Source organism: Palaemon carinicauda, chromosome 1 (genome assembly GCF_036898095.1).
Source record: "Palaemon carinicauda isolate YSFRI2023 chromosome 1, ASM3689809v2, whole genome shotgun sequence".
NCBI classification, from domain to species: domain Eukaryota; kingdom Metazoa; phylum Arthropoda; class Malacostraca; order Decapoda; family Palaemonidae; genus Palaemon; species Palaemon carinicauda.
Window position 1 is genome coordinate 265,033,849 of NC_090725.1, and position 72,089 is coordinate 265,105,937.

At 45.0% G+C, this 72,089-nt stretch overlaps 1 protein-coding gene across 1 annotated transcript; it reads right to left on the reverse strand.

The window, feature by feature from the left end:
* Positions 1-30,646: 30,646 nt before the first annotated feature.
* On the reverse strand, positions 30,647-44,001 carry Nufip (nuclear FMR1 interacting protein 1). The gene is made up of 2 exons (XM_068390185.1): positions 43,872-44,001; positions 30,647-33,616 (listed from the first exon to the last, which is right to left on the reverse strand). Exon 2 carries the CDS (start codon positions 33,553-33,555, stop codon positions 31,567-31,569), a length of 1,989 nt encoding a protein of 662 aa, XP_068246286.1. The 5' UTR covers positions 33,556-33,616; positions 43,872-44,001; the 3' UTR covers positions 30,647-31,566.
* Between the last annotated feature and the right edge of the window lie 28,088 nt (positions 44,002-72,089).

Sequence of the window (72,089 nt, forward strand, 5' to 3'; positions counted from 1 at the left end):
GATTCCATGGCCCTATGGAGGAGAGAATTGTTCGACGATTTCCTCTATTGCTCAGCAGCCCTCTCTATCTCTTCTGGAACGAAGAGAGAAGAACCCTCAAGGGTGGAGTTCCTGAACCGGGAGACTAACACCTTCAGCATGTGCTTATGGAATTTTCTGATGACGGTATCCCTTCTCTTGAGTATGGCATTCGCCCAGAAGTTGACGATGTGGTGTGACAAAAACTCAAGAGTTCGCGAACCTGACAACAGGAAAGACTCCAAAATCTTTCTGGCCGACTCCTTTGAAAGATCCTGGGAGCGGACCATGAAGCCCAAGGATCCTAGCCAGAGATCAAGCCATGAAGCAGCTTGCATGGCATAGTTCGCACCTCTCTATTTTCAGGAGCTCAACTGCTGAGAAGAAGGCCCTCAGAGTAGAGAGGGTTTGAGTCGGGAGATCCTTCGTTAGACTCTACTGAAGGGTTGGGGGACATGATGGAATGAGGTTCCCCTTCAATCTCATAATACTTGCTTTGTAAAACAGTTTGAAGTTCCAGCTATCTGGGCGATAGCTTTCCTTTTGGCGGCTGTCAAACCCTTAGACCAGGACAAAGCGGCACTGGACCTGGAAGGCTTCTGGGTCTCTAATATTTCATTGAGAACCATATCCTTCCTCTCCTGGATGGTGGAACCAAGAGTAGACAGCCTATTGATGGCCCTCATGCAAGTGTGGACCAACCAAAAAGTGTGTTCCGACTCACGTCTCTTGTTCAGTGATAGTTCGGACTGGCTGCCTTTGGAAGATTCTCGTCATCAGAATCTAAGGGGTCGTCCACCTCCAGGCTCACATCCAGAGTCTGGAGTAGGTCAGGGTCATCAACTGTATCACTAGATGGCTCCCCACAGGGGACAGTCTCTGTGCCTCAGCCATTCGAGCTTCCCTTGCTGTAGCATTCTTGGGTTTCATCTAAGTGTCCTTTGATTCCCTACACACAGGACGTTCCTCCGTGGGCTTAGGAGGGGGAACCTGCGAGGTTTTCAAGGCACCTGACGAAGCTTTGGCAGTAGGAGCTAGAGGCTCCACCTCTGGAGGAGGTAAGGAAACTGGACACTGGTCCGGAGGCACTACCTCAATCTCTTGAGGGTTGAAGGGATGCATAGCTATCTCCCTGGGCAAGCCTAAGTCCCTACTCATCCTAGTTATGACCTACTTTACCTTCACTGGAGTAATGGGTAAGTTGGCCTTGTAAAAGTCAGCATGCAATGGGGGTGGAGGTGATCTGCGTACCTTGTCTGTCGTTGACCTCCTTATAGGGTCTTGCTCCCAACGGACAAACTCGACGAGGGTTCCAAGGGAATTCTTGGGGTTGCCTTGACTGGGACATTCGGAGGTTGTGGCAGTGGAGGAGCTACACTCAGAGACTTCAGCAGGGTGGTGATAAAAGTACTTGCCCATGGGGAAAGTTCTGATCCTCTAGGGAAGCCCTGGACTTCCCTAGGAAGTCTCGGAGGAGAGTGTCTCTTTGGGGGGAACTCTAGAAGGAGCTCATGTTGAGGGGAGTGAAAACCTCTGAGGCAGAGGAACACGTTCCTTTGGACGAGAAGGATGGTCCGAACAAATAGACATGTTAGCGAGCCTATTTAGAGACTCCTTGAAACCCTCTGGAAAAAGGGTACCGGTCTTCCGCTGGAGGTGGAAGAAGCTGAGGGTCAGTTCCGACACATCTGCTTGTGAATTGCTCGCCGAAATCGTTGATTTGCTCACGAAATCACGAGATTCGCGCAAAATCGCGAGTTCACGCGTTAACGGACGGGATTCATGAACAGAAGTGCGTGCAACAGGAGCACTAGGAGCCACAGAGGAAGAGGAAGGTCTAATGCCTTCCTGCTGCCTCAGAGAAGCACTTATGTCCGACGAAGTCGGCAGAGAAGGCCTCTCACTCTTATTGTTGGAGAACGTATCACAGTAGGACGAGTTTCCAAGCGTCGCGTAGGTGAGCGCTTTGTTAATACTCCCCAGGCAGTGAAGGGCACTGGGGGTTTAACTGGACACCAGCCTGAGGAGTGGTCATTCTCACGATCAAGGCCGGTCCGAGGTCATTTGGAAGAAAGTCTGGTTAAGGGGTTACGCGCTGATGGACTGCGCGAGCACCTACCTCTACCTCTAGAAGAGGAACGTCTAGACCTAGATCGCGAACATGCGATACGTGATCGTGAACTGAGCGTCTAGCTCTCGTTCGAAAACGGCGTAAAAATCATGAATGCCTATCTCGCGAACGTGGGCGTCGGCCTCATGAACGAGAACATTGTTCTCGAGCATGAACGCCGCCTTCTTGAATGAAAGCGCCGTTCTCATGATCTAGATTGTAGAGTTCTTGAATGCAAGCGTCTGGACCTAGGTCTAGACTGTGCTCGTGATCGTGCGGAACGCAATCGCAAGATTCCTCCTCGTGAAGAGGAACGCCTGTGAGGAGAGCGTTGAGACATGCAGTCTCGTGAGCATGAATGCCTCTCAGAAGTAGAACGTTTGGATCCTGATGACCTACGATCCATTAGATCTTCCAACCGTCGCAAACGGCGATCAGGGGAAGTGTCCAGAAGGGTGAGGCGATGGCGATGCTCGTCCTTTAGCGCTGCTAGTGGTATGTCCCCGGAAGATCTACACCTGCAACATAAGGGTTCCTGTGGGGAGAAACAAAGGGTTGAGGGTTACAGGATGACAAGGTTCCAGGATGGCGAGCGGGTGGAGAGGGGAATACGAACGATCACCTCGTCCGCGTGTGGAAGGGCCAGGAGAGGGCAAAAGATGGACCTCAGAAAGTTCCAGAGCGTGAGATGTCAACGGCTCACAAGGGTATTTCCTAGCACCACACAAAAAAAGGCACAGCAGCTCTGCCTTCCAAGGGGTTCCCGAAATCCCTAAGGTCGACCACACCTGCAAAAGATCTGAAAGGGAGAATGGCTCCCTGGTGGCTGGAGGTGTAGTTGCTCCTCTAAGGGAAGCAAACCCACCCCCCCCCCCACCCCCGGTACCCCAGGGTTGGCAAGGAGTTAGTCAGTCTGCGCTCCTACTCGATTGTCCCTCAGAAGAGTGTGAGCAAGAAGGAGCTTTAGAAAGAGATTTGGGGGTGCGAGAAGAAGAAAGCGCTTTCCCTGCCCGTCAAGGAGAAAGATTGCGCTTCGCCTTCTTCTTCCTGCGCCGTCCAAATTTCTCCCATTGGGAGGTAGGCCACTCCCTACACTCTGCACAGGGCGAACCCTGCTCGCAGCGATGCCCTCTGAACGAAGGACACAGAGAGTGCGGGTCGATCTCCAACGAAGACATGAAAGTACCGCACGCGGCACCCCCGCGCCCTGGACAGATCCGCATAAAGACGATCATAGAGAGAACACCTGAAAAAGAGAAGGCAAAATCAAAAAGTCCAATGACAGTTAGGGAGAGATGACACTGCAGTGAGAGTATATATAGAGGCAGCTGGGTATCCCCTAGCCTACCCGCTCAAGCGGTTAGGCAGGGTTGACACCTCGCAATTAAAGTCTAATGGTTACCACCTTCCAGCTCCGCCGAAAGATAATCCAAATAAATAACAGAAGGTTTGTTAGTATGGGAACAATTATTAGTTGAAGGTGGGGAGACTTTCAGTAATTTGAACACTGTGACATAGAAAAACAATAAAATAGACCTTACAAAATCATGAATAAGGACTAGGATTACAAACATTTTTGTTGGTGATGAGGGTAGATATGAATACTCTAAAATAGACCCTACATAATCATGAATAAAGACTAGAATCGCAAGTATTTTAGTTGGTGGTAGGAAGGCACGTCTCCCAATTGGGATATTGGTGGGGGAGGGTTGAGTATTGCCTAAGGTAGGGAATGTCGCCATTGGCTAGAGAGAGTGGTGTGATTATTTCATGGTAACATAAAAAGACCAAAATAGCTATTACATATTCAGAAATAAAGGCTAGAATCCCAAAAACTTTGTTGGTTGGCTGAAGGCAGGAAGAGGAGGGGCTAATATTAGGGAGAGGAGATTTTTTAGTGAAATTTCCCCGAGTTTGAACTTGTGTGATCTACAGCCATGTGTTATACTCTTTTGTAGCTTACAAAAATACTAATAGAAATAATAACAATAATAATTATGATGATGACATTATTCCACGTCACAGTTTATGTTACCACGCATGTTTTGACGTATACCACCAACATCGAGGAGAAAGGGTTAACGTTATTGTTCTTAAAATATTTTATTTTAATTGTTCATTTTTTCTCTTTTATTTGATATATTTTTCTTTCCTTCTATGGGCTATATTTCCCTGTTGGAGCACTTGGGATTTTAGCATCCTGGTTTCCTAACTAGCGATGTAGCTTGGCTAGTAGTAATAATAAACTAGACAGATCTGACCAGAGTAGCTCCAGAGACGGCTTTGACCTTTGAGAGGCACCAAAGTGCTGATCAATAACCGAAGTTCTCTACCTAAAGGCAGAGAGTCAATGTTGCCTCCAATCGTTCATTGCACTCCTGAATAAGTGCACGAACTTCAACAAAGGAACACTGACTGGATTGTCGGTTTCTGTTGGTACCAGGCCAAGGTCTGATACCTTTGAAGCAGACAACCATTCTCCGTCCGAGCCAAAAGCAAAGTGAGTTACAGTCACAGATGTGCGAGTGAGAGGGGTAACTACTATCCCCCACTAACTAGCGGGAAGGTGGTTAACCCTCGCTAAAATACTAATGGCTCGTCTCAGTTTCGCCGAAAGTAATACTCCTATAAAGAGCATTGGTTTGTATTCCAGTTACAGAATATATTATAATTTAATAAAAAATAGAAAATGAATATGTAAATATAATATAAATAGGTTGTGGGTAGGTAGGTAATGAGACATTAATCTGATAATTAAGAATCTTGAGTTGAAAATTAATAAATGTGCCACATAAATAATATAAATAATACAGTAAAGATAGATAGCATGGGTTACATAGGTAGGGAGATGTTACGCTAATAACTGGCAGTTTAGCAATCGATGAAATTCCAGAATCAGATATATTGTACCTTGAACCGACTTCATACTAGACTCACTAGTATGTAGAATGAGCAAGAGTAGAAGCAGGATATTTAAGTTTTACTTAAATTCAGTTTCCTACTCCAAGGATTTCCCCAATTTCCTGCAGTCGATCTCCATGCATAGCAAGCAAAATTAATAATTCATTCAACAATTTTGTGCACCCACTCTGTATCCAAAACAAGCAAAAATAATTCAAAGTTGAAATAAATTCTTGGCACTAAATTTTAAGTTCACTTAAGTGGTTAAAAAACTGAAATTTTAACATACCCATATGATGCAAGGTGAGAGTGGAGAACAGAGGTTGGTTGAATATTTTTTCATTTTGTAGCTTTTCTACTTTTTTCAAATTTTCTAACAATTCATCTAAAATGGAGACACAAGCTTGCTGGAAAGAAAGAAAAAATAGACATGCAATAAATTATTACTATGTTATAAAGCAGCAAAACATGACAAGATATTTCCTTATTTATGGGGTTACCAAAATTTAAATAAAGTACATGGGATAAAGTTACAAGATCTACCTGTATTAAATATAGGATTTACCTAAACAATACAAGGAGTTTTACCATTTTTGTGATGCAAGTATGCAACTGGAGAGATGATTCATGAATAAGTGGATCAATTTGCTGATGTTCTTGAAGGTTGATTAGAAATTCAACAACTGATTTGAGATGGTTTTTTCCTGCTTTCCATGCCACTGTCCAATCTTGTGCTTTTGCCCATGCATCTCGAATAATTGAAGATACTATATCGCGTACACAGACAGTCGACTTATCATTTCTTGGAAGGGTGACAGTGTCTGAAAGTTTATTACCAAATTATGCATGATGGAACCTTCAAAATATGATAAACTAGATATGGATTTTTTTCTAAGGTTGTGGAATGACACTGCGAAACTGTATTGAACCATACAGTATTTATTTCTAATATACTCTAAATTAAAAGCAAAGGTTATTGGAAACAATCAAAAATGAATTTCCATTAATAAATATACTGTATATGTCTCAAGGTCCAGTTAAGAGCCAACATGAGTGCTAATTAGATTTTACATTGCCAATACAATTGTTGGAAATGGCTGAGACTTTCCGCTACTGTTGGGAATCCCATCCAGCATGTCATGAGCTCTCACTCCTTAGCACTGTCTGTGGACCAGAAATGTATGCTATCTAGAAGGGATGAAAAGATGACACATAGTAAATTCATTCAATTTGAATCTATCAATTAAAATGGTATTGGCTTATGTGACTAACAAACTATAAAATCTTTTACACTTCTTGCTGATGAACAGGCGACTGATTCTTACCTCATAAGGAAAAACTCCAGGGAATGTTGGATGTCTGTCATGAAGCTTCCACTGACAAACCTGATTGAAAAGGTCCTTTTTTTCAGTGTACTGCTGTAGGGGTCCCAACCAAGCTTAGTACTACACAGGATTGTTGTACTGCTTGGATTTGTTTCAGGTAGTTTTTAATGAACCTTTCTATGCCAAGACCAACTCATAAAGCTCTAGATATTTTCTTATCATGAACCACAAAGTTGGAACTACGAAATGTAATTGAAATTATATTTACAATGTATTTAGTTCTTGTATTTCTTCCCATTTGTTAGATCTATGGTATTTTGTAACCTAGTGCCACTATCTCAAAATATTCTGTAACATTTTCTAGTGTACTGTATTCATTCTTAGAACACCACATACTGTGTTCCACCATGGAACTGCAGTTTTGTGATATTACCATCCTGATTTTCATACTGCATCATGAGCAATTTTTAAAGATGCTTCTTAACAAAATCCTGTCTTCCATTTAGGAAAAAAATCATTTGGATTGTTTACATCATAATTCAAAAGAATTAGGAAGTGGTCACTTCCCTTCAAATGTCAAATGACCATACAGGATCTAAATGTATGCTGGAAGAGCAAAAGCTAGTCCATAGCAGATAACTTATTACCTTGGATATTATAAAATTTCATAGACCTATAATTATAGTCTCTGAATTATTGTTAATATTTTGTTAATCTAATACATGACCCACATAGAGAATTATCAGTTTTAGTGCTGAACTCAATGGTCTCCCTCATACACATTGAGTAAATGCTTTGCATGTTTATACACAGGCCCTAGAGCAGGGAAGACCATATTTCTTTGGTATTTATAATGTATTAGATTCCCTGTCCTAGCCTTTCAGAGTTAAGTTCTCGGAGACAACATAGCACATTATTTCAATACTCCCTTGAGGTTCATCTGGCTGCCTCCTCAAAGCTCGCTCACATCAATGTCTACCATCAAGAAATTAAAGTGTCCGTTTTTCATCACCATCCCTATATACTATTCCTGAATACAGTGGTGCCTCTCGATACGAAAGCTTTCGCATACAAATTTTTCATGCTGCGAAACGAGATGCAAGGATATTTACGACTCGCATTGCGAAAAAGGTTTCACGTTATGAAACGAGGTACAATACGAGAGCCCAGCCACCTCCAAGACTAAATCTAAAATTCGTGCGCCGCCAGCCGTAAACTCGCCACCATCCTCCCGCGCTCCCATTGATTATCTCCCTACTTGGATAATAGTTACCACCATAAGATCCTGCCCTCCTATTGGTCAGCATCTACTATACTTTATCCCATCATGCATTTACGCATTGCGGTTTCTCGGCCATTTCATTTCGGCGCTATCGTACGCATGAACTTTGTGTTTGTGATTTCGCTTTCGTGACTATTGTACTGCTGATGTGCATGGAAAGAAGAGGATACAGTACTTTCTATGGAGCCGAAGCTTGAGATAATAAAGAAGTACGAGGCTGGCATGCGGTTAAGTGTGATTGCTAAGGAATATGGTTAAAATCCATCTATGATAGGAACCATCCTAAAACAGAAGGAAGCCATCAAAGCATCAACATCTTCTAAAGGCGGGGCGGTTTTCTCCAGCAAGAGGAGCCACGTCCATGATGATATGGAGAGACTGCTGCTTATATGGATAAGTGACAACGAAATAGCTGGAGACATGATCACCGAGACAATAATCTGCCAGAAGGCCAGCGCCATTTTCACTGATCTTGTGTATGCTTAGGCCAAAGATGACACAGTGGAAGGGACATTGAAGCAGGCACTCTCCGAGTTCAAGGCTTCTTGGGGGTGGTTTGAAAAATGTAAGAAACAATCTGGCGTTCATTCGGTCGTGCGTCATGGGGAGGCTGTAAGCTTGGACACAAAAGCGGCCAAAGCCTTGTTACGGCATTTGATAAGTTGACTTTCCTGCAAGTCTTCAACTGCGACAAGGCTGGGCTTTTCTGGAAGAAAATGCCTTGTCAGACGTTCATCATGGCGGAAGAAAAGACGCTACCCAGGCATAAGCCTATGGAGGACAGACTTACCCTCCCACTCTGTGCAAATGCCAGCAGGGATTGTAAGGTGAAGCCCCTGCTGGTGTGTAACTCTGAGACTCCTCGAACCTAAAAGACCCACAGAGTGATTAAGGAGAAGCTTCCGGTGATGTGGAAATCTAAAGCAAAATCCATGGTAAGAAGAACCTTGTTCACCGAGTGGGTAAACATTTGTTTCGGCCTGCCTGTGAAAACATTTTTGGAAGAGAAGAGTTCCCCCTGAAATGCCTGCTGGTGTTTGACAATGCCCCTGCTTCACCCTCTTGGCCTTGAGGAAGATATCCCAGTGGAGTATTCATTCGTCAAGGTTCTCTTATCTTATGCTTAACACCACCTCTCTCCTACAGCCCATGGACCAGCAAATGACTTCAAACTTTAAGAGCTACAGGAAATATCTCTTCAAGAGATGTTTAGAAATCACTGACAGCACAAACCTCACCCTTCGTGAATTTTTGGAAGGAGCATTTCCATGTTGTGATATGCCTGACACTCATCGATACAGCTTGGCAGTAGGTTTAAAGGCGCACCTTGAACTCAGCGTGGAAGAAGTTATGGCCTGATGCCGTTTCCACACGAGGTTTTGAGGGCTTCCATGTAGGCCGAGCTGAAGCAAAAGCCAATGCTGAAAAAGTTGACAATCCTGACCCTGTTGTTCAATCTGAGGTTACCGAGATGGTTAGTAAGTCAAGAAACATTAACAAGCATATCGAGGAGCACCAAGAGGAACTTCTACGGACAATCTGAAGGAGTTGGAGGCCATGCAATTGAACGAAGTTCAGGAACAATTCTCTAGCAGCGAGGAGGAGGATGATGACCCACTGACAAAGGCAGAAATTAAGGAGGGTTTTGCAGGCTACCATAAAATGGTGGCTCTTGCAGACAAGAGACACCCAGAAAAAGTTTACAAAGGTCGTCTTCTTGACCAGGTTAATGATGTTTGCCTGAATCATTTCAAGAACATTTCAAGAAGCAGACAGAAACAAGCTTCCTGGGATAGTTTTTTTAAAAGAGACCTTTGGTACTAGTAGGTCACGAGGAAGTTGAAAGTGATACAAAAAGAAATTAAAGTGGCAGTAATGAAGAAAATAATCACAATCAGAAAAAAAAAAAAAAAATATTTCAAGCATGTAAAGTTTAGTGCTAATATTTTTTGCCATTTGTCATCCTCCTCCACCACCCATCACTTCGCTCTCGGACATTGCCTCACTCTAAAGGTAAGGTTCCACATTTTTGTTACTATATCTTCCATTTATTATTGCATTGTTGAACTGTCTGTTCTAATTATACATTAATTTACAGGTTATTATCAGTTAGGTTATTGAATGATCCAAATGGTTGTACAGTACTGTATTTCATTGAGTTTAGTGGAGTTTAGCCTTATTATATACATTAAATGTGGTGGTTTTGTAGGGCTTGGCTATTTACATGTAAAAGGCGACTCACAATGTGAAAAAATCCTGGTACGAAAGCCACTGCGGAACCAATTAATTTCATATTTTGAGGTATTCCTGTGTATGATCTTGTATGGCAAGTAGCACAGGGTGGAAAAACCATCAATATAAAGTAATAATCAAATGCGCTGTCCAGATCATCTTTCATTCACTCTCTACCTTTCCTATATTGAGCACTTTATTTGCATACAGTTTTCTAGTGCTAGTTAGCTTTAACTTAATTAGGGACGTTTTCTACTGTTTCTGAAATGTATGCTAAATTTTTAGATAGGTTATTACTAGAGGATAAAGTTCATTCCATCTGTGTCACATCAGGTACAGGAATGGGACTTGAAACGTAGATGTTCAGAATATAAGAACTTGTTGAATATTCTTATGGAAGTGTATGTCAGGCTTTTGTCTAATCGTGTTTGAGGGAAGGAATCTAAATGTAAGAGAAAAGTCCATTTCAAATCAATGGATTTTGCCGGCTCCTTTGCAAATGCTCCATTTGCAAGGGAGCGGCCTAACCTTTGTTGAGGCTTGAGGAGCTATGCTTAGTAAAAGCACTAGAGTGGACTAGATCTTCCCCTTTTAATAGACATCTTAAGTAGTGTATTAAACTAGGATGAATAATGACAAGTGAAAAACTATGGGAAATCACAAATTTCAAAAGTAATTTGTATTTTTCCTAATTGGACAAATTTGAGAACTCAACTATTGAGATTTGTAACGAGGAGTCGGTAGTTATTGGCGTGAGGTGGGGAAGCCTCGGGGGCCCGGCAGCAAACTATGTTACCACTTTGACCTTCACCTAGGGCATGCGTAGTGGATGAGGCTGGAAGTATAATTTAAAGGATTCAGTTTTGTATAGTTGGTAAAAATACAAATTGCTTTTAAAATTTGTGAATTGTTCCTACATGAATACAAACCATTTGATCTTTAATGGGAGACTTATCCTTAGGTGAGAATAAGTCCCTATCACCAAACTGGCTGGCTAAAATTCCAGGATATTTGAGCACTCAAACCTCTTAGGAGCAGAATGCTGACCTGAATCAACTTCTTATGGCACTATCTGTGTTATAGGCTAGGTATTGTCTAATAGCAGGCAGTCATGGAAGAGCTCATATTATTGTATGATAACATGTTTGTAATATAAGGCAATTGTAAATTCCTGAGTTCACATTACTATCCATCCTTACCTCAACAGAGGATGAGGAAAATAAACACTTCCACTTTAATAACCATAAAAAAAGTTTCCCAGTAGTAGCTGCAACAACATCCATTCCAGTGGCATAAATAGCTGATCTTTTGTGACTAAAATTTGCGGGGCTTAACTCGAGATGTTAACCTGGATCCCTTTATCTCTCCTCTCAATAAACTACTTCCAATACTCTACTTGCTTTATATGACGATATGTTAGCTAGATAATTTACTACTCTTATGAAATAAGAATGCTTTGCATATAATGTCAACAGAGTGGCAAGGTTCAGCAAGTCATAAATATGTTCAGGATTTTTGCAAACAAGTTAGATGTTAAGCTCTTTTCTGACACCATAAGGAATAGTTCACAGACCTGTGGCACCTGATGTTGGAGTGTCCTAGAAGGTTGCCATACATAGCTAATATTGTATGCACAATCAATGTCTTAAAGGTGATTTATCCAAATCCATCCATGATACATCTGGTTAAATGAAGACTATACACTGTATCCTCGGAAACAAAGGGTTTCTGAAATCCTCCGACTGTCTATTATAGGTTCTAATGATAATGGAGTGTTTATTTTGGTTGGTGCAAAGCTAAGTTCTGTCAATAACTAGGCATAGCTTGGATTTTGTTAAATTGTTTTATGATAACGTTAAATTTCAGTCATTAAGGGATTTAGACCCGAGTAAATCTGTGCTCAAACATCAGGAATTAGTTGTCCTTTTCAAGTGTTATAGTGGTTGCATTATATTGTTGATTATTATAATGCCTGCAGTCGGAAGGACATTTCTCTAAACTTTGAAAGTGGTTTTACAGTATTTAAAAGGTATTATGATTATGATAGAGAGCTTTTGGTAAACAAAGAGATTATGAAATGTAAAATGCCATTTTTTTCTTAAAAGCGAAATATTTAATCAGATGGTCCTACTAGTATTAACTTATGCATCAGAAACTTGGAGCCTTACTAAAGCCTTAGAACATATGCTAAGTATAACTCAAAGAGGTATGGAAAGAATAATGATAGGAATAACACCAAGATACAGAAAAATAGCAATGTGGATACAGGAACAAACTAAGAAAAAAAATGGACATAGACAAGATATATAATAATGAGAATGACAGATAACAGATGGACTAGAAGGGTAACAAAATGGGACCCTAGAGATTACAAACGAAACAGGGGAAGGAAGAAAAGATGATGGACTGATGAGCCAAGAAAATTTGTGGGTATAGACTGGCATAGAAAGACCACATATAGATGCATGTGGAAGTGCATGTCCGAAGCCTTTCTTCTGCAATGGGCTAGCAATGGCTGATGATGATGATATTTATATCTATTCTTATATTTTATATAATTAATTTCAATGTCTATGTATATTCCCAAATTTTGAACACTTGAAATATTACTCATAGGCTTGCTTCACACAAGCGGTTTAAAACCGTGAGGCAGATTCCTGCATGTCTTCACAGGAGTAGTTGTTTCCCCATGCAGTTTGTGTGTATCAGGGAATAGAATACTAGCCTGTCAGTGTTTGTTCGAGATGGAGGACGTGAAGAAGAAAGTGGTCTTTGTGTATTTAATAAACAGGATGCTAAAAAGTAGCAACTATGTAAATGGTGGACCCACCCAATAATAATAATCAATATTATTTCAGCAACAATCATCCTAAATCACTTGTTTAATCATGATCTTATTACGTTTAGTGTACCTTTAGTACAGAGTACTATAATAATAATGAAAATAATAAAGGGATTTTTGACTTAGGAAAAATCTATTTTTGGGTGAGATAGCCATGTCGTCCTGATGGAAGTTCCTTCTGGCAATTTCTACAGTACAATATTTCTGCGATTGATATTACAAGAGAAGAGCCATCAGGTATCAGGGGGTTCCAACCCCCGGAAACGACTATCCGAAGATATCGTGTATAATCAGGGACGTATCCTAAGATAGCCATAGATATCTGCACCCCAAACAGACCTTACCCAGTCTAATCCACTAGGGGGAAGGATAAGTAAGGAGCCGTTACACAACTTATCACCTTCGAGTGCCCCTATGTTTCTGCTTCTCATTCACCATCGCAGCTGAGCTACTGTGAAATAGAAGCCTCCAACGAGCAAAGGGGCGGGGAAAAGTAGGACGTAACGGGTGGGCCATCAGGACGACATGGCTATCTCACCCAAATATAGAATTTTTCATACGTCAAAATCTCTTTTTTGGGCTTGAGCCATGTCGTCCTGATGGAAGTGTACCAGAGCATTATTTATACTCGGTGTGAGGCTTCTTCATGGAAAAAATCTGCCATAAATGGGGGCTCACCACTTATATGATGAAGTATAATCATAAATTTCTACCTTAAAAAGAATCCAAAATGAACTTGGTAAATATGGTAGTGTTTTAAGAGGAAGGATCTATGACCCTCTATCCACCATCCCTGTGGTGAAAAACACTCCCTGTATCAGTTGTGAAGAACACATATTACCAAAATCATTGAAGAACTAATACTCATCGTTAAATAGATTCTTAATGTGCAGCGTTGGTAGAAATTGACTTAGTATGCTAAGTTTAATTCTACTAGGAATTAAGTCTAGCAATAAAATCATCCAACATTATATCATTTTCATTAGACCATCTATTTGAGCAAATTTTAATACAGTATATATAAACAGAATTGTGATCTACCAATGTATCCCAAAATATATTCCCGATAAAATTCTTTACGAAAGTAATCATGAGGGGAGACAAGATGATATATCCCCAAACTCCTGAAGGAGGAGATTTTAAGATAAAAAATATTGCCGTACTGTATATGGCTAAATGCAAAATACAGTGTCAAACCCAACCAAAGAAACTGAATTATATCAAACTCAGTTCTAAAATAGGAATAGTATGCTCGCGTATGTACACTTATAAAATTCAGAGAAACCAAATTGAATCCTGAATTTTGAAATATTTGAAATTGTTTAATGTAGATCATGAAGCAAAAACTGACAGTTTACTTATTAAAGAAAATAAGCTGGAAGAATGCCCAAGGACGCACTTGAGGGCTACATCGTTGCAGCAGGTTTTATAGCATTACCTGCTGCCACCAGAAAATGATGAACTTCATCCAATTTCTTCATATAATGCTTGAAAAACACCCTGGTAAACTTCCAACCAGGACAAGCTTGTAAAGCTTCGAATGACATATACTAAAAGGAGTTCAGAGATGATTCCACTTTCCTAGGGTCATGCTCTTCAAAGGAAATAAGCCAATATTGCTTTCAGTTGTTTCAAAGACAACTCTGAACCGATCGTCTCATCCCTACAGAACTGGCCAGTTTTAAACTTCTTTGTCCTGTCCAGATATGTCTTTCGGACAGCCCTTACTCTGTTGAGTACTTGCCTGATCAACGTGAAGGGGGGAAAAGCGTACACGTCTAGGTTGTCCCACTTGTGCTGAAAGGCATCCTCCAAGGTTGCCCTTGGGTCTGGGACAGGAGAACAATACACGGGAAGTTGCACGTTCAGCTTGGTTGCAAAGAGGTCCATCACCGGGGAACCCCAACGTTGAATGATGAGCTTGGCTACTTCCGGAAGGAGGGACCATTTGGTCCCTACTATCTGACCCATCCTGCTGAGACCGTCGGCTAGAACATTCTTTTTCCCGGGGATGAACCTTGCTAATAACACAACCTGGTTCGCTTCTGCCCAATCTAGGATCTCTAGGGCGATATCGCACAACTCCCTTGATTTCAAGCCTCCTTGCTTCTTTATGTACGCTACCACTGTGGCGTTGTCGCACATCAACGCCACAGTGTTTCCCCTTAGTAGATCGACGAAGTGCAGGCAAGCTTTCTGGACTGCCTTCAACTCTAGGACATTGATGTGTAGGTCCTTCTCCCCGTCCATCCAGGTTCAGCTTGCCGTCCCGTTGAGGAGATGGGATCCCCATCCCTGGTTGGAGGCGTCTGTGAATAGAAGTAACTCGGGAGGGTCGGTCGCGAAGGGCATCCCCTTGAGCGAGTTCGACCGGCAATGCCACCATTCCAGGGAGGGTATTGTGTTTGGTAGGACTGGGATTAATTTCTGGGGCGAGTCCAGTTGGTTCCAGAAGTTCTTCAGGTTCCATTGGACGGCTCTGAGTCTGAGTCTCCCCTGGGGAACCAGTTTTTCCAACGACACCAGATGACCTATTAGTCTTTGCCAGTCCTTCGCCCTCCTGGGTTGCCCCGACAGGAACGGACGAAGGATCTTCATCAGATTGCTTATCCTCTCTTCCGACGGGAAAGCTTTCACTAGTAGGGAATCCAGTGTCATCCCCAAATAGGTCATTCTGGTGGAGGGTGATAGGTTCGATTTTTCTGGGTTGATCATGATACCCAGACCCTTGCAAAACTGGAGAAGCTTTATACCTTGCTCCTTCAAAACGTCCTTCGAGGAGGAAAGAAGCAACCAGTCGTCCAGGTACCGGATGAGGCGAATGCCTCGCTCGTGAGCCCACACCGAGACTGTCGTGAAGACTCTCGTGAATACCTGGGGAGCTGTCAACAATCCGAAGCAAAGGGTCTTGAATTGCAGGATCTGGGTACCCCATTTCACCCGGAGAAACTTCCGACTTGAGGGATGGACCGGAATTTGGAAGTAAGCGTCCTTGAGGTCTATGGTCATCATGTAGTCTTTCTCCCTCAAGGACAGCAGGACTGACTTCGGCGTGTCCATTTTGAACTCTGTCTTTCGTACAAACTTGTTGAGCGCCGACATATCTATCACCGGTCTCCACCCCCCGTCGCCTTTTCTACCAGGAACAGACGGCTGTAGAAACCTGGCCCTGGGTGCAGGATCTCCTCCATGGCGCCCTTTTCCAACATCGTGGACACCTCTTCTTGAAGGGCAGCCCTCATCAACGGGTCCTTGGGTACCAACCACTCCGACAGGCTGGCCGGAATTAGAGGGGGAGGTTCTGCTAAGAACGGTAACCTGTAACCCTCCTTCAGTACGGACACTGTCCAGGGCTCTGCTCCGTGAGCCTTCCATGCTTGCCAATGTAGTCTGAGGATTCTCTCCTCGTCAGGCTAGGTGGGGCCTGAGAAGCTGAGGAACCGTCTGAGGCTGACCTCTTGTAGGGGGGCCTCCTTACCGGTGGGGGCCTGGGAGCGTTCACTTCTTTTCTCTTAGCCACCTTCTCCATGATCTCCTCTAACTCCTTCAAGGGGAACAAGGAGTCACCCCACACAGGAAGGCTCCTCATGGCCCTCGCCTCTCTGTCTGGGACCTTCTGGGAAAGCTTCGCCAGGATGGTGTCCCTTTTTCGAAGAACCCAATTCGCTGACAGGGCAAGGGACTGGTAGGTGAGGAACTTGAGGGTCTTGCTCCCGGAGATGATAAGCTCCCTCAGGAGGCTTTGCTGTTCTGGGTCCGTCAGGTCATATGTTGCTTGCACACCTACTAGTGTGGAAGCCCACCAGTCCAACCAAGAGGAGACGTGAACTAGGTCTTTAGACATCTCCTCCATCATCGCAGCCTCAGATTGTGAAAAACAAACCGGGGCTGAAGAGGCTCTGTCCTCCGAGGCACCCTGTCCCAGAATGTCGAGAGCAGGCTCCACCTTGCAGGCTCCCGGTCGTTGTCCCTCTGGCACATAAACCCTGCTCTGTGTTTTGAGCCCTTGGAGCAACTTCGAAGAGCTCTGAGTCTTGGGAGCTTCGGCATTGCCTGCTACAACTCTATCGACGTGTGCTCATCCCAGGACGAGATCTCGGGCCACAGGAAGGGCCAGGGAGGATTTTTGTTGGACAGGTGCTTGCATCAAACGGGTAAGGCTGGACCTCCAGTAGTCCTCATCGGTAGCAACTGGCTCTTCAATTCTGTGATGCCTTCGGATCATGCTTATAACTTTCCGATAGGCCGAGTCCTCGGTCGGGGAACCTTCCCTACCGTCGGCAGAACCCTCGACCTGATCCCGAGGGGCCGGGTCACCGGGCACTCCCACCGGGCGCCTTGGTTCTGGCACAACAGGCACTCCCCTGCGGAGGTACTGGTCTTCCCCGGCGGAAACCTCCGCACCAGGTACGGGGGTCAGAACTGGCATCGCCGAGCCGGCGAGGACTACCGTCCGATCATGCTCTCTGGGGGACGAGGACGCGGATCCCGTGGGCTGACCCGACGGCGGGAACCTTAAAGTCCGAGGGCCGCACCAGCTGGGCTGATTCGGCCAGGCTGCCCGTAAGGAAGCACGGTTCCCCCCGCTGGGCGGGGTGAACCGGAAGCTTCGCGGCCTTACGCCTGCCTGAAGAGGCCTTCTCACATTTCTCCCTGCGAGGGTCATATCTCCGTCTGGAGGAAGGTCTCCGTGGTGAGAAATCCCTGGATTGCCGGTCTGGGGAACACTGTAACTCTGACTTACGGGGTACGAATACCCAATCACCATCGGGGGACCTACTCCTCCTGTGTTTCCTCCGTGGAGAGCGGGACCGTCTCCTGCTGAACCTCGAACGGGATCTTGAGCGGGAACGCCTGCTCCTGGACCGCTCCCTCCGGCGCCGATGTCTCCTCCTGGCCTCTTCTTCTGAAGAGAATGACGCCCCACCATCCGAAGAGCCCGACGACACTGTACCACCCGCACGGCGGGCAGAAGCGGGGGCCGCGGAGGGCTTCGCGACTCGTTGCGTACCTGAGGTAGAGGGTTGCAGGAAGGTTTCTGGGACCGTCGTCAGAGGAGTTGGGAACGAGGGTTGGCGCCCAACACTAGGGAACCAGGTATCCAGGCCCTCTTCCATCCGCATAGGGGACCTACCTGGCGTTTTAGGGAGCTTCCACTCGAAGGAATCACTTACCGTGGTGTCTAACTTACCCTGGGTGTCGCCGCCTGCCGAAGAACCTGAAACATAGGCCCACGAAGGGGGCGAAGAAACAGGAACAACATTACTACACCATAAGGGGTCGTCGGAGGAAACGTGCCCCCCAAGCACAAGGGCCGAGTCTCCAGAACCCCCCAACACAGCACTACCAGGCTCCCTACTAGCCCGAGAAGGCCCGCAACTCCCACTTCACACACACTAGACTCCTGGGGAAGAACCCTCGGCTCTTTCCCCGCAACGGACTTACCTCGTCCCCTACTCTGGGTAGGGGAAGGCGAGACAGAAGCCCCGTCGGACCGTCCACTGGGCGACGGTAGCGGCGAAGAGACGCTAGATTTTCTGGGCGAACGTTTCGACGACTTCTTTTCTTCGTGCCGTATCGCACCCACTGAATCTCACTCCGACCAACACACTCAAAGCACGTATCCGAAGGAGAGCACATCTTGCCCCTACAGGAAGAGCAAAGGGAGTGAGGATCCACTTCAGGCTTGGAGAGGAACGCTCCACACGATTTTCCGGCTCTAGGCCCAGGACAACGGCGGATTTGCTCCATAGCACACAACCACAAGACACAGGCACGCAGGGAATCCAAGGGATACACTTGGGAAGCACAAGGAAGGGTAGTGAACACACAGGAACACAAGGGATAAACACAAAGTTACCACGCGGTAAACACGTGGGACACACGAGGCGGACACAAAGGGTCGAGAGAGACGAGAGCGACGTGGTATCACGTCGCGACCAGAACTTACTGGCGCACACGACCCAAGCGGACCTCGACCTAGCACAAAGGCTACCCTCGGGGCACGTTCTCTCACTCCTGGGTTAGCCCTCCATAGAAAACGGGTATAGGGTGTACTACACAAAACTCTGGTCGGTAGAGAGGAGATTACAGGTAACTCCTAAGAAAGTAGTTCGAGGTAAGTATTCGTGTTGGAACAAACAACAATTATCGTTGCCAAAAGAATCATCAGTATTTACATCAGAGTTATATGCCATTTTACAAGCAATCAATATGATTAAAACAATTGAAGACAGGAAGAATTTTAAATTTGTCATCTATTCAGATTCTCGAAGTGCCATAGTGGCCCTTAAAAACTATACTCGTAGGAACCACTTGATTCTAAGAATTAAAGACCTTATAAGTAAATCATCTTCTCAGTGTGTAAGTGTCAAGTTATGCTGGATACCGGCTCATGTTGGAGTTGTTGGTAATGAAAAGGCGGATGCTGCTGCTAAAGAAGCCATTAAATTACCACAACGAAACATTGACCTCCCACTTGGAGATTTGATTGCATTATTAAGGCATTTCATATAGGAAAAATGGCAGAATATTTGGAATAATGTGCCAGAAAATAATAAATTAAGGCAAATTAAACCGAAGGGTGCTCCTTGGGATTCCTCGACACAAAAGAACAGAAGTAATTTCAACCAGATTACGAATTGGGCACTCGAGATTGACCCATGAATTTTTAATGAGCACACCTCACGGCACTGTTCCAATGTGCAGTGAGTGTGATACTTCTTTATCTATTAAACATATATTTTCGGTTTGTAAAGTTTTTCAGCGAGAGAGAGAGATATGTTTTGGTCAGAAAACTTTTTCTGACATTTTGACTGAATCAAGTAATTTTTCTGTTTCTAGAATTTTAACCTTTTTAAGGAAATCACGTATTATTGATAGAATCTAAATTTTTACCTAAGATTTTTTTACTAATTCATTTTAAATTACATAGATTTAATATAGTTAATTATTTTTCATTCAGATTTCATATATATATATATATATATATATATATATATATCATATATTTATATATATTTAAAGATTTTAAGTATATACTGTATATACATATATATAATTATTTTTTTTTCATTATCAATTGAATTTTGATAATTTTAGAATTCTTTATATCCCGATTTTTTTTCGGGCAAGCCCTGTAAGAGTCAAGCTTGACTCATTGGGCTGGTAAAACTCCTTCTTTCAATAATAATAGTTAACGTATGTGGTGAGTGTAGGGAGTGGTCTGCCTCCCAGTGGGAGAGGTTTTCTTGGCGCCGGAAGAAGTCCAAACGGGATATTTCCCCTTCAAAGGTTTCTTTGAAAAGAGAAAATCCCAAGGACTCTTCCTCCGTTGCCCAAACGTCCTCCGAAGCTCCCACTCGATCGGTTTCTCCTGAGAAGCCGGCGAGTGGTAGCGTAGACCGTAGTTCGGTTGACCGATCCCGTGGTGTGGGAGAGGGAGTTGCCTCCCATAGCGAGGCAGCTCCTCCTCCTCCCCGGGAGGAGGATATTTCTTTGACTGTTAATAATGATGATTTATTACAGCTTTGGGCTTCCTTGGGGCTACAGGGTTTGCCCTCCAAGGAAGCTCTGTTTGACATGATCAAGTTGGGAGCAGCTGTCAAACAATTGCCGACGGTAGCAGAGATCGATCCTCTGTCTATCGTCGACGTTGTTGTGACAGAGGCTTCTGATGGGTTATCTCAAACCTCTGCTACTGATGTTGCTGTGGTAACTGGAGGCTTAGTTTCCCCCTCCGAACATCCTTCGAGGGAGGAACTAAGTCCTAAGGTCTCTCCTACCGTTGATTCTCCCCCTCGGGGGAGTTCACTCATAGAGACTCCTCTTCGGAGGACTGCTGATGGTCAGCTTGCTGACCCTACGGCCCCCAGAGGGCGTATAAGGCGGAAAGCTCGCCTTCCCCTTCGCTGTAGAGGTCTTCCATCACCTCACAAGGGTGTTAGGAGGCGCCTCTTCGGCTCGTCATCTTCGCAGTCCTCCGCAGAAGAACCTCGTCATTCACCGATCCTGCCAGCTACCTCCTTGGACCTCTCCGGAGATCGTTCGCGATCTCCTTCAGTGGAAGGTCGTCCTTACACAGGACACGCCGACGTTCCACCCCCCAGACCTGCTGATCTGCCGTCGCCGTTCCTGGCTGCCGATGGGCTGTGGCAGCCATCACACCCTGTTATTAAACAGGCAACGGTCCCTTCGGGGCATAAGGGACTTGAGCACAAGATTGTGTCTCAGTCCCTTAAGCGCCAGGTACTCCTGCGCACCAACGACCTGCAGCAGAAGTTCCTGTCTTAGCGCACCAGCGCTCACACCTTGCTGTTGACCCTGCTAGTACGTGCCAGGGTTCCCCTGCGCGCCCACGACCACCTGCGCGCCCCTGCAATAGTTCCTGCAATAGCGCGCAAGCGCTCACCTGCGTCACTGGTTCCTGTTTTAGCACAACAGCGTTCTCCTACGCATCAGCGCTCTCCTGCGCGTCAGCGCACAAAGAAGGTTCCAGAGATAGCGCACAGGCGCTCACCGGACCTCCAGCGCTCTCCAATGCCTCAATGCGCGACTGCGCACAACTGCTGTCATAGCGCGCCAGCACACAACTGCGTGCCAGCGCACAGCCCTGGAGTCTCCTGAGTTAGCGCACAGGCGCTCACCAGGACTGCAGCGCTCTCCAAACCAACAGCGCACTTCTGTGCACCTGCATTCTGATGCGTGCCCACGATCTCCTGCGCGCCAGGCACACCCACGATCTCCGGATCTGGGCGTAGTTCCGGTTGCTCCTGCTCGCCAGCGCTCACCTGTGCGCCATCGCGTGTCCACAAGGTTGCGCAAGCGCGCCCTCGCCCACTGCTGCAGCCAGATACACGCGCCGCGCGCTAGAGATATTTCTCCTGCGCGCGCACGCCCAGCGTTTTCGCCCTCACGGGCCCTTCAACAAGATCCTGCGTGCCCGCATGCGCGCGAGCGCTCATCCAACCTCCTGCGCGCCACCTGTCATCGCCTGTTCAGGCTGCCACGCGCCATCGCTCGCCCGCACCTACGCGCCATCGCTCGCCCACGCGTGCCCTCGCGCGCGTGAACATTCTCCCATCGCACGACCACCAGCGCGATCATAGGCGCGATCCCAAACGTGAGGCCGCAGGACATCGCGCGGCCAGGTCATCATTGTCTCGTTCCCCACCCCGCAAGCGCAGAACAGCGCGCTCTTCGGAGGAGGGGAGGTTTCCGAATAGATCCAAGGACTCTTCTTCTTCTGTTTCAGCATCTTTGCAGGCGAACCCTCGTTTGGTCACTCCTCCTAGGGATCGAAAGATCCCCTTCCCTCCAGAGGGAGTGACTGACAGCGCGACTGTCAGTCACCAGCCCTGGTTTAGTACCATTATCAGAGCTCTCGTGCAGGCTTTTAAGCCTGTACTCTCTGAACTTGGTCACAAAACAGTGGCGGCTTCATCTCCCCTGAAGAGGAAGAGAGGAGTTCCTTCCGTGGTAACTTCTCCAAGGGCAAAACTGTCTCCTTGGAAGTCCTTGAGGAAGGCTCCCTCTCCCCAACCGAGACTTTCTCTTCCTCCCCTGCGGACGAGGATTTCCCGTCCTCTGGGGAGTCAGGTGAGGCGGGTCATTCGCCCATCGCACCAATGGGGGAAACCCCACCTCTCCCCGAGAAGTCTTCTCAGGCAGGGGTTGAGAAGTCTTCCACCATCACTGCTGGAGTCCTGTATCCCTCCCAGAAGGGAGCCGAAGGACTCGAAGACTTTGCCCAAGTCTTCATCAAGGATTAGACAGGAGCCAGCCAAGCCCTCGGAGAACGTCTGCGAGTCCCCCCAGGAAGAGCCTCTGGGGACAGGAGACTTTGCTGCCAGCCCTTCAGGAGGAGAGCTACAGGAGTCAGAACATGCGTTCTGGCAAGTTCTGACCCTCATGAGGAGTCTAATTGGGTTTCCGGATCCAGAGATTCCTCCTCGTGAGGGCAAGGACACGGTCTTGGACCGAGTCTATGGTACTCAGAAGCCCTCGAGGGCCAGTGCGGCTTTGCCCTGGTCACAGGGGGTTAAGAGTGCCAGAGGACAAGGTGGAAGGCCAGCTCTCTAAGCTAGCTTCCTCCAGCCGATCCAGCACTGGTTACAAGCTCCTCCCTCCTCCTCGCGTCCATCAGAGGAGGTACTTTGAGATCTTGGAGGAGACTTGCTTAGCTCTTCCTTTGCACCATTCTCTGGAAGAGCTTACCGGGGGAGTCCCTCTAGAGAGACTCTCCAACCGGCAGGTCTCGTATTCGGCAATGAAGATCCTGAGCCAGGAGAAGGTAGCGAAATGTGTCATGCAGGCTACTTCGTGGCTGGACATCTGGGTAGGGTCTCTGGGCATCCTGGTGCGGTCTGAGGACCTGTCCAAAGAAAGCACCATGAAGGCCTTGGAGACCTTTTTGCTCTCAGGCACACGTACCATCGAGTTTCTAGCCCACCAAATCTCGAGATTGTGGGCTAAACACTATCTTGAAACGACGGAATGCAGTGGCTGAGAGATTCCATCAAAAGGTCCCCAGTACTGACGTTTGCAGGCTCAGACATTCTTCCATCCTCGGTAAAAATTTGTTTGAGCCTAAGGACGTGGAGCAGACTGCTGAGAGGTGGAGGAAGTCCAACCAGGATTCCCTTCTCCATAAGGCCCTACAAACCTCCACCTACCCAGCAACCACGTCCTGTCAAGAGTACGAAGAAGGCCGCTGCAGCGAAGACAAAAGTGTCTAAGCCCTTTCCTGTCAAGGAAAAGAAGGGCAAAAAGTCCTCTAGGGGAGGAAAGAATCCTAGAGAGAGCGGCCGTGGCCGCAAACGATAGGATTGGCAGTCCCCCTGCATGTCCACCAGTGGGGGGATGTCTACAAAGTTGCGCAACAAGGTGGCAGCAACTCGGGGCCGATCCCTGGACGATTTCAGTAATCAGTCATGGATATCGCATCCCGTTCACGACATCTCTACCTCCCCTGACAGCGGATCCAGTGTCGCTGAGCTCCCTTGCCATGGGATCGGCAAGGGGGAAAGCCCTTCGGGCAGAAGTCGAGACCATGTTGAAGAAGGATGCTTTCCAAGAGGTTGTCGACGGGTCCCCAGGCTTCTTCAGTCGACTCTTTCTTGTAAAGAAGGCGTCTGGAGGCTGGAGACCAGTCATCAACCTCTCAGCCCTGAACAGGTTTGTCAAGCAGACCCCGTTAAGCATGGAGACGGCAGACACGGTCAGACTTGCAGTGAGACCGCAAGACTTCATGTGCACACTGGACCTGAAGGACGCGTACTTCCAGATCCCAGTCCATCCGTCTTCAAGGAAGTACTTAAGATTTTGCCTAGACAACAAAATCTACCAGTTCAAGGTGCTGTGTTTCGGTCTCTCCACAGCACCGCAGGTGTTCACCAGAGTGTTCACCCTAATATCTTCATAGGCTCACAGGATCGGTATCCGACTTCTCCGTTACCTGGACGACCGGCTGATCCTAGCAGACTCGGAGGCAGCCCTTCTTCGTCACCAAGACAAAACTGGGATTTTGCCAAGATCTAGGGATCATGGTAAATCTCGAGAAGTCCTCTCTGCTGCCCACTCAGAATCTGGTATACCTAGGCATTATCATAGACACCAATCTCCACAAAGCCTTCCCATCAGACGACTGGATAGCAAGGCTGAGGAAGGTCGCAAGGCCTTTCCTCAGACGAGAACTTCCAGCCCAATCGTGGTTACGTCTCCTCGGTCACCTCTCATCCCTGGCCCGTCTAGTTCTCAAGTCCCGGTGGAATCAAGGTCACGATTCCCTCGACACTATGATCCCCATGGGTTCTGCGGAACACACGGACCTTCAGTGGTGGGTGGCAGACGAGAACCTACGAAAGGGAGTGGATCTTCTCGTCCTCCCCCCGGATTTGATGTTTTCGGACGCCTCAAAGAAAGGGTGGGGGGCTCACGTTCTGAACCACAGGACCTCAGGCCTGTGGTCAGAATCAGAAAAGTACCTCCACATAAACCTACTAGAGATGAAGGCCGTATTCCTGGCTCTTCAACAGTTCCAACAATACCTGGCGGGCCACTCTGTGGTGGTGATGAGCGACAACACCACAGTAGTGGCTTATATCAACAAGCAGGGAGGTACCTTTTCAGAACAGCTATCCCATCTCGCAGTAGAGATACTGAGATGGACCGAAGTTCACTCGATCGCACTTTCAGCTCGCTTCATTCCAGGCAAGAGGAATGTGCTCGCCGACAATCTGAGCAGAGCGTCGCAGATAGTGAGTACCAAGTGGTCTTTGGATCGTCAAGTAGCCAAGAAAGTCCTGACTTTGTGGGGTTCCCCGACTGTGGATCTGTTCGCTACATCGCTGATCTTCAAACTTCCGCTGTACTGCTCCCCAGTCCCGGATCCCAAGGCTCTCTGGCAAGATGCTTCCACCAACGGTGGGACAACATCGATGTCTACGCCTTTCCCCCGTTCTGTCTGATAAGGAGGGTGCTCAACAAGACCAGAATATTGGTCAATCTCTCAATGACCCTAATAGCTCCGCTATGGCATCACGCAGAATGGTTTCCGGACCTTCTGCAACTCCTAACGGAGCTCCCGAGGGAACTCCTTCCACGACACGAGCTACTCAAACAACCACACGCCAACATCTTTCACAAAGCCGTAGCTTCGCTTCGACTTCACACCTGGAGACTATCCAGCATCTCCTCACTGAGAGAGGATTTTCACAGCAAGTTGCGAACAGGATGTCTGGACACCTGCGTAGGTCATCCGCAGGGGTCTACCAGGCGAAGTGGCGAGTCTTCTGTGGTTAGTGTCGTGGAAGGGGTATCTCTCCACTCGATGCCACTATTCCAGCAATAGCGGAGTTCTTCGTGTATTTGTGGGCGGAAATGCGCCTTTCAGTCTTGGCAGTGAAAGGCTATCGCTCAGCCTCAAGTCTAGCCTTCAGGCTCAAAGGAGTGGACATTTCTTCCTCGCTGGAACTTTCCCTACTCATACGGAGTGAGCTCATCACAGGTGTGTGTGTGGGGGGGGGGTAGCAGGCTACCCTCCCTACCTCCCGCTAACTAGCGGTGGGGTAGTAAACCCTCGTTAAAATTCTAATGGCTCGTCATTTCAGCTACGCCGAAAGTAATAACCCATATTAAATAGCGTGGTTTGTATTTCAATTACGGAACAAAGAAAATTTAAGGATATTCGCGCCAAGGAGTTAGAATTCTGGAGACCTAAAGGTAAATTGTCTGGGAATATCACTGTATTTCATATATCCCTTGGAAGCTACTAATAGGAACCTTCCATCAGGACGACATGGCTATCTCACCCACAAATAGATTTTTCGCTTCGCTCAAAATCCGTTAATTAAATTATTTCAAAGATAAGAGTTTGACTCAATTTTTTCACATACCTTTTTTGATAATGAAGTATTTTGGCAGAAATAAGTTTTTTTTTTAGCAAGAGCCATTCTATATTTTTGGACAAAATTCTATCTATGAAGTTCCACAGATTCTACTGCAAGACTAGGAAGACCATTCCACAATCCTGTCACAGCTGGAATAAAACTTTTAGAATACTGCAGTGTTGAGCCTTGACTGTTAGAATGAATGGATACCTGGTACTGTACAATGTACAGGATGGTACAGTCAGGGAAGATCTGAATGCAAAGGATGTTCAGAATTTTGAAAAATCTTATGCAACTTTCTTTAAGAACTAACTGAACGACGGTGCCACAGATTAATATCCAGATCAGGAATAAGGAATTTAATAGACCGCCTTTCTATCCAATAAATTAAGATGAGAGTCAGCAGCTGAAGACCATACAGGAGAACAATACTTGACACTGAGTACTGTAGACTGAAAGAATTAAAACATTTCAGGATAGATTGATCACCAAAAATCTCAAGACTTCCTCAATAAGCTATTTTTTTGTGCAATTAAAAAAAAAAAAGACCCAATGTGTTTCTCAAAAGTAAACTTACAATCAAGAATCACACCTAGATTTTTAAATGCATTGCATATACAGTACAGTACTGTAGTTAAAGAGACATTGTCAATGCAAAGATCTGGAAGCTGGGGACCCAATGTCCTTAACCTACAAGATTAAGTAACTGATTAGTCTAGTACCAAAGTAGCAATGCCTTTTTAGGTGTTGAAGGCTTAAAGACGATCTAGACTACAATTACCAGCATTTCTTTGTACGATAACAAACTAATGACTCGACACATAACGAAATGAAAAAATTGAGAAGTGTACATAGTCTGGTAGGATACCGTCTCTGAATACTTGAGGGAATAACAGCTACACCACTCAACTCTAACAATTTATCAAAAAGTTTTTAATAAGGTATACAAGGTTTAAAGGGAATTTACTCAGAGATTTGTTCATCCTCATCTTCCTGTAAAGGATAAATCAAAACTAAGGACTCCACTCTGTTCATTTATTTCCATCATCCTTTACACATACACCTACTGACACAAAGGGCCTCAGTTAGATTTTGCCAGTCGCCTCTATCTTGTGCTTATAATTCATTACTTCTCCATTTATCTTTACGATTCATAGTCTTAAGTCATGTAGGCCTGGTATTTTCAATACTTCTCGTGCGTTGTGGAGCCCAGTTAAACATTTGGTGAACTAATCTCTCCTGGGGAGCGCAAAGAGCATGCCCAAACCATCTCCATCTACCCCTCTTACATATGGCAAGCGAGTAATCTCTTATAGTTTAATTTCTAATCCTGTACTACCATTCAATTCCCAATATTCTTCTGAGGGTTTTCTTCTAAACCTACAAAATCTGTTGGAGATTGTTTAATGTCATACCATGGCTCATGCTCATACTATAACACAGATTTCACTAAACGGAATTTTGTCTTGAGCCCAATTTCTACTAATATTTCATGCATTCTGGTAAACAGGCATTGCAAATCCTGGTGTTCTGCTAATAAGGACAGCATTATCAGCATACTCGAGGTCAGCTAATTTCCTATTACCAATGCAGTCCGATCCTCCTCCACTATCTCCAATTGCTCTACACATAACAAAATCCATGAGGAGAATAAACAACATAAGTGACAATATATTCCCCTGGAGTACTCTGCTGTTCACTGGAAATTTATTTGATAGGCCTCCACTAACATTAACTTTGTACTTCCTATACTAATGAACAGACTTAATCAAATTTACATATTCAAGAGGAATTCCTTAATCACGCAGGGCTCTTCTAAAAATTGGCCTGTGCACACTATCAAAGGCTTTTTCATAGTCCACAAATGCCATCAAAAGTTAATTTCTGTTCTACACATTGCTGTACATGCCTCAAAAGGAAAATTAGGTCAGTGCAACTGCTACCTTTTCTAAATCCTGCTTGTTCATCTGTCAGTTTTTCATCAATCTTTCTCTCTAGTCTCTCAGAATAAGCATACTTACTTCGTTTTCAGCTAGTATCATCCCAGCAGTTATGTAGTGGCCGAAGTGGTAACGTCCCTGACTGGTGAATGCCAGACTGGGGTTCGAGTTCCGCTCAAACTCGTTAGTTCCTTTTGGTCGCTGCAACTTCACCATCCTTGTGAGCTAGGTTTATCTGCTGAGTCATCAGCAGCCATTGCCTGGCCCTCCTTGGTCCTAGTCAGTCTCTAGTGCATTGTCCTGCTTGAAATGGCAATGTCACTGTCCTTTGCTTCTACCCCCTTTAAATCAAAGGTTCTCCATATCCTGAGTTTTTTAATGATAGCTTCAACTTCAAACACAGATTTCATTCATGGGCACATCAAGGTCTTCATCAGCTTCAGGTATACCAATTATTCCCTTCATATCTCCTATTCATGACCTCACTAATGTGTTCCATCCAGTGTTTCTTTTCTTCATCTTCTGTTATTATAACAAATCTATCTCTCTTTATGATGGTTATATGCTTCTTCTTTGCCCCAGAAGAAATTTCACCAATAATTCTATGCATGATTCTTACACCATAGTCACTCCCTGAAATCATAGCTTTGTCAGCCTGATCTGCTTTCCTGTCTACATATTCTCTCCAGTCATTCCTGGCTTTTCTTTGGAGTTCACTATCAAAACTGGAATACTTAGCATGCTCTACCTTGTAATTTTCATTAGTGTACTTCCTCGAAAACTTTCAACAATCAATTTCTGTCTTCGTCTCCATTTTTACAGTATCCAGAGTATCATTTGATATCCATGGCTTTCTCTTTGTAACTGCATGCCCCAAAACTTCACTACCAATTGACTGATATATGTTCTTAATATCACACCATTCTTCATTAATTGTCTGCTCTTCGTCTCTAAGTTTCTAAGACTGCAAATCGACTCCCATATTCAATTGAAAACTTGTAAGGCTCAATTCGTAAAATGTTATTAAGTGTTTACCATTACCTACGATGAGCAAGTGGCCGAGTTAAAAAGCGTAGAGCACTGCCATCCGAAACATGGTGAAATGGATCAAATTTAACTGAAAAATCAACAAAATAAAGAGCTACGAGAATTATACAATATAAAATGTCATCCACCAATGAAAAATGAAGTTGGATAATAAAACTTACTTTTAGCAAGTGGAGGGAACCAGACTACCAATTCAGTAGTTTTCCCTCACAATCTTGGAAAGCAGGACTGCAGGGTTTAGCTGAAGAAGGATCTAAAGTAAATAAAAAATCAAGGCTCTGCAAGAGGATCCCAATTCTGTTATACAGAGAACACACAGAACCCTTGCTGAAGGAACACTATTGCCCTACATCAAGTTAGGGTTGGTAACCAACCTGCTAATATTGAAATTACAGTACAGTGTACATGCAAAGACACACTGGCCTTCTGAGATTAAACAAAGGAAGATAAATATAGTAAGTTAGGAGCTTTTAAGTACATCACTATAAAAAATAAGCTGGTTAAGTGTGCATTAGAGAATAGTGTTAGTTTGTCATATTCATCATCACCTCTAATTTCCTCCTCAACTAAACGCAGGTTTCACTAACCCTCGAACTTGAAACATACCTTCCTTGTGAGGAAAATGCACTCCTCACACCATAATTAAAAGCAAAGAACTATTCCTGTGATACTAATAAACCAAGAGGAAGGCAACTTAAAACTCAATAAAACTTATCACACTTTAGACGAGGGATACGTCAAGTTATACTGACAGCGACAGAGATACTGAAACAAAGGACCTGCTGGAATGTCTTATTACTTTACTAATTATGCCTTTTGAAAGGAAAGAAAATGGGAAATTCTTATACATCTTAGGGGGAAAATGTAGTTACACCAAGCTTCTGGAGAAGAAGCAATATGAAAATCAGGGTGGGTTCATAGAAATAACTAATCTATATAAAAGTATTCCCACTTTACTCTTCCCTTTCATGTGACTGAGTATTCTTTGCTGTATTTGGTCTTCTAAAATTCAATGAGTTTTTTATTTCTAAGGCTCGTTCACAATAATATACTGTAGGTGAATGCACCTCAACTGAAAATACATAAATGCACCGAGTTATATATGGCCAAATAAAGCATGGAATACTGACATATAATGGGAGGGTAAGTTGTGTAATAATGAAATGTCTTTCTCTCTTCTTTATCAAGGTCTGTTCTGTAGTTGGTCTTATAATAATGAAGTTAATGAGAAGGGAGAAGTTGAATTAGCAACCATCAAAGAAATACTTTGTCTCATTTAAAACTATTAGTATATCAAGTACACACTTAAATGAAACTGAAAAGAAAGAATATATACATTGTAATAATTAATTTTGTAAATATGAGAAACAAGCAGTATTGCATAAAAGCTATTATGAGTCCTATACCGTACTTGAACAATAAACATGAAAACCCATTTTGTTAATGCAATAAATGTGCAATAAATGTAGAAGTATGTTTAGTGTGTGTCATTTATAGAATTAGATGTCTGGTTTACTTAAAGATAGAGGGATGTTTTACCACTAGGGAATGAAACCCAATCTAAAGGGGTGAAAATATATTCCCACTATTACAGAAACATAGAATTTTAACTGTAACACACCCTATTTCAAATCTAAACAATTTTAAAAGCATATTTCAAGAACCATCACATCACAGAAACTGTAAAAGAAAACGCAGTGATTTTGTGAAATCACTATGAATTCTTTATACTTGTTTAGCTTTATAAATAACTAGAATTTCTAGTATCCAAAAGCAAACTCTTAGGATCATGATCAACATTAGTAACCATTGCACATATGTATATAGGCAATATCAAAACTTTCATAAAGTTAAAATTTTCATTTCTGACTTACGCACGTATTATGGCACTGACTACCACACAAAATCTTTTTCTTGATAAAAGTTTAATAACTTAAGGATTTTAAAATTCACAAAAATACTCTGGAACTAGAATAGTATTTCCTAAAATTGTTACTCTCGATGCAAATTATTAGATCTATCAATGTTATTCTGTAAACTTTTTTGTTCATTATTTACACTCACGCTACTATCTTCACTTAAAGAATTCAATGCAACAGAGCCATTACAATTTCCCTCCGTCTGTCCTGCAGTTCGGCTATCTGTTTCTCAGTTTATCTTCACCTGAAACAAGCCAATGATTTGCTTTCACCCACAATTTCTTGGTTAACCATTACCAGCGCATCATTAACATCACGAGTGTCTTCACATAACTCTGATTTATCATCAGTACTACTTCCACTCTTTGCCAAACCTCCAGACTCTAATATTTGATTTCCAGACAAATCCGATAAATCATCATTAGAGGTGACTAACTTTTCTAGCATCATTATAGTACTTGTATCACCAACTTTATCTTTGACTGAATCCCAGTCATTTTCAAATGCAAGGTTCCTCTGTGTTTTCCTTTCCTGAAATCTTTTCATCAAAGAAATCATTTATTTATTTTACACTTTCATTCTCACTTGAAACACAAGCCAATGATTTGCTTTCACCCATAATTTCTTGCTTAACCAATACATGCGCATCATTATTATCATGAGTGGCTTTATGTGATTCTGATTCACCCTCAGTACTAATGCCATTATTAACCAAAACTCTAGGCTCCAAAATTTGATCCCCAGGCAAGTCAGATAAACCATTATTAGAGACGATAAACTTTTCTGGTATCGTTACAGTATCACTAATTTTATCTTTGATTGAACCACAAAGTCCATTTTGAAAGCTGGGTTCCTCTTTCTTTGCTTTTCCTGCAACCTTTTCATCAAAAATATCATTAATTTGTTTCACACTTTTATCCTCACATAAAACACAAGCCAATGAATTCTCTTCACTCACAATTTCTGACTTAGCCATTGCAACTGCATTATTATCACGAGTGTCTTCACATAACTCTGATTTACTCTCAGTACTGTGACCATTATTACCCAAAACTTCAGACTCTATGATTTGATTCCTTGACAAATCAGATGAATCATCATTAGAGACAACTAACTTATCTGGCATCGTTATAGTATCATTACTAATATCTTTGATTGAATCACATAGTCCTTTTTGAGAGTTGGGTTCCTCTGTATCTGCCTTTCCTACAACTTTTTCATCAAAGAAATCATTCTCAATTATGTACCGAACACACTGCAGAATGATATTTCTTTCATGGATGATGTCAGCTTCCAGAAGCTTTTCCAAAAGGGGCTTTCTTCTTCTTGACCTTCTTTGAATATTAATAGGTTTTTTACCTTTTTTATTATGAGTTCTTGGTCTTCTTTTCCCTCTACCCCTTGAACTTTCTTCCTTAGCAGTCTGATTTACTACGTTTTCAGTAATCATCTTTGGACTAGATGTTTGATCTGCTGTTTTAGATAAATTCGTTTTTACCTTTATACTTGGTTCTGCTGCTGTCTTGTCTTCCATTTCTTCTTCTGAATCAGAGTAAGCACCCATTAAAGATCCCAAAGCACCACCTAAGACCATTTTTTTATCATCTTTATTCCTTTCTTCCCATTCTTCATCATCACTGATGACAAATTCTTTCTCTGGCAAATTTCTACTCAAATTGCTTACAGAAAAGTAATTTACCTCCCCAGTACTTTCATAAAAGTGTCTGCTTCCTTTAAAAGGTGGCACACCTAGCACTTCTTCGTCTGATTCATAAAGATCTACGTCAATGCTTGGTTTAAGAGAATTTTCCAGCCTTGGTCTCTTTCTCATCCTTTTGTCCTCAAAGTTAGTCTTCCTTGCCTCTAGACTATCTTGAGAGTTCTTTCCCTTCTTTACATGATGTCTGAAGTTTTTCTTTGTTTCTACACTGTCCCCATTGGAAGAACTCTTTGCCTCAACATTTGTCTTATCATTGTCAACTTCACTAGGCAGGTTTTGTTTTTTTGTATCTTTATTTGGAATCCACTTTCCATCTCTTCCTCTCTTGTTTTTGACCATCTTATCTTTGTTAAAGGGTCTCTTACTAACACCCAATTTCTCTCCTCTCTTCAGTTTCTCCATCTGCTGTACCCTACGCAACTCGGCCCTCTGAGCTGAAGGAAATCGCTTTTTACGTTCCGCAATCCAAGTCTCATCGTCTATCTGGAGTGCTTCAAAATTGACAAGCATGTGCTGGTTGTTAATGTGCTGATCAATAACCTTAATGTGAGCACTCAGTTTACATTCTGGAAAAGGACAATCTACATGTTCCTTCAAATGCTCATCCATTTTTTGCTGGCTGTAAAACGTACGATTGCATGGGCCACATGTTAATGGTTTACGATTTTGCGTGTAGCCATATCCATGCTGATACCACTGATTCTGTCCCATGGCTGGATTGCTTTGATAATAAGGATGCTGACCATGGTATTGGTAATTTTTATTTCCTTCAGTTGGAGGACCTTGGTGATATCTTGGAAGTGGTCCAGCCATATTCCTATATTCATTCATGGTGCATGAGCTTCCTTGTATCACAGTAAGTACAAGTCTGGTAGATCACTTCAATTTAGACCTGGTAAGAAGAAGGGCTGTATTGATTTAAACAATTTTAATGAAAAGTTACAATAATGGCATGTACAGTATTCTTGATAATGCAGAAAATATTGCAATAAAACTTTAATATTCTAAAATTATTTTCTTCTTAATAAATATGACCTCTTATTTTACTCATACTACACTGCCTGGAAGTGCTGGGTTAGCTGATAATAGTAATCAATTAATGAAACTTGTCATCATCTTTCCACAATGCCTTGAAGTGCTGGGTTAGCTTTTAATAGTTATCAATTGGTGAAACTTGTCATCATCTTCTCTTTAACAGATATCCTTTCATATAGGGTGCCCCCTATTTACCATGTTACAACCAACAGCTCTTACTTATTGTGGGAAATGATAATCTCTACAAAAATAGAAACAGAAAAAACAAAATGAAAATTCAAAGTCTGCTTCAAATATCTGATGCCCTCTAGAAAAAATAAAACTATCACAAATTCATAAAAGACCTATCAAGAAGGGATGCAAAATCAGAATAAAAGTAAGGCCATCTGACTCATGCTCATTAAGTTTACAATTCAATAATCCCTTGCACTTTGACAGACAGGGAACAGATCTAGATGATTCTCTGATACCATTGTGCGAGGTATGGCTTGGAAAAAATTACAAATTTGGTGCAAGAACTATGTTTCTATTCTTTTTGGAGCAACCTCTGCTTACAAATAAGTTAGAAATTTGAGGAGTAAGATGATTGTTCTTTTCTTATAGTACAGGCTACTATTAAAGGATAGAGTAAAAGATCATCCGAGTCATCAGTTACCTCTTTGAGGGACAGTATTGTGAAAGTCAAATCATGTAATCATCCTCGGACAGATTTTCTTTTCAGTTTTGGCAACAAACTCGAAAACAAAAGATAAAATTATTTCTTTTTGGCCTCTAGAGTGTGACATACGGTCTTATAGCCCATGTAGCTCACTTACTTTCTTGGCTAAAGCTAAGCCAAGGAGAAAGATGGTTTTCAGGGTAAGATCCCTGTCCAAGGCTTTATGAATGGGTTCTAAGGAAGCTTTCTTCAAGGACCTAAGGACCTTTGTCACATGCCAGGAGGGGGGGGGTTGAGTTCTCGTCAAGGACAAGTCTGCTCAAAGCTCTTAATGAGAGCAGAAAGTGAGCATGACGAAGAGAGATCAAGCCCTTTTAGTTTGAAAACCTGACTCAAGGCTGACTTATAGCCCTTCTCCGCAGTGACAGAGAGATTTCTCATTCCTCAAGAACACTAAAAAGTTGGCAATCAGGGAATAGAAGCCTTGAGTGGAGCAATATTACCCCTATGACACCAATCACAGATGATTTCCCACTTGGCTTGGTAGACTGCTGCGGAGGACTTTTGGAGTTATACAGAAAGTTGTTTCGCAGTTGGCCCCAAAAAAGGACTCTCTTTCAGAGGAGATACTGGATAGTCTCCAGCCATGAAGCAATAGCCAATGCACTGCCTTGTGGAACTTTCTTACTTGTGGTTGACGAAGTAGGTTTGGCCATTCTGGAAGTTTTTTTTAAATGCCCATGAGAAATTCCAGCAGGTCTGAATACCACTCTACTGTTGGTCACCTTAGCGCTATTAGCATGGCTTGAAATTCGTGGTAGTTTGGTCGCCTGAGGCAACTTAATTTCTCCTTTGGCTAGTTAGTTCAGTTACCAGCTAGTCTGGTTGGCTTGTTGAAAATATATTTTCAAAAAATGGACAGGCTTGTTAGTTGAAAATATAACATTAAAAACAGACAGATAAACATGGTGTTAACCAAGCTGCCAAACAGTAATGTTACTAACGTGAATTTCATACAGCGTGATGGTATGGTTTTTCTTTCCCACACTGACAATAGAGGGATATAGAAGTTGACTAGGGCTAAAGTGAATCTAAAGCATGGATCCTCCTTCAAGAACATCCTTTCACAATGGACATGGTCCTTAGTGTTCCTGCCCACTCGGCTGATTGTGATAGAGGCTTCAGCGAGATGAAGGCGATCAAAAGTGATAGGAGGAGTTGCCTTAAAGCCAATATTCATACAGATCTGACGTTAATCAAGTTGCATCTTCCTGATGTTTCTACATATGACCCAACTGAGGCTATCCATCTTTAGAATTCAAGTGCATTGTCATAAAGGAGGCCAACACATGCACCCAGTAGGAAAAGAGAAAGAATTGTTCGGTCCGAGTCCGATGACATCACGCATAGGAACAGCGCCGCTTACAGACTTGTTGGTCTGAACGCACGTCTGAGCTGAACCATTAGTTAACAAAATTCGTAAAACTAATAAAGGTTTAGTAGTTACAATCGACTTCCTTGTGGTTGGCTTGGAAGCAGAGGACACAAAGAATTTGGAGCAACTTGGTTTAGCCATAGCTGCAGTTGTGGACACAGACAAAGCAGTCCCACCAACCTCAAAATCACATGCTAGAGTGTTCTAGGATAAGTCCGGAGAACTGTTTAAGAAGAGAGTGGTGCCAAGGGCCTTGGGGGTTAAGAGGCAAGCCTGGGTCGTGGGAACGAGCTGGAGAATGATAAATGGCAGTCTCGACTCTAGGGTTCAGCTCATGGGGGGGGGACACTTTCACCGCTCATAAAGGAAATACCTCCAACAGCAAAAAGTTGTTCTTGACATAATCAATCACATAGGGCTCACTACTCAAAAGACTAGTGGGAGGCAAGGGAGATGTTTGCAAGGCAGAATAATCATGTACCAAGGATACTGGGATTGAATCAAGATTAGGCTCTGAGGGCCAAACGATTTGACACAAGAATCAACTCTGAATCATCATGCACAATCTCATTACTAGGTGATGCAACAAAACAAAATTATGATCATCAATAAGTAAAATTATGGACATCATACTTCAAAGCAGGGACCTCAGAGCACTTCGGACACAAAGGAGGAGGGTATGGGATAACTTTTGATGCAGAAACAAGCTTATGTTTCTTACCCCTGCTGGAAGAATAGGAAGGAGAACAATCTCTTTTAGCTTGTTTCTTACGTTGAAAAATTTTATTTTTATTACTAAAATAAATTTTTGAATATACTTACCCGATGATCATGTAGCTGTCAACTCCGTTGCCCGACAGAAATCTACGGTCGGGATACGCCAGCGATCGCTTATACAGGTGGGGGTGTACTCACCAGCGCCATCTGTGGTCAGGTACTCCAGTACTTCTTGTCAACAAGACCTCAATTTTCTCCTCGGTCCACTGGTTCTCTATGGGGAGGAAGGGCGGGTCATTTAAATCATGATCATCGGGTAAGTATATTCAAAAATTTATTTTAGTAATAAAAATAACATTTTTCAATATTAATCTTACCCGATGATCATGTAGCTGATTCACACCCAGGGTGGTGGGTGGAGACCAGTATACATGTTAACAAAGAAGCTAAGTATCCCGTATTTCATTTTTATTAGTTATTCAAAATAACAATAAAAAATAAATAAGTACCTGGTAAGGAAGTCGACTTGAACCATTACTCTGCCTTTAATAAGTACGTCTTCCTTACTGAGCGTAGCGGTCCTCTTAGGATGCTGAATGACTCTTAGGTGGCTAAAGTATAAAGGGCTGCAACCCATACTAAAGGACCTCATCATAACCTCTAACCTAGGCGCTTCTCAAGAAAGAATTGACCACCCGCCAAATCAACCAGGATGCGGAAAGCTTCTTAGCCGACCGTACAACCCAAAAACAACAATAAAAGCAATCAAGAGAAAGGTTAAAAAAGGTTATGGGATTATGGGAATGTAGTGGCTGAGCCCTCACCTACTACTGCACTCGCTGCTACGAATGGTCCCAGGGTGTAGCAGTTCTCGTAAAGAGACTGGACATCTTTGAGATAGAATGATGCGAACACTGACTTGCTTCTCCAATAGGTTGCATCCATAACACTCTGCAGAGAACGGTTCTGTTTGAAGGCCACTGAAGTAGCCACAGCTCTCACTTCATGTGTCCTTACCTTCAGTAAAGCAAGGTCTTCTTCCTTCATATGAGAATGAGCTTCTCTAATCAGAAGCCTGATTTAGTAAGAAACTGCGTTCTTAGACATTGGTGGCGAAGGCTTCTTAACAGCACACCATAAGGCTTCTGATTGTCCTCGTAAAGGTTTTGACCTTTTCAGATAGTACCTAAGAGCTCTGACTGGGCAAAGTACTCTCTCCAGCTCGTTACCCACCAAGTTAGATAGGCTAGGGATCTCGAACGATTTAGGCCAAGGACGTGAAGGAAGCTCGTTTTTAGCCAAAAAAACCGAGCTGCAAGGAACATGTAGCCGTTTCCGATGTGAAAACTATGTTCCTGCTGAAGGCGTGGATCTCACTTACTCTCTTAGCTGTTGCTAGGCATACTAGGAAAAGAGTTTTTAATGTGAGGTCCTTGAAAGAGGCTGATTGTAGCGGTTCAAATCTAGATGACATCAGGAACCTTAGGACCACGTCTAGATTCCAGCCTGGAGTGGACAACCGACGTTCCTTAGAGGTCTCAAAAGACCTAAGGATGTCCTGCAGATCTTTGTTGGAGGAAAGATCCAAGCCTCTGTGGCGGAAAACCGCTGCCAACATACTTCTATAACCCTTGATCGTAGGAGCTGATAGGGATCTAACGTTCCTTAGATGTAACAGGAAGTCAGCAATTTGGGTTACAGTGGTACTGGTAGAGGAAACTGCATTGGCCCTGCACCAGCTTCGGAAGACTTCCCACTTAGATTGATAGACTCTGCGAGTGGATATCCTCCTTGCTCTGGCAATCGCTCTGGCTGCCTCCTTCGAAAAGCCTCTAGCTCTTGAGAGTCTTTCGATAGTCTGAAGGCAGTCAGACGAAGAGCGTGGAGGCTTGGGTGTACCTTCTTGACGTGAGGTTGACGCAGAAGGTCCACTCTTAGAGGGAGAGTCCTGGGAACGTCGACCAGCCATTGCAGTACCTCTGTGAACCATTCTCTTGCGGGCCAGAGGGGAGCAACCAACGTCAGCCGTGTCCCTTTGTGAGAGACGAACTTCTGAAGAACCCTGTTGATGATCTTGAACGGCTGGAATGCATACAGGTCGAGATGGGACCAATCCAGCAGAAAGGCATCCACGTGAACTGCTGCCGGGTCTGGAATCGGGGAACAGTACAATGGGAGCCTCTTGGTCATCGAGGTAGCGAACAGATCTATAGTTGGCTGACCCCACAGGGCCCAAAGTCTGTTGCAAACGTTCTTGTGAAGGGTCCACTCTGTGGGGATGACTTGACCCTTCCGGCTGAGGCGATCTGCCATGACATTCATATCGCCCTGAATGAACCTCGTTACCAGCGTGAGCTTTCGACTTTTTGACCAAATGAGGAGGTCCCTTGCGATCTCGAACAGCTTCCTCGAATGAGTCCCTCCCTGCTTGGAGATGTACGCCAAGGCTGTGGTGTTGTCGGAGTTCACCTCCACCACCTTGTTTAGCTGGAGGGACTTGAAGTTCATTAAGGCCAGATGAACCGCCAACAACTCCTTGCAATTGATATGAAGCGTTTTCTGTTCCTGATTCCATATCCCCGAGCATTCCTGTCCGTCCAATGTCGCGCCCCAGCCCGAGTCTGATGCGTCCGAGAAGAGATGATGGTCGGGGGTCTGAACAGCTAACGAAAGACCTTCCTTGAGAAGAATGCTGTTCTTCCACCACGTTAGAGTAGCCCTCATCTCTTTGGAAACAGGAATTGAGACCGTCTCGAGCGTCATATCCTTGTTCCAGTGAGCTGCCAGATGGTACTGAAGGGGGCGGAGGTGGAGTCTCCCTAACTCGATGAACAGGGCTAGCGATGAAAGAGTCCCTGTTAGACTCATCCACTGCCTCACCGAGCATCGGTTCCTCCTCAGCATGCTCAGGATGCACTCCAGGGCTTGGTTGATTCTTGGGGCCGACGGAAAAGCCCGAAAAGCTCGACTCTGAATCTCCATACCCAGGTAAACGATGGTCTGGGAAGGAACGAGCTGGGACTTCTCTAAATTGACCAGGAGGCCCAGTTCCTTGGTCAGATCCATAGTCCATCTGAGACTCTCCAGACAGCGACGACTTGTGGGAGCTCTTAAAAGCCAGTCGTCTAAATAAAGGGAGGCTCTGATGTCTGCCAAGTGAAGGAATTTCGCAATATTCCTCATCAGTCGCGTAAACACAAGAGGTGCCGTGCTCAGGCCAAAGCACAGGGCTTGGAACTGGTACACAACCTCTCCAAAGACGAATCTCAGAAAAGGTTGGGAGTCTGGATGGATGGGAACGTGAAAGTAGGCATCTTTCAGATCTAACGAGACCATCCAGTCCTCCTGCCTGACCGCTGCTAGGACCGACTTCGTCGTCTCCATTGTGAACGTCTGCTTGGTGACATAAGCATTGAGCGTACTGACGTCCAGCACCGGTCTCCAACCTCCTGTCTTCTTGGCCACCAGGAAGAGACGGTTGTAAAAGCCCGGGGATTGATGGTCCCGAACTATCACCACTGCCTCCTTCTGTAGCAGGAGCGACACCTCTTGTTGTAACGCTAGCCTCTTGTCCTTCTCCTTGTAGTTGGGAGAGAGGTTGATGGGAGATGTGGTTAGAGGGGGATTGCGGCAGAACGGAATTCTGTATCCCTCCCTTAGCCACTTGACAGACTGAGCGTCTGCACCTCTGCTCTCCCAGGCTTGCCAGAAGGTCTTGAGTCTGGCTCCTACAGCTGTCTGGAGAGGAAGGAAGTCAAAGCTTGCTTTTCGTGGACTTGGCACCCTTCTTGGACTTGCCCCGGTGACTGTCTGCACGGGTACTTCCTCTACTGGAGGCTCTACCACGAAAGGGCGGAATGAACCTAGTAGCAGGTGTATCAGCAACAGGGGTGCGGTAAGATCTAGGCACGGAAGGTAAGGTTTTAGCCTTACGTGCTGAAGAAGCCATGAGGTCATGTGTATCCTTCTGGATAAGAGCCGCAGCCATCCCCTTGATTAACTCCTCCGGAAACAGGCACTTGGAGAGAGGAGCAAACAACAACTCTGACCTCTGGCAAGGGGTGATACCAGCCGATAAGTAGGAGCATAGATGTTCCCTTTTCTTGAGGACTCCTGAGACAAAAATAGCCGCAAGTTCGCCAGAACCATCGCGAATTGCTTTGTCCATACTGGACATGATCAACATGGCCGCGTCTTTGTCAGAAGGAGCAGTCTTCCTGCTTAAGGCTCCCAGACACCAATCGAGGAAGTTAAAAATTTCGAAGGCGCGAAAGACTCCCTTCATCAAGTGGTCCAGATCTGAAAAGGACCAGCAGACCTTCGAGCGTCTCATAGCCGACCTGCGGGGAGAGTCAACCAAACTTGAGAAGTCGGCCTGGGCAGAGGCAGGAACCCCCAAGCCAGGTTCCTCTCCCGTGGCATACCAGATGCCCGACTTAGAAGCCAGCTTAGGAGGAGGAAACACAAAAGAGGTCCTTCCCAGTTGCTGCTTGGACTGCAACCAATCCCCCATAACCCTCAAAGCTCTCCTTGATGATCTGGCGAGGACAAGCTTGGTGTAGGCAGGCGTAGTAGACTGCATGCCCAGAGAAAACTCGGAGGGAGGAGAACGAGGGGTTGCAGACACGAAGTGTTCAGGGTACAACTCTCTGAACAGAGCCAGGACCTTGCGAAAGTCTAAGGAAGGCGGCGAAGACTTGTGTCCTTCCACATCAGATGGAGGATCATCCAGATGGGCAGCTTCATCCTCAGAAACCTCATCGCCTGAGAGTTGAGTAGCGAGAGGTAAAGGCAGAGCGGCAGGCTGAATGGCTGAATCCTGCAGAACGGGTTGTAAGGCATGAGGCTCATGCTGCATGGCATGCGGCTCAAGCTGCATGGGATGAGGCTCATGCTGCATGGTATGAGGCTCGTGCTGCATGGGTTGAGGAGGATGCCTCATAGCATGAGGCTCCTGCCTCAAGGGTTGAGGAGGTTGCTGCATAGCATGAGGCTCCTGCCTCAAGGGTTGAGGAGGTTGCCGCATAGCCTGAGGCTCCTGCCTCAGGGGTTGAGGAGGTTGTCGCATAGCATGAGGCTCCTGCCTCATGGGTTGAGGAGGTTGCCGCATAGTGCTGGAACCTGGCAACTCCCGATGCGGCAGCTCACACATGAAAGCAGGAGGAGCCGCAAGAACATGCGTCTGGCAGGGAGGACTGCGTAGAGGTGGAGGAGCGCTCGCAGGAGGAGGGGTGCTAACCTTCTCTGCCTGATACTCCTGCATCAAAGCCGCAAGCTGAGACTGCATAGTCTGCAGCATTGACCACTTGGGGTCCACAGTGGTTGGAGCAGAGGCCTGTTGAGGCACCACTCTACCTCTCTTGGGAGGTGTGCAGTCATCAGATGACTGCGGCGAGTCCGAACTGGCCCAGTGGCTACACCTGGGCCGTTGGACTAGCTCGGAAGGGACCTTACGTTTGAGAGGTCGTGAGACCTGGGTCCACCGTTTCCTCCTGGAAACCTCTTCCGCAGACGAGGAATTTAAGGGCTCATTCGTCTGGGAGTGGAAGTGACGATCTCTATCAGATACGCCCGCAACCACTGAGGATACAACTGTGCGCCGATCAAGGCCTGCCGAACCCTTTGGTCCTTCGGCGTTGCTTCTCCCCTGGGCTTGGGAGCTTGCAAGAGGTCCCGGACTGGGAGGACGACTGGCACGCACAGAAGTATCCTCATGCGCAACACTGACACTGACACTATGCACAGCACTGGCACTAACACTTCCCACTGCACTCTTCACTTTAAGTTCCTTGACATCTGCCAAGAGAAGATTGTGGTCACTAACTAACGATTCCACCTTATCACCAAGAGCCTGAATGGCACGCAACATATCCGTCATATCAGGCTGAGCACTCGTAGCAGGTTCGGGGGTCACCACCACAGGGGAAGGAAAAGGTTGAGGGACATGGGGAGAGGAATAAACCAAAGAGCGAGAAGAACTCCTCCTAACTCTCTCCTTCTCTAACCTAGTTGTATATTTGAGGAATTCATTAAATTCGAATTCCGAAAGCCCAGCACATTCCCCACATCGATCTTCCAATTGACAGGATTTTCCCCTACAATCGGAACAAAGGGTGTGAGGATCAACAGAGGCCTTCGGAAGACGCCTATTACAAGTCCTAACACTACATCGCCTATATTTAGGAGCTTGAGAGTGGTCGGACATCTTGAATTTAGGGAACAGTCAAGGGGGAATTCCAAAGTAAAGCAAAGATCGTTAACCAATAAATCAAATTAATTCCAAAAGCTATCTAAGCTAAGGGAAAAGCTTCCTGTACAGCGAAGGCTAAATTTTAGAGCAAATACTTCACCAAAACCGTGAACAAAAGACTCCAAAATCAACAGCGTATCCATGTAGGTCTTGCCGGCGGCACGACAGAGGAAAAATTGAGGTCTTGTTGACAAGAAGTACTGGAGTACCTGACCACAGATGGCGCTGGTGAGTACACCCCCACCTGTATAAGCGATCGCTGGCGTATCCCGACCGTAGATTTCTGTCGGGCAACGGAGTTGACAGCTACATGATCATCGGGTAAGATTAATATTGAAAACGATATTTTTCCCACTGGTAGGATGACCACTCCCTACAACACTCAAATGAAGATTCCACGTAACATCTCTTGCCACAGCATGAGGGGCAAACAAGATTTAGGTCGACATCAACCCACCTCATAAAGGTGACACAGGAGCAGCCATCACAGCAGGGGCCCAAATGTATGGCACTAGAAGTACTAGCCATGATAAAACACACTTTACTCATAAATAATGAAAGCACAGCTAGTGAGTGATAATAGAAGAAACATACAGCACCAAGCACAATAAGGTTATTTTGTAAGGATGTGACAGTCATGATCGTAGAAGAAAAGAGTGACTGCCTCGTCTCGCCTTAGCAAGACGGCCATGAGGTAAGTGGTGTAAGCCATTCAAGCAGCGCATATGGCCGCCATGCATTGGGATTGCCTAGCAACCTATTATGGTGTACTCAAAACCTTTTTTTCTTTTTTGATTGCCTGGTTATACAGTTTGTACAGTATCTGCATAGGAATAAATCTAAGATAGGATTGTAAATGACACATTACTGTCATTGGAACCCCAAGAGGATAATATAACAAGGCAAATAAGATGAATGGAGAAATTTCAATTAATTCTGAGCCTTACTCAAGGAAATGACTCTCAAGGCAATATAAGACCTGCCATATACTGTATAAATGTTATCATAAAAATCAGACAGCTGTTAAAATTAATATACAATTCATATCTTACCTGGTTCTCCAAAGAGAGAATTCTTAGAGCAATCACTACTTTTCCTTTTGTGAGTCATAACTAACTTGAATGTCCTTCTGTCCCCATAACAGCAAAGTAGATTCTCACAAGCAAATTACCTAAGATCCCTGAAAGAACACACAATCTTGAGAAGTCGACTTTGATTTAAAAAAATGTACTAAGCTAACACCTAAGTAAATGTACATATAATTAAAACATCACTGCTACTTGGAAAAATATGTCAAAACTTAAAAATATTGACAATGATATAGATTATAAAACTTGTATAATCAGCTTGATACAAATAGTTTATTAATAATCTGGAATTTCTTTCACTTATTTCTAATAAAATATCAGAAAAATGTTATTTTCATTAGTAAAATAAATTTTTGAATATACTTACCCGATAATCATGTAGCTGTCAACTCCGTTGCCCGACAGAATTCTACGGAAGGGATACGCCAGCGATCGCTATACAAGAGGGGGGTGTACTCACAAGCGCCACCTGTGGCCAGGTACTGCAGTACTTCTTGTTGACACCACTTCAATTTTTCCTCGGTCCACTGGTTCTATGGGGAGGAAGGGTGGGTCAATTAAATCATGATTATCGGGTAAGTATATTAAAAAATTTATTTTACTAATGAAAATAACATTTTTCAATATTAAACTTACCCGATAATCATGTAGCTGATTCACACCCAGGGAGGTGGGTGAAAACCAGTGTACATGTATATCAAGAAGCTAAGTATCCCGTATTTCATATTATCAGTTATTCAAAATAACAATGAAATTACAAGTACCTGGTAAGGAAGTCGACTTGATCCATTACTCTGCCTTAAATAAGTTCGTCTTCCTTACTGAGCGCAGCGTTCCTCTTAGGAGGCTGAACAACTCTAAGGTGCTGAAGTATCAAGGGCTGCAACCCATACTAAAGGACCTCATCACAACCTTTAACCTCGGCGCTTCTCAAGAAAGAATTGACCACCCGCCAAATCAACAAGGATGTGGAAGGCTTCTTAGCCGACCGTACAACCCATAAAAAGTATTCAAGAGAAAGGTTAAAAGGTTATGGGATTATGGGAATGTAGTGGCTGAGCCCTCGCCTACTACTGCATTCGTTGCCACGAATGGTCCCAGGGTGTAGCAGTACTCGTAAAGAGACTGGACATCTTTGAGATAGAATGATGCGAACACTGACTTGCTTCTCCAATAGGTTGCATCCATAACACTCTGCAGAGAATGGCTCTGTTTGAAGGCCACTGAAGTAGCCACAGCTCCCACTTCACGTGTCCTTACCTTCAGCAAAGCAAGGTCTTCTTCCTTCAGATGAGAATGTGCTTCCCTAATCAGAAGCCTGAATAGTAAGAAACTGAGTTCTTAGAACTTGGAAAAGAAGGTTTCTTGATAGCACACCATAAGGCTTCTGATTGTCCTCGTAAAGGTTAAGACCTTTTTAGATAGTACCTAAGAGCTCTAACTGGGCAAAGTACTCTCTCCAGTTCATTCCCCACCAAGTTGGACAGGCTTGGGATCTCGAACGACTTAGGCCAAGGACGTGAAGGAAGCTCGTTTAGCAAAAACCGAGCTGCAAGGAACATGTAGCCGTTTCAGATGTGAAAACAATGATCCTGCTGAAGGCGTGGATCTCACTTACTCTTTTAGCTGTTGTCAAGCACACGAGGAAAAGAGTTTTTAATGTGAGGTCCTAAAAAGAGGCTGATTGGAGAGGTTCAAATCTTGATGACATAAGGAACCTTAGGACCACGTCTAGATTCCAGCCTGGAGTGGACAACCGACGTTCCTTTGAGGTCTCAAAAGACCTAGGGAGGTCCTGTAGATCTTTGTTGGTGGGAAGATCCAAGCCTCTGTGGCGGAAAACCGCTGCCAACATACTTCTGTAACCCTTGATCGTAGGAGCTGAAAGGGATCTTACTTTCCTTAGATATAACAGGAAGTCAGCAATCTGGGTTACAGTGGTACTGGTTAAGGAAACTGCATTGGTCTTGTACCAGCTACGGAAGACTTCCCCTTGAGACTGATAGATTCTGAGAGTGGATGTTCTCCTTGCTTTGGCAATCGCTCTGGCTGCCTCCTTCGAAAAGCCCCTAGCTCTTGAGAGTCTTTCGAAAGTCTGAAGGCAGTCAGACGAAGAGCGTGGAGGTTTGGGTGTACCTTCTTTACGTGAGGTAGACGTAGAAGGTTCACTCCTAGAGGAAGAGTCCTGGGAATGTCGACCAGCCATTGCAGTACCTCTAAGAACCATTCTCTCGCGGGCCAGAGCGGAGCCAACCAACGTCAGCCGTGTCCCTTTGCGAGAGGAGAACTTCTGAAGTACCCTGTTGACAATCTTGAACGGCGGGAATGCATACAGGTCGAGATGGAACTAATCCAGCAGAAAAGCATCCACGTGAACTGCTGCTGGGTCTGGAATCGGAGAACAATACAACAGGAGTCTCTAGGTTATCGAGGTAGCGAACAGATCTATGGTTGGCTGACCCCACAGGGCCCAAAGTCTGCTGCAAACATTCTTGTGAAGGGTCCACTCTGTGGGGATGACCTGACCCTTCCGGCTGAGGTGATCTGCCATGACATTCATACCGCCCTGAATGAACCTCGTTACCAGCGTGAGCTTTCGATCTTTAGACCAGATGAGGAGGTCCCTTGCGATCTAGAACAACTTCACGAAAGAGTCCCTCCCTGCTTGAAGATGTAAGCCAGGGCTGTGGTGTTGTCAGAGTCCACCTCCACCACTTTGTTAAGCTGGAGGGACTTGAAGTTTATCAAGGCCAGAAGAGCTGCCAACAACTCCTTGCAATTGATGTGAAGTGTCCTTTGCTCCTGATTCCATGTTCCCGAGCATTCCTGTCCGTCCAAAGTCGCACCCCAGCCCGTGTCTGATGCGTCCGAGAGGAGACGGCGGTCGGGTTTCTGAACAGCCAAAGGTAGACTTCCTTGAGAAGAAAGCTGTTCTTACACCACGCGAGAGAAGACCTCCTCTCTTCGGAAACAGGAACTGAGACCGTCTCTAGCGTCATGTCCTTTATCCAGTGAGCAGCTAGATGATACTGAAGGGGGGGAGGTGGAGTCTCCCTAACACGATGAACAGGGCCAGCGATGAAAGTGTCCCTGTTAGACTCATCCACTACCTGACTGAGCATCGGTTCCTTCTCAGCATGCTCTGGATGCATTCTAGGGCTTGGAAGATCCTTGGGGCCGACGGAAAAGCCCGAAAAGCTCGACTCTGAAGATCCATACCCAGGGAGACAATGGTCTGGGATGGGACGAGCTGAGACTCCTCAAAATTGACCAGGAGGCCCAGTTCCTTGGTCAGATCCATAGTCCATCTGAGAATCTCCAGACAGCGACGACTTGTGGGAGCTCTTAAAAGCCAGTCGTCTGACGGAGCCGGACACAAGATCATGGTACTGCTGCACAGTCTGTGAACTGTCAACCATGGGGAAGCGAGGAAGAGCAGTGACAACCCGAAGCTGTCTAGACTGTCTGGGTCGTACAGACAACTCCCTATCGGGTTGCTGAGGTTGCCGCACTGCGTCACAACAAGTCACTTCTGCTGGTTGTTGAACGTCTTCCCAGTGACACACTGACTCCGTAAACAAAAAATCCTCTAACAAGGACTAAGCTTGGACTGCATGTCTTGCAACACAGCTCAAGGTCTATGGGAGCAGGTGTGGTAACAGACGGGGTTAGCGACTGAAGTGGAACCATTACCTTCCCTGGAAGCATGTAATGCTTAAATAAAAGTCCATAAGAGGCTACGCAACTAAAGGCTCCTCTCCAAATGACAGAGTCCTCAAGGGAATATCAGAAGGAGGGAGAAAAGCACTTTCTCATCTACAGGGACCATATCCGAGAAAAGCTAAGTTCTCTCAGTGAGGGTTTCACTGGTGCAAAAGCAGCAGACTAGAAGGCAACGTTATGAAACTGCTTGACAGTCTAGTGAGTTGGCAACAACCAAAGATGTGTGACTGAGAAGCATGCGGTAAGGTATGCAGAGCATGTTGTATGCAGAGCATGCTGTATGCAGAGCATGCTGTATGTAGAGCATGCTGTAAGGTAAGCAGAGCGTGTTGCATGGCGTGTAACATTTCTCAGAAATTCCATGACCAGTGCTAGAGTGAGTAATATCGCATTACTGTCCATTGAAAGTGCACGTGCCGAGGGAATTGATTTAGACTGTTTTGTTGATGAATTTGATAGCCGGCATGATAATCGTAGAATTAAGCTGCACTAAATGTACTATAATCTACTTCACCTCAGGAAAGGGAAACTCGCCCTGTTGGCAACACTGCATTACTTCATGCATGCTTGCATGGGGTTTTAATATCAACATAATATTTACCTTACATTCATAACTCATGATTCATTTTTGTTTTGAAGATATTTTTGCCATATTTTGCGATTTTGTTAAAAATATATTGCAAGGAATACATATATATTTTTATATTAAGTAATACAAATAACCTCCATTATCATAATGTTTGTGTAGGCATACATGTATATGATTACAAATGCAAGTTATGAAAGTAATGAGGTGTTATTATTGTCATTTGTTATTTCCAAGTTGAATGGGAAGAGGCTCAAGTTGAGGAGAAAGTGGCAGATGCATGCGTTGAGGTGGCTGACTCATAGCATGAGGTTGCTGCCTCAAGAGTTGCGCTTGCTGTAAGGGTTGCGGATGCGCAGTAGCAGGTTCCTGAGGAACGAGTTCAGGTTCCTGAGGTGTGAGCTGCGAGAGTTGAGGTAGCGGCTGCGCAGAACGCAGTTCTTGTCTCGCGAGTTGAGGTTCCTGAGGTGCTAGCCTAAGGAGTTGAGGCTCTCGCCTTGAGGAGGGTTGAGGTCGCTGCAGCGAGTGCTGAGGTGGCTGCCTCATTGATGGAAGAGGTTGTCGTACCTCAAGAGATTGTTGCCTCGCTGGTGGAACCGCAAGCGGAAGCGGAGGAAGTAAGGCATAAGATTCCTGCTCCCATTGCTGAGGTTGCCTTAAGGAAGGCGGAGGTTGCTGCACACCGCTGGTAACTGGCAACTCAGTACGCGGTAAGGTATCCTGAGGAACCTCAACATCGTACGCCTGGCAGACTGGACTGCGGTGAGGCGGAGCGATCGCAGGAGGAGGTGTAACCTTCTCAGCCTGACACTCACGCATTAAGACCGCAAGCTGTGACTGCATGGACTGCAGCAAAGTCATCTTGGGGTCGGCAGACGCTAAGGTCTGCTGAGGCAAAGCCTTAACAGAAGATGAGGTCTGTTGTGGCATCACCTTACCTCTCTTAGGAGGTGTGCAGTCACCTGATGACTGCGGAGAGTCAGAGCTAACCCAATGACTGCATCCGGGTTGTTGAACTCTAGAGGTCTGGACTTTACGTTTAAGAGGTCTTGAGACCTGAGTCCAGCGTTTTCTCCCCGAAATTTCTTCTGCAGACGAGTAAAATAAGGGCTCAATCGTCTGCGGGTGGGAGTGACGGTCTCTGTAAGACACGCCCGCAACCACCGAGGATACTTCTGTGCGCCGATCAAGGCCTGCCGAACCCTTTTGCCCTTCGACATTGCTTCTCCCCTGGGCTTGGGAGCTTGCAAGAGGTCCCGGACTGGGAGGACGACTGGCACGCACAGAAGTACCCTCACGCACAACACTGACACACTTTGCGCTAATCACTTATCACTTTTGAATTTCTGTTTGCACTTATTTCACTGAACTCGAAACTTTAAGTGGTTTGTACCTGAAACACGCAATTCTATCCTTCCTTAAAAGTTAGTAATTGCGAAAACAGAATTACAATGTAACAGAAAAATCTAATGAAAGATAAATAATTCAGTGGCTGGAAAGAGACTAAACACTAGATCAAATAAACTACGTTTAAAATCTCTCACCGCATAAAGCTTGAGAACAAGAATAAACTCTAGAAACGTTTACCTTCTTCCCCTAAAGAGACTAGGGAGAAGAGCAAAAACGATAACAACGTTACTCGCTTGAACGAAACGTTTATCCAGCTCTCTCTCCCTCCGTCTCTATCTCTCTCTCTCTCTCTCTCTTGACTTAGAACCTGAGAGAAGAGCCCAATCATATATACTCGTTAAAACATATTATTGTTAAAGGAAAAAAACTGAAAGATTTCCCAAATAAAAAGTTCCTTTATTAGAATTAAAACCATTAAGCTAAGAAAGAATGAACAAAACGCTATAAACGGTTTACTCTTACTGCAACGTGACACCGTGAAAATTCTCTCTCTATCGTAACGATAGAGCGCAAGTTGAACGTTCTGAACGTCAACAACTGCAGAGACAAAACAAAACGTTAGTTCAACTTTGAAACAGTACGAGACTATCAAAGAAATTCTTTCAAAAACATTAAAATAGCATAATATGTTAACAGGTAAAACCGAAATGACGGGCTCAATGTTAATTAACTTCGGTATAAGAAAAGACCGCCTACTATTAGGAAAGGTCGAATATAAACAATAAAAATTAATTTTAATAAATTTATAAAAAAGGAAGTTAATCGAAGAGGCCTATAAAAGGCGGAGAGATATAAAAATGTTATTTTTATTAATAAAATAAATTTTTGAATATACTTACCCAATAATCATGTAGCTGTCAACTCCGTTGCCCGACAGAATTCTATGGAGGGATACGCCAGCTATCACAATACTAGAAGGGGGTGTACTTACCAGCGCCACCTGTGGCCAGGTACTCAATCATTTGTTGTTGACACCTCCTCAATTATTCCTCGGTCCACTGGTTCTCTCTGGGGAGGAAAGGGAGGGTCGATTAAATCATGATTATCGGGTAAGTATATTCAAAAATTTATTTTATTAATAAAAATAACATTTTTCAATATTAAACTTACCCGATAATCATGTAGCTGATTCACACCCAGGGAGGTGGGTGAAAACCAGTGTACAAGATTAAAGGATAGCTAAGTATCCCATATTTCATATAACAGTTATCTCAAATAACAATGAAATAATAAGTACCTGGTAAGGAAGTCGAATAGAACCGTTACTCTGCCTCTTTATTTAAAGTTCGTCTTCCTTACTGAGCGCAGCGTTCCTCTTGGAGGCTGAATCAACCCAAAGGTGCCAAAGTACACGGGGTTGCAACCCCTACTAAAGGACCTCTACCAAACCTTTAACCCAGGCGCTTCTCAAGAATGAATAGACCACCCGCCAAATCCAAGGATGCGGAAGGCTTCTTAGCCTACCGTAACAACCATAAAAAACAACAATAAAAGTATTCAAGAGAAAGGTTAAAAAAGGTTATGGGATTAAGGGAATGTAGTGGCTGAGCCCTCACCTACTACTGCACTCGCTGCTACGAATGGTCCCAGGGTGTAGCAGTTCTCGTAAAGAGACTGGACATCTTTCAGATAAAAATGATGCAAACACTGACTTGCTCCTCCAATAGGTTGCATCCATTATGCTCTGCAGAGAACGGTTTTTATTAAAGGCCAACGAAGTAGCTACAGCTCTTACTTCGTGGGTCCTTACCTTCAGCAATGCAAGGTCTTCCTCCTTTAGGTGAGAATGTGCTTCTCTGATCAGAAGCCTTATATAGTATGAAAGCCCATTCTTGGACATGGGTCTCGAGGGTTTCTTGATGGCACACCATAAAGCTTCTGACTGTCCTCGAATAGGTTTAGACCTCTTCAGATAATATTTGAGAGCTCTGACAGGGCAAAGAACTCTCTCTAGTTCGTTACCTACCATGTTGGAGAGGCTAGGTATTTCGAACGATCTGGGCCAAGGACGTGAAGGAAGTTCGTTCTTTGCTAGGAATCCAAGCTGAAAAGAACATGTTGCAGATTCGGTTGTAAAACCAATGTTCTTGCTGAAGGCATGAACCTCACTGACTCTCTTAGCTGTTGCAAGGCAAACGAGAAAAGCAGTCTTGAGGGTAAGATCCTTGAAGGAAGCTGACTGGAGAGGTTCGAACCTAGATGTCATAAGGAACCTTAAGACTACGTCTAGATTCCAGCCTGGAGTGGAAAGACGACGTTCTTTAGACGTCTCAAAAGACTTGAGAATGTCTTGAAGGTCCTTGTTGGAAGACAGGTCCAAACCTCTGTGACGGAGAACTGAGGCCAACATGCTCCTATATCCTTTAATCGTAGGTGTAGAAAGGGATCTCTCATTCCTAAGATGTAGAAGGAAGTCAGCTATTTGGATCACAGAGGTATTGGTAGAGGATATTGAATTGGCTCTACACCAGCTTCGGAAGACCTCCCATTTAGACTGGTAGACTCTACGAGTGGAAACTCTTCTAGCTCTGGCAATCGCACTGGCTGCCTCCTTCGAAAAGCCTCTAGCTCTAGCGAATCTTTCGACAGTCTGAAGGCAGTCAGCCGAAGAGCGTGGAGGTTTGGGTGCAACCTGTCTACGTGTGGTTGACGTAGAAGGTCCACTCTTAGAGGTAGAGTCCTGGGGAAGTCGACTAGCCATTGCAGTACCTCTGTGTACCATTCTCTTGCAGGCCAAAGGGGAGCAACCAGCGTCAGCCGTGTCCCTTCGTGCGAGACGAATTTCTGCAGAACTTTGTTTATTATCTTGAACGGGTAGGAACAATAACAGTGGTTTCCTCTTCCAGTAACTGTTGAGGGAAAATCTGAGGTTCAGACTGCAAAGGCTGAACAACAGACGAAGCAGAAGGCAGGCGCATGGGTGAAGGAGGTTGACTCCTAGCAAGAGAGGTTGAACCCAAGGATTGCACAAGCTGAGCGGAGGACGGAGGCGGAGTAGTCCGTTCCTGTTCCTGTGAGATGAGCGGAGCATGATGAGGTTGAGGCTGCGCAGAACAAGGTAAAGTTCTCGCAAGCTGAGGCTCCTGAGGCGCAAGTCCAGGGTGTAGAGGAGCTTGCCTTGAGGAGGGTTGAGCTCGCTGCAGCGATGGCTGAGCAGACAGACTCACGGAGGGGAGAGGTTGTTGTACCCCAACCGAGAGTTGCACCACTGGTGGAGCAGCAAGGGGAGGCGGAGGAAGAGTGGAATAACTCTCCTGATCCCAAAGCAAGGGTTGCCTTAAAGAAGGCTGAGGCTGAACACCACTGGGAACAGCGAACTCCGAAAGTGGCTCAACATCGTACGCCTGGCAGATGGTGCTGCGACCAGGCGGAGCAAGTGCAGGCGGGGCGAGCACAGGCGGAGCGAGAACAGGCGGAGGGAGTGTAGGCGGAGGAGGAGGTGCAACACTCTCAGCCCGACACTCACGCATCAAGTCCGAAAGCTGAGCTTGCATGGACTGAAGCAGGGTCCACTTGGGATCGGCAGAAACGATAACAGACTGAGGTAAAGTCACAGTCGGGCTCTGTTTTGGCAGAACCTTACTCCTCTTGGGCGGAGTACAGTCGACAGATGACTGAGGCGAGTCAGAGCTGAGCCAATGACTGCAACCTGGCTGAGCACTCGCGGACTGGACTCTACGTTTAAGCGGTCTCGAGACCTGAGACCAACGTTTCTTCCCTGCTAGTTGATCAGCGGACGAGAATAAGACGGGCTCAATCGTCTGCAGGTGGGAGTGACGGTCTAAGGAAGACACGCCCGCAACCACCGAGGATAGTTCTGTGCGCCTAACAAGGCCTGTCGAACCCTTAAGCCCTTCGACATTGCTTCTCCCCTGGGCATGGGAGCTTGCAAGAGGTCCCGGACTGGGAGGACGACTGGCTCGCACAGAAAAATCCTCACGCACCACACTGGCACCACTAGCACTTGGCACTGCACCGACACTAGCACTCGTCACAGCACTGGCACTAATTCCACCCACTGCACTCTTGACCTTCAGTTCTTTAACTTCGGCCATCAGAGACTTATGGTCACTTACCACTGATTCTACTTTATCGCCTAAAGCCTGAATAGCACGCAAAACAACTGACATATCAGGCGGAGGGCACACAGTAGGTTCGGGGGTAGCCACTACAGGGGTAGGAAAAGGTAGGGGATCATGAGGTGAGGAAAACATAGAAGAGTGAGAAGAACTTCTCCTAACTCTACCTCTCTCTAACTTAGATGAATATTTTAAAAGACGGACAAATTCCAATTCCGAAAGTCCGGCGCATTCCTCACATCGATTTTCTAATAGACAGGGCCTGTCCCTACAGTCAGAACAAGCGGTGTGAGGATCTACCGAGGCCTTCGGAAAACGCCTATTGCAAGACCTACATCGTCTATGGGAGGGGGCTTGCGAAACGTCAGACATCTTGTTTCAAAGAGTTAGCCAAAGGGTGATCCAAAAACAAGCAAAATTCGTTAACCGTTATATCAGTATTATATAAAAGCTATATAGCTAATATAAGAAGGATTCCAGTAAAGCGACAGCCGTTAATCTGAGAGAATACTTCACCAAATATCCGTGAATAAACTCGAAGACCATAAGCGTATCCCAGAACGTCTAGCCAGAAGCACGACAGAGGAATAATTGAGGAGGTGTCAACAACAAATGATTGAGTACCTGGCCACAGGTGGCGCTGGTAAGTACACCCCCTTCTAGTATTGTGATAGCTGGCGTATCCCTCCATAGAATTCTGTCGGGCAACGGAGTTGACAGCTACATGATTATCGGGTAAGTTTAATATTGAAAATAAATCTATAACTTTTGTTAAGCAAAATTAAGAAAGAGAGTCTATACTCTCTTAGACACCAACACTTCCGTCGAAGGGAAGGGTCGGCCATTTAAAGGTGAAAGAGAGTTCATACTCTCTTCGTCACCATAATTAATCAAATTAATTCCAAAAGCTAGCTAAGCTAATAATAAAACTTCCTGAATAGCGAAAGCTGAAATCTTAGAGCAATACTTCACCAAAAACCGTGAACAAGACTCCAAAATTATAAGCGTATCCATGAACGCCTTGCCGGAAGCACGACAGAGGAAAAATTGAAGTGGTGTCAACAAGAAGTACTGCAGTACCTGGCCACAGGTGGCGCTTGTGAGTACACCCCCCTCTTGTATAGCGATCGCTGGCGTATCCCTTCCGTAGAATTCTGTCGGGCAACGGAGTTGACAGCTACATGATTATCGGGTAAGTTTAATATTGAAAATTTGTTAATACAGTATGACAAATTTGGAAGTAATTTGTATTTTTCCTAACAATACAAACCTGGAGCTATTTATAGCGGATATTACTTTCAGCGTAGCTGAAAGAGTAGCTATAAGACTTTTAGCGAGGGATAACCACACTGACCGCTAATTAGCTGGAAGGGTGGGGGCTAGCCGGCTACCCTGCTCACTCACACGCCTGGGCTGAACACCAACTTTTCTTGCAGGCAGGACTTTCAAAGGTAGTAGGTTGGCCAGGGCACTAACCACCCGTTGAGATACTAACGCTAGAGTTATGGAGTCCTTTGACTGGCCTTGACAGTACTATAGTGTATCCTTCTCTCTGGTTACGGTTCACTTTCCCTTTGCCTACACATACACCGAATAGTCTGGCCTATATTTTACAGATTCTCCTCTGTTCTCATACACCTGACACCACTAAGATTACTAAACAATTCTTCTTCTCCAACGGGGTTAACCACTGCACTGTAATTGTTCAGTGTCTACTTCCCTCTTGGTAAGGGTAGAAGAAACTCTAGCTATGGTCAGCAGTTCTTCTAAGAGTAGGACACTCCAAAATCAAACCATTGTTCTCTAGTCTTGGGTAGTGCCATAATCTTTGTACCATAGTCTTCCAATTTCTTGGGTTAGAGTTCCTTTGCTTAAGGGTACACTCGGGCACGCTATTCTATCTAATTTCTCTTCCTCTTTTTTTGTTAAAGTTTTCATAGTTTACATAGGAAATATTTATTTTAATGTTACTTTTGTTCTTAAAATTTTATTTTTTCTTGTTTCCTTTCCTCACAGGGTTATTTTCCCTGTTGGGGCCCCTGGGCTTATGAATCCTGCTTTTCCAAATAGGGTTGTAGCTTAGCAAGTAATAATCATGTTAGGTACTGGCAGGCCAATCTGTATAAATAGCTCCAGGTTTGTATCGTTAGGCAAATACAAATTACTTCCAAATTTGTCACTTGTCCCATAACTCTATGCATTACAAATACTTGCTATCTATAGGGATGACTTACCTCTTAGGAGGGTGGAAGTCAGTGCCAACTGGCTCTTGGCATTTGACCACGGGTTCTCTCTTTACGATATAGATCGTTAGCAGTACGAACCCAGCACCTTGCTAAAATTGTCGTGCTTTGCAAGAATAGCAGTCTGCACAAACTGTGTGTTTGTGACACTAGCAATGTGGCTTGGTCTAGTGATAGGATCTCCAAGTCACAGGTATCTGAGAGTACTAAGACTTTACCCAACTACCCCTTGCTAGAAGTATTGGGGATGCATCAAGTATTATTTCTATACTAGGTTACACAAGGGAAATGGATCTTACCTGCAGAGAGGTGAAGTCAGCTGTGCCTTGAGGGGAAGGTGAAGGGAAGAAAGCAGCCCAGTTATTCTTGCTCATTCACCCCAGACTAACCCAGGTAACATTTGCTCTCAACCCTCTGCTAGTTGTCCATCAAGGAGCTTGAGGTGTTTAAACTACTTGCTGTGCAGCTACATCGGGACCAATGGGAACCGTTTTCATGCGCCTGTGGGCCACATCTTGCAGGTAGTGGGCGGAGAAGGTCATCTGACACTTCACAAGCCCGCTTGCAGTACTGTACCTACATCACTGAGTAGTTCTTTTTGAACGGCAGGGACATTGCAATGCCCCTGACGTCATGAGCTGTGGGTCGTTGTAGTGGAGGAAGGCCACGATTAATTGCAAGATTGATGACCTTGCGAATCCCATGACAAAATAGTGTTTTTTCGCAACCTTCCTCTTGACCTTCGCCGTGCTGACAAAAAGTGCCGACACAGAGTGAGCTGCTCCTGTTCTTTTGAGATACCACCTCAGGATCCTAACTGGACAAAGTACCAGTTGGTCTGGGTCATCAGCTACAGAACAAAGACTCCCAACCTTGAAGGGCCCAAATCCAGGATTCGCTACTCCTGGATTTGGAGTCTTGGCAATAAAATCAGGGACTAAGCTGAGAATTACCTCTCCCCATGCCGTTGAATGGGCTATGTTATAAGAAATACCATACAGTTCACTAACTCTCTTGACCAAAGCCAGTGCGAGTAGGAAGACCGTCTTCAGAGTAAAGTGGCGATCTGTTGTCTGGCTTAATGGTTCAAAGAATGCGCCATTCAGGGACTGACGGACTCGAACCACGTTCCAAGGAGGGGGTCTAACTTACGACTGGAGACAAGAAATCTCATAACTTTGTATGAGGAGAGAAAGTTCCAAGGAGGAAATATCGACTCACTTCAGTTTAAAGGCAAGACTCAAGGCTGAGTGGTAGCCTTTGACTGCCGAAACCGACAGGAGCATTTCTTCTCGAAAGTATACAAGGAACTCCGCTATTGCTGGAATAGAGGCATCGAGGGGAGTAATACCCATTCCACGACACCAACCACAGAAAACAGACTACTTAACCTGGTAGACTGACGCTGAAGAATGACAAATTCGTAGATAATTTGTATTTTTCCTAACTATACAAACCTTAGCTATTTAATAGGGGTATTACTTTCGGCGTAGCTGAAATGACAGGCCATTAATTTTTAACGAGGGTTTACTACCCACACCACTAGTTAGCGGGGGTAGGGGAGGGTACCTTGCTAACCCCCCCCCCCCCCCTCTCACACACCTGTGCTTGAGCTCACTTTGCTTGGAGGTAGGACTTCAAGGGGGATAGGGCTGGCGGGCAAGTTTGGTTAAATAGCTAAGGTTTGTATAGTTAGGAAAAATATTTTCAATTTAGAATAAATTTTTTAATATACTTACCTGGTGGATATATACATAGCTAACGTCTCTGACATTCCGACAGATTCAAAACTCGCGAGCGATCACCATGTTAGGTTGCTGGGTGTACACTAGTGCCATCACTCGGCAAGATACTAAACATATTCCGATAATCTACAGTTCTTCTCAGCCCGTAGGATCTCTAGAGGGGCGGAAGGGAGGGAATTTAATTATATATATCCACAGGGTAAGTATATTCAAAAATTCATTTTAAATTGAAAATATCATTTTTAAATATTTAACTTAGCCGGTGGATATATATATATAACTGATTCACACCCTTGGTGGAGTAGAGACCAGTATTAAACATTGTAGGAATATAAGCTCAAGAGTTTTGACAAATAAAAACAAACTTAAGTATTAGTACCTGATAAGGAAGCTGACTTTTATGATACTCTGTCTCATTAGTCCGCTCTCCTTATGAAACCCAGCAATCCACTCAATGGGCTGAAAGACTTCTAGGTGCTGTTATATATGGGGTGAACACCCCTATAACAGGACCTCAACAATACCCTTTATCTGGGCGCTCTCAAGAAACAAGTTTGACCACCCGCCAAATCAAAAGATTGCGGAAGACTATCTCAGTCTCCACATACAACCCAAAAATTAAAAGTTTCAAGAGAAGACAAAAGGTTATTGGGATTAAGGGAATGTAGTGGTAGAACCTTCACTCACTGCTACGAATGGTCCCAACGTGTAGCAGCCCTCATAAAGAGTCTGGACATTCTTTAAATAATGTGAAGTGAACACAGATTTACTCCTCCAAAAGGTTGCATCCATAACACTTCTAAGGGATCTATTTTATTAAAAAGCCACTGACGTCGCCACTGCTCGGACTTCAAGAGTTTTAATTTTAAGTAACTTCAGGTCATTCTCACTTAAGCGAGTGTGGGCTTCTCTAATTAAAAATCTAACAAAATATGACAAGGCATTTTTCGACATTGGTAAGGAGGGCTTTTTTCCGAGCACCATAAAGCCTCTGAATTACCTCGTAACGTTTTGGTTCTATTCAGATAAAATTTTAGAGCCCTTACAGGACACAAGACTCTTTCAATTTCATTCCCAACAACATCCAATAGGTTGGGAATCTCAAATGATTTAGGCCATGGATGAGATGGTCGCGCATTTTTGGCCAAGAAACCAAGCTGTAAAGAGCATACTGCTTTATTGGAGCAGAAGCCGATATTTTTGCTGAAGGCATCCACTTCACTGACTCTCTTTGTGGTAGCAATGCTCACTAAAAAGAGAGTTTTGAGAGTAAGGTCTTTGAAAGATGCTGAGTTTAGAGGCTCAAATCTTTCAGACAAAAGAAACTTAAGGACCACGTCCAAATTCCAAGCGGGAGAAGAAATTTGACGTTCCTTGGAAGTCTCGAAAGACTTGAGAAGGTTTTGAAGATCCTTATTGTTAGACAAAACCATATTTCTGTGTCTAAACACTGCAGCTAACATGCTTCTGTAGCCTTTAATAGTCGAGGCAGAAAGCATGCGGTTATTTCTGAGATGAAGCAGGAAGTCAGCGATCTGTGCTACAGTGGTATTGGATGAGGAAACAGGAGGACTTGCACCAGTCTCTAAACACCTCCCATTTAGATTGGTAGATCCTGATGGTAGAGGATCTCCTAGCCCTTGCAATCGCTCTAGCTGCCTCCTTCGAAAACCCTTGAGCTCTAGAGAGTCTTTCGATAGTCTGAAGGCAGTTAGACGAAGCGCGGGGAGGCTTTGATGGAATCTTTTTATGTGAGGCTGACGAAGGAGATCCATTCGGAATAGTAAACTTCTTGGAACGTCCACCAGCCATTGATGTACCTCTGTGAACCATTCCCTTGAGGGCCAGAGGGGAGCAACCAACGTCAACCTGGTCCCTTCATGAGAGGCGAACTTCTGAAGAACCTTGTGAAGGATCTTGAATGGAGGGAAAAACGCATACACCTCCAGGTGAAACTATCCCAGTAAGAACGCATCGACGTGGACTGCCTCTGGATCTGGAACTGGAGAGCAGTAAGAAGGAAGCCCCTTCGTTATTGAGGTTGCGAACAGTTCTATGGACGGACGTTCCCATATCTGCCATAGTTTCATGTACACCTCCTGATGAAGAGTCCATTCCGTGGGAATGACTTGGCTTCTCCTGCTTAGGCAGATTGCCAACACGTTCCTTACTCCCTGAATAAACCTTGTAAGTAAGGTGATGTTTCTTTCCTTCGTTCAAACTAGGAGATCCTTGCATTCAAGTAAGGGGACTGTGAGAGGGTCCAACCTTGCTTAGCGATGCAGTCTAACGCTGTGGTGTTGTTTGGGTTCACCTGCACCACTTTGTTTCGAATCAGTCTTTGAAACTTTGCAGGGTCCAAAGAACTTCTAGAATCTCCTTCTGGTTGATATGAAACTTTACGTGGTCTTTGGTCCAAAGGCCCGAGCACTCTAGAGTGTCTAGTGTTGCTCCCCACCCCGCGTCCGAAGCGTCTGAGAACAACACATAGTCTGTGTTCTTGTGGGCAAAAGAGAGACCTTCCTGAAGTCTGAGATTGACATGCCACCATTTCAGGCAAGTCATGATCGTTTCTGGAAGTGGAATGGACACTTCTTCTAAGATCTTCTCCCTGTCCCAATGGTGGTTGGGGTTAAAATGGAGAGGGTGAAGATTGAGTCTTCCTAGGGAGACAAACTGTTCCAGAGACGAGAGTGCTCCCAGTGGACTCATCCACATCCTTAAAGAGCAAATGCTCCTTTTTGATAAAAATGCATTTTTAAGAAAGCTTTCTCGAGTGTTGATTGTGATGGAAAAGCCCGAAAAACTAGACTCCGTATCTCCATCCTCAAATAGAGAATAGTTTGAGATGGGGTCAGTTGAGACTTCTCCTAGTTACTAGGAGACCTAAGTCCTCCGCTAGGGTCAAGTTCCATCTGAGGTCCTTCAGACAGTGAATGAAGTATGATGCCCTGAGTAGCCAGTCGTCTAAGTAAAAGGAGGCTCTGACACCTGTCGAGTGCAGGAAGCTCACCACGTTCCGCATGAGCATTGTGAACACAAGAGGAGCAGAGCTGAGACCGAAGCAAAGAACTCAAAATTGGAACACTTCCTTCCCATACACGATCCTTAGGTATACAGTAGTTGGAAGGTTGGATGGATAGGGATATGGAAGTAAGCGTCCTGGAATCGAGTGAGGACATCCAATCGCTTTCCATTACTGCTGCAAGCACAGACTTGGAAGCTTCCAAAGAGAACTTTGTTTTCAGAATAAACACATTGAGCGAGCTCACGTCCAGCACTGGTCTCCAACCTCCTGAGTTCTTTGGAACTAGGAAGAGGAGGTTGTAAAAGCTTAGAGACTGAAGGTTTAGAAAATTTCACCACAATTCCCTTCTCTAACAAGAGCGACACTTGTAGGTGCAAAGCCTGTCTCCTTGCTTCCTCTCGTTATTGGGAGAGAGAATCTATCGACTTTTGGACAAGAGGAGGTTTCATTACAAAAGGTACAATGTACCCTTCCTTCAATAAGAGGACAGACCATTGGTCTGCTCCCGTTCCTTACTAAGCCTGCCAGAAGATCTTCAAATCGGTTGGAAGGAAGGCAAATATTGACATAGTAAGACTTCTTATAGTCTTCAACCATTCTCTTAGCAAACGTAAAAACCCTCTTAGAATACTGAGAGAGCATGAATTAGTAAAAGAGGGAGCTGAGGCAGCCAACCCTAAAAGAATTCTGAAGGAGGCGAGCGTGGAGCAGCAGGAACAAAAAGCGAAGGAAAAAGCTTCCTTAAAAACAGTCATGATCTTCTTAAGATATAAAGGCTGTTAGGCAGATCTATATTCCTCTACTTCAGACAAGATACCCAAAGGTACAGCTGAAAAGGAGAAAACCCTCTTCCTCCTCAGAATAAACATCATCCGGAAGTCTAAGTCTCTATTTGGTTGAGAGCCATTAAGAAGTCGCGATGGAAAAGCTTGACAACTAACATCAACCTGTCGATGAAGAACAGGTAGAGGTTGAAGGACGACGTCACGTCGGAACTGTATCGACTGACATCGACGTCACGTCGTGACTGCGGTGTCTTAAGTTCGACGTCACGTCGTGACTGCATCGACTTTGTGACTTTGTGACTGTGACTGCAGGTCTAAGTCTCTTAGCGACTGCAGTGTCTGAACTCCAACGTCACGTCGTGACTGCAGTGACTGACGTCCAACGTCACGTCGTGACTGCAGAGACTGTAGCACGACGTCACGTCGTGACTGCATTGACTGCAGCTCGACGCTACTGCTTGACTGTAAAGCCTGATGCTCGACTATGACTGCATTAACGTCGATAGTTTCGACTGCATGTTCCGCAGTATATTAAAATTAGGATCGTGCACACGATCAGAACGTGACTAGGCAACGTTCGATCCAAAACATCAGTAAGGATAACGGGAGCAGCACTCACGTTACGACTGGAATCTCCAGACGAAATTAAAGAACCCAGACCCTATACCGGGGTTTCCGGGGCAACAAAGCCAGACGTTATACAGTAAAGGAACGTTTGGTAGGAGAGCCTTTCTCCGTTGAAAGTAGACGTTCTGGACTGCTCCAATGACTGCAGCCAGGACATACATTTTGTTCTGAAGGAACCAACTTCCTCTTGGGATGTCATGAAACCTGCCGCCAGGATTTTAAAATGACATTAATGTCTTCGGAGGGTGAGGAGAACTTAGTCTCACCTCTCTCAAGCTAAGGGCGAACGTTACGAGAAACGTCAACCGCAACTCGTGAGGGAACGCCTGTTCGTTGTATAAAACCTATCGTTCCCTTTGGTCTCTTAGACATTCCTTCTCCCAGGGGCTGGGGAGCTTGAAAGAGGTCTAGGACTGGGTGAACGACAAGTACGTACAGACGAACCCTCCGCAACACTGAACATATTTTTCGCACTTTTTTCACTGACACTCGCATTTTTTAATAATTTCACCTTAGACATGAATAAGCTGATATCTATCTGTAGCAAGCAATTCTCCCTTAAATCAAAAGGTTAGAATTGCAAAATATGTCGTATAATGTAAGCTCATTAGTACATAATGTATCACATGCAAAAATTAATAAACATATACATATATAAAAGAAAAGTGAAATATATAAAGTTTAAAATGATCAGTGACTTGGGAGGAGACTAAAAAACTAGATCGCTAAGGACTACGTTTTCTCCCTTTCTCTCACTGTACAGTGACTTGGGATGAGAACAAAAAACTAGAACGCGAAGGACCACGTTTTATCTCTCTCTCTCCCCCCGTACAGAGACTTGGGACGAGAGTAAATATCTGAATTGAGAAGAATAAAGTTTCTCACTCCCAAACTCCCTGTATAGAGACTTGGGACGAGAAAAAAGATTTGGATCGTTCTCTCCCTCTCTATATCTCTCTTGTCACGAGAGTATTGGCTCACTCACTCTTTGTCAATAAAAGGTTATTTAACTAAAGAAAAATACTAAAAGGACTAAGAAATTGCAAAATAACATGTTCCTTTTAATTAGTATTTAAAAAACTTCAGTTTGTAAGAATGAACTAAACGTCAAAATCGATTAACTCTCTGCAAAGAGAAACCGTGATTCTCTTTCTCTATCGTAACGATAGTGCAAACTGCGTAGCATAAATAAACTTAACGCTAGTTCATCCTTGAAAACAGAACGAAGACTATTCAAAGAATGACAAATTCGGAGATAATTTGTATTTTTCCTAAACATACAAACCTTAGCTATTTACATGGGGTATTACTTTCGGCGTAGCTGAAATGGCGAGCCATTAGATTTTTAACGAGGGTTAACTACCCTCTCGCTAGCTAGCGAGGGGGTAGGGGAGAGGTAGCTAGCTACCCCTCCCCCCTCACACACCGGTGAACTGATTCACTTCGCTTAGAGGTAGGACTTGCCTTGGGGGACACGGCTGGCGGGCAAATGTGTGTAAATAGCTAAGGTTTGTATGGTTAGGAAAAATACAAATTATCTCCAAATTTGTCATTTGTTCCGTAACCGAAATACAAACCACGCTATTTACATGGGGTGACTTACCCCTTAGGAAGGTTGGAAAGTCCCAGCCTTACTGGCTTTGGCTTTGCCCGGGGACTCAGAATCTGAGTGAGCAACACTTCGAGAAAAAGAGTCCCTGCGCCTCGCAAGTTCCTTGCTCTGCAAGGAACGCGCGGCCTACATAAGCTTGTGTGTGGAGGGATGAAGTGTGACGTCCTAGGGAGTTGACCTGAAATCCCTTAGACGGAATTCTAGGCTAGGACGTTCCCAATACCACCTCGTCAGGGTATTGGGGACGTGACAGTATTACCTTAATACTAAGAACACAAGGAAGCATGGTTTACCTGCAGAGGTTTGAGGTCAGCTATGCAGAGAACCCAGGATGCTGCTTTCCCCAAGAGAGGGGAGGATGAAGAAAGAAGTAAGGGCCAGACAAACTTCTTTCATTCATGCAGACTAAAACCGGGTAACAATGCCCTCAACCTTCTGCTACCTGTCCATTAAGGAGCCTGAGGTTTAGACCAGCTGTTGTGTAGCCACCACAGGGCCGGTAGAAAACGTATCGAAGCTCCTGTGGGTCACGTCCTGCAGGTAGTGGGCTGTGAAGGTCGTTTGATGCCTCCAGACTCCAGCTTGTAGCACCTGCATCACAGAGTAGTTACTCTTGAAGGCCAGGGACGTTGCGATGCCTCTGGCGTCGCGTGCCCTAAGGCGACGTGACGGACGAGGGTCTGGATTCAGGGTGTGATGGACGACCCTACGAATCCAGGCTGAAAAGGTATTCTTGGTGACCCTCCTCTCTGTCCTTCCTGTGCTCCCAAACAGGGCTTGCAAGTGAGGACGAACTCCAGCTGTTCTTAAGATAACACCTCCGACTCCTGCGGTCTTATTGTTTGTCTGATTGTGTCCCTTGTCTCCATCTTGAACAGAGTTTGACTGAAAAACCTGTTCAAGGCCGAGAGATCGATGACAGGTCTCCAGGCTCCAGATGCCGTTTTCACATGAAAGCGTCAACTAAAGAAAACTGGAGACCCGTCGAGGACCTCTTGGAGAGCACCTTCTCCAACATGGTCAGGACTTCGGACCAATGAGGCAGGTCCTTCACGGATCTCTTCGCGTAGGAGCTTGTTGGGACTGGATCCCGAATAACTGGACGGAGAGATTGAATAAATAGGGGCGAAATACCCTGAACGAATCACCAAGACCGTCCAGGGTTCAGCCCTGAGCTGCAGCCACCTTAGCCAGTGGCTTTGCAGACATCCCCCAACAGGTGGGAGCATTGCCCGTCCCAGCGGGATCATCCTCTGCCAAATCCCTTATCCCCCTGCTCTCCAATGAAGGACTTTGAACTTTTTCGATTGCCCTGAAAGGGCTTCTTGGACACCTTTTGGCCCTCTTATTTTGAGATAATAGCCCTATTCGTCAGTGGATTGGGTGGAGGTTGTTTCTCTGGCGGAGGTCAATAGGGCCGCGATATCAGGGTCCTATGTAGGAGGGAGTCCTGGTTGGACTTCCTCCACTCCTCCATCACCCGCTCGATGTTTTCCAGGTTGAAAAGAGAACTCCCTTCGAAGGAGAAGTTTCTCAGCCTAGAAACATTGGCCAGCGGGAGTTGTCGATGGATCCTCTCAATGATTGAGTCCCATCTCTTCAAGAAGGTATTCCCCACAGGTTGACAAAGTGACGCGAGAAGAACTCAATCGTCCTGGCTCCGGCAAAAGGAAGGTTTCCATAGACTGGTGGACTCACGAAACCCGCCCTCAGACCTGATCAAATGACCCACTGATCCCAACCAGAGATCAAGCACGAAGTAGCCTGCATGGCACACTTTGCAAGCTTCTCCTGGTTGATGATCTCCAAGGACGAGTACGAGACTGAGAGTCCAGACAATGTTTCGAAGGGAACACCCCTTGTGAGAGCCTCTAAGGAGTGATCCAGAGATAAAGCTGGAAAAGGCTTGCTGATTACCTCATAATATCTCCTCTGCTGCACAAACAGCGAAAAGAGGAGCTTGGAGGAAGATAGAGATGCCTATAGCCTGCAACACTACCTTCCTTCTGGCACCCTTCAACCCCTTTTACTAGGGCAAAGCTGCACTGGACCTTGGGGGTCTTTTAGTGCCACAGACTTGGTCAAGGACTGTCTTTTTTCCACTCTGCGGGGCTGTCGACAGATTTGACAGTACATTATTTGATCTAATACAGGCCAAGACCTGCCAGAAGCCATGCTCAGACTCCTTCTGCTCTGCCTCCATAAGCTTAGGGCTAGTGGCTCTAGGCAAAATGTCGTCCTCAAAACCAAATTTCTCATATACCTCCGAGGTCTCACCCATAGGAGCCCAGGGTGGGTTGAAGTTGTCAAGGTAGGCCATCTACGTGTCTTGCTGACGCTCTCAAGGGAGAGACTTTCCTAGGCCTCTCTTGTCGAAGCGCGGAAGCTCTCACCACGGACTTCCTCCAGAAGAGAAGGCCTTACGGCTGTCTCCTGCCTAAGAGGACGTTGATCCTCTCCAGAGGGAGGAATTACAAAGATGCGATGGAGAAAGAGACTCTGGGGGGAACCACCTCTATTGGAAAGAAGCGGAAAGAATCTGTCAGGGAGATCACCCTTTCCTAAGGGGAGACAGCCTAATACTTTCACGTTTCCACCCCCTCGTTTAACAGGCGTATTACATACCTGCAAGGAAGATCTCAGACTTCTCTACACCTCTTTCCTCCCGATTCCTCTTCAGAGAAGTGATAGGTCTCTCCTTGGGAGAAAGTCCTGCAATGGATGAACCTTAGGAACTCATCCTAGGGTCTGAAGGGAGAGAAGCCATCGGGAATCCTAGGCATGCCACCAAAGAATTGCTAACGGGGTATGACTCCCGTAAGTACCTCCGGTACTATGTTGAATAGTGCGCTCAACCAGGGGGAGTCCCGACCACCTGTGAAGCTGGGAAGAGGATCCCTTGGGCAACCAGGAGCCCTACATCTGGGAACCTAAAAGGAAAGGTAGATAGTCCCCTTACCTGCAGGCAAATGTGCCACCAGTCCCCCAGGGGGTTTTGCCAAGTGTTGGTCCCTTGAAGCCGTGCTCTGCTTCGTTGCCTCCTTTGGTTGTTCACCCTGAACCTGATAAAACTCATGAAGGGAAACGTCATCCCATTGCTAAGGTGAGGCAAGCTGATCTCCTTGTGGGTGAGGATCCCTATGTGACCGGCGTTTGCGAGCTTGCGAGGGTATTCTGGCAGTCGATCTCGAGGACCGATGCGAGGGTAAATGACAAGGAGGTGAAGAACAGCGAGGTGGCGAGAGACGCCTTGGTGAAAGCCTGGCAGGCGAGTGCCGGGAGGGAGACTTTTGACCTCTAGAAGAGTCGCTGGGAGAGCACCAGAAAGGTGGAGAGTGACACTCATATGCCTGGCGAGACCCATGGTCATCTCGCTTAGAGTGAGGGTCTCTCTGTAGCGAGAGACGATCACACGTCCCCTGATGGAGAGGTAACGGTGGCTTGTTTGAAGACGAATGGCGAGGAGCTGGTGAGACCAGCCTAGCACACGTATAGCAACCAGCTGGAGCTATAAAGTGATATAACAAGTCACACGACACTGCCGTATAGCAAGCAGTCGTCAAGCTATGAGAGCCAGGGGGATCAGCGTAGCGAGAGCCCTAAGACTCGGGTCATGAGAACCCGGAGACTCAGCGTAACGAGAGCTCAGAGGCTCAAGGTCATGAGAGCCCGAAGGCCCAGGGTCACGAGAGCCTGGAGGCTCAGTGTGACGAGACCCCGAAGGCCCAGTGTCACGAGAACCCGACGGCTCAGGGAGTCAGTACGAAGGATAAAACAGGCGTCTCCTTACAACAGGGGAGGGGGAAGCACGCCAAGGGTGACGAGCAGTTAGAAACTCCACCCGACGAACCCCAGAATGGGTACATCTAGCAGATTCCCCCGAAGAGGGAGTCTGCTCAAAGTCACTCGGTCTCAATAAAGTCTCTTTCGCTGACGAAAGACATGTCCTCCCAAAGTAGAACATTGCTCTCCCCTAGACTCAGCAAGGGGAGAAGCGCAGTCTTCAGCATCAGAAATAGCAGGGGACCAGAAGTCCGAGTGTACGCTTCCTTTCAGCACCCAACTGAAGGAGTTCAAAAAGAACTTCCTCTGACAGAAGACCATCTACGACCAGCAACAGCCACATCTACAACAAATCAGATTCGATGAAGAAACCTCACAACATGAATGCGGGTTCTTTGAAGTTCGGAGAAAAAGAAAACCATGGGAACCGAAGAAACCCTGTTTGTGAGAAACAAACAAACCCCAAAAGGCAAGAGGGGTAAAAAAGCACCAAGGTTAGCCTTTGTGCATTACCCCAGTCATTGATGGATAGTGCTGGATTAGATTCCAAGAAGGAGAACTGTATTAAACTCTTTCAACTCTACATGGGAGGGCTACTGAAGTAGCATAAGCCCAAGAGAGAGGTGAGAAGACAATCTGTCATCTAGATAAAAGTACTATCCGAAGAGAGACTCCCGGGAATCCCACGCCTCATTGAAGTGAAGGTCTCAGACAGAACGGATCATTCAGGAAGTGTTTTCACCCCGGACGGCAAAGTATCCAGGGTTAAACCGTTAGATTCTAGTTCTAATAGAAACCTAGAGGAGAGCTGCTTAGTGACGATCCCGAGCAGCTTAGTGATGATAACGAGCCAACGAATGGCAAGTAGACAAATGGTGAGCTGTTGAACCACTAGCCACCGAGAATCAATGATCTGGCTATTCGGCAAGCTGGCGATCGGTGATCAGTGAGCTGGCAATTGGCGAGCTGATGATCAGAGAGCTGCTATCGGCAAACTGGCAAACGGCGAGCTAGAGAAGAATGGTCTAGCTATGAGCTGGCGATCGGCAGTGGCTAGCTGATGAACAGCAATATGGATCGACGATCGGTGATCAGCGATCAAAGCGCTGACGATCAGCAATAGGCGAGTTGGCAATCGATGATCCCCAAGTTGGAAATCTGAGATCAACGAGTTGGCGGTCGGCGAACTGTAGATCGGTGATCGGACGACATTGTTGGCAAGATTAGTCAGCTGCTAGCACTGAGGAAAAGCCAAAAAGAGAAAATGAAAACTTCTTCCCACCCAGGGGGACAAACTACCCCGCGGACGGGAGATTTCCCCCTGAGAGGCGCAGGTATCCGTAGTGGCATCAGCAGAGGAGCAAGACCGAAGTCTCTCGGTAGACTGCAAGAGGCTTCTCTCCAATGAATTCGCAGGGAGCCAGCGAGATCAACATCCGAATGAAGGAGAATTCAAAAAGACGACTCAGCTGAGGCGGAGGCCGAGTCGCTGCACTCGTAGAAACAGAGGAGGGGAAGAGACCAAAGAGAAGGTTCTCCACCCTCAAGAACGTCACACTACGCTGACACTAAAAAGACAGCAACATTCACACTGTAATGAAAAGAAAAAGTTTATATATACATGAAAACATTACAATAATATTCAAATAGAAACACATGTAAAAAGAAAAAACAAAAGAAAAGTCAAAGGTCAGTAAAACAGTTGGGAGGAGAGACGGACGTCTACTCTCTGAGCCAAAATTAAAATATGGCCAGAATACATAGGTGTGTATGGGAGAAGGGTGGTCGGTTACCCCCAGCTACCCCTTACCACTAATAGCGGTGGGGTAGTTCCACCTCTGGGACTGCCGCAGGTAAAGAAGATAAAGGATGGCAGGAATATTAAAAAAGAGAGAGACGGACGTCTACTCTCTGAGCCAAAATTAAAATATGGCCAGAATACATAGGTGTGTATGGGAGAAGGGTGGCCGGTTACCCCCAGCTACCCCTTACCACTAATAGCGGTGGGGTAGTTCCACCTCTGGGACTGCCGCAGGTAAAGAAGATAAAGGATGGCAGGAATATTAAAAAAGAGAGAGACGGACGTCTACTCTCTGAGCCAAAATTAAAATATGGCCAGAATACATAGTTGTGTATGGGAGAAGGGTGGCCGGTTACCCCCAGCTACCCCTTACCACTAACTAGCGGTGGGGTAGTTCCACCTCTGGGACTGCCGCAGGTAAAGAAGATAAAGGATGGCAGGAATATTAAAAAAGAGAGAGACGGACGTCTACTCTCTCCGAGCCAGAAGAAAAAAAGTGGATAGAATACACAGTGTGGCTGGTTATCCGCAGCTACCCCTCCTACCCCTTACCGCTAACTAGCAATTGGGTAGTTCCACCTCTGGGACTGCCGCAGGCAAAGATGAAGTATGGAAAGAATATTTAACTTCCCCCTCCTCAAGTCAGCTGCTAGCGCCAGAATATACAGATGTGTATGGGAGAAGGGTGGTCGGTTACCCCCCGCTTGCTACCTTGCCTAGCACAAGGAACCTGTGAGCCCCAAGGAAGGCAACTCTGAAAGAAAAAGGACTTTTTATTAAGCTTTAGACCAGTTGATTTTAATCGTAAACCGGTCAAAAGGTTTGGGGTAGATAAAGACTACGTCTTTACTCTACTGAGCCAATATAAAAACTGATAGTTAGTCGCAAGTGCTGGTGTGAGTGGGGGCTAGCCTTCCCCGCTAAGTAGAAGAGGGTAGTTACACCTTGTTAAATATCTTTATCAGCTAGTTTCAGTGTCGCCGAAATAATACTCCATGATAAAGAGCGGAAGGTTTATATGTAGTGCTGGAACAAATATATTTTCATCAAAATGTAAAGATAAATAAAAGTAATTTTCTTTCAAATGTGCACTCATAAATATATGAGATTTCTCTGGAATATTTAGTTTCTTGATCCTTGTATGTATAGCTTATTCATATACTTAAGCACCGATGATGGTGACAGACTGATTGATTTGAGGGTTTCTGGCATTCAATCAATCACCATCATTGATGCTGTGAGGTAAATGAATAGTGGGAGTACATGATTTTTGTTGAAATGCCTTACTTGTGTGGTTTCAAAAAGCACACAAAATGTCTCGTAACCCCCAGATGATTAGGCTCGCTTCACTTGCCGTGTCTCTGTCCACCCAAGAAAAATCTGAAATGACCCCCCGGTCAAAATGAACAGATCCTTAAGCTTACTAACCTACTTCTGGTAGCCCTAGTCTAGTACCTTGGCTTGTTAATTAAGGTATTTGATTATGTAAAATCCACAATTGTACTAGAATATAGCAACACCATAATAGACTCTGGGGCTTTATAAGTTGGGCTACAATAAGGTGGGTAAGTTATGTGGTTTTCATTTCAAGTTTGAACTGTGACCCAACCTTCTACAAAAGACCAGAGCTCTGAATAACGGTGAGGAGTCTGAGGATATGAACTTCAGTTGATCTTTTTTTTCTGTGATCTGTTTTTCTGATGTTTCGAAAACCGCTGTGTGGGAAATTCTGATAAATGGCAGGTTAGACAGTACACTTGGTTCCACTTGTACTAACAGCGCAAGGAATGAGTGCCAGTTAAAAATCTGCCCTTCAATATAATCTTCAAAAACGACATATCTAAATATATACTTACGAATTAGTAAAAACAAGGCTTAAAAGACTTATAACAAGACTGAAGCTACACGAGGGGCAACTCAATGACGAAACATGCGTCACTCACAAAATTTTTGTTTAGTAGCAGTAGATGACTATAAGTCTTTCCGTATCCCTTACAACGGCACCTCCTTATTGTTCAAATCAATTTTCTCCTGTCATTTACAAATTTCTCATGTCCTTAAATCTATTCATAGTTTCCTTTTTAACTTGAGGACTTCCATTTTTATTTTACAGAAATGTGTTGTAATCTATATATCCTAAATTCCTAATACTTCTCTAAGTAACTCATTGCAATCTATCGGAAAATATGTTATCCTTCTCTTCAAAGTAAAGACTTCACAGTTGTTTCACTACATTTATGTGTATATTTCCACCATTTATTCTTTTCTACAAACTGTACTTGCTCTGATACATTTTTCTTCATCCTTTCGAGGTTTAAGTTGACTGTTGTCAATCATGTCATGTTTTCCATATATCTCCAGCGGATCTCTTGTTATTCTGTTTTTCTTCTTTCATCTTCAATAGCCATTTTTCATTCAGCCCTTTCTGAACCTCAACCCTAGTCTGTTATCTTATAATTGTCCTCATTTCCAGCTCCCCTATTTACCCTATAAGTGCAGTTACTGCTGCATGACATTTCTTCCTATTATTCTTTTTATTTCTCACAATCCTTTTCCATAAGTTTATTTTGTCTGTTACTTATGTTCCTTCTAATGTTTCTGGCAACGTTATTCCGTCAGGTTTTTGTGATCGCCGAGCCTGTCATTGACACTTGCCACCATAGAATTATGAATGAATAACAATGAGCCAGAGAAACCCTACAATATTAACTAAATCCTTCATATAGAAAGATAGGATTTTGAATAGAGCTTGAAGCAAAT

Bases quoted from the DNA above. Each gene is read 5' to 3' on its own strand.
- Nufip (XM_068390185.1), bottom strand. From the start codon at position 33,555: ATGAATGAATATAGGAATATGGCTGGACCACTTCCAAGATATCACCAA.